We start from the raw sequence: 72,089 nt of genomic DNA on the forward strand, positions 1-72,089 counted from the left end.
TTACAACACTAATGAAGGATCATAAAGCATTAAGAGAAGAATTGCATTAAGTAAACACTGTAACAGAGTAAATCCTTACAATTAAGCAGATTACATAAGATTCGACTACATCCTAAGCTATCCTAGATCCTACCTCCACAAGGAGTTTAGCTCCTCATGTTGCTTCGATCGCGTCCTAGCTTCAACTTCATGGCTTGAGAATCCATGCTATTGAGGAGCTTGAAGCTATCCTATGAAGGTCTGGATCCAACTCTGAAAGCTTCAAAACCAGAAAAGTAGATGAATGTAGCAGATTTTCCTACCCAGATCCAGAAAACTGACTTTTCCATATATACTGACTGCAACCACGCTGCGCGTGAGATCTACCACGCTGCGCGTGGTTGCTGAAATTAACACTACGCTGCGCGTGAGATGGGCTACGCCCCCAGCGTAGTGCAATTTTCTCCTTCACGCCGCGCGTGATAGATCTCACGCCGCGCGTGACTAAGTCAGTGAGCAAGTCTCCTCAGGTCAGAGTTTCACGCCGCGCGTGGACAGTCCCCACGCTGCGCGTGATCAAAGCTGGTTTTTGGTCTCTCTGTGATAAGCATCACGCTGCGCGTGATGGACCACGCCCCCAGCGTAGTGCAAAACTGTGTTTTTCTGCATAATTTCCTGCTTTCTTGTATTCCAAGTAACCTTGCTTCCGAGTTGATTTCTCTTGATTTTATTGCTTAAAACCCTCTAAAATGAGTCTAATGTCCCTCAAATAAGCATGGATTATGAGAGTGTGACGATCCGTCATCACTTAGATTCAGTCCTTCAATTTTTTGACAGGACAAACTCAAGTTTGACAAAATCTAACTCAGTCTAGCCTATTTCCACCTCTAGTTGAAAGCTAAACCAAATCAAAGCTTGTAGGCTCGTAGTGGTAGAGAAAGCTAGGTATACCCACAATCCATGTTCCTGAAAGACATATTATTATTATTATTATTATTATTATTATTATTATTAATTCATGAAAGAATTATTTTTTTTACAATGACATATTTTTCTTTATCAATGTGAAGATTTGGTGAGGAATATATAAAGAGGATACAAAAGTTTTGGTGTGGACTTTTCATAATACCAATAATACCCTTGATTTTGGATAGCAGTAAAAATCTTTTATTAACAAATTCACCGTAACATATTTTTTCAACAACAAAAATCTTTTATTAACAAACTCACCATAACATAAGGCATACATTTTTTTTATTTTTTTGACATAAAGTTACATAATAGACACAGACAGGCGCGCGAAACGCGCCCCGCTAACAAATACATAAAATAAGAACACATAAATATTTCAAAAATAAAAAAAAACACACACAAAAACTTTGGTATGGAATATATTTAGATGTACGATTAGAAAATTTAATTGAAGTAAATAAAATAAATGAATCTTGACCAAATAAAATAAAATGAATTTAAGATTTGATGTGAAACTTTATCAAAAAAAGAAAAAATTGATGTGAAACTGATGTGGTGTTTGGATCTGGCGTTGGTGTGTGGTTGATGCCGTGTGATTGATTTTCTTCGATACTTGATTCTCCGACCTCTTTCCAAATCTTTTGAGATTTGCAGGATTCGTTTTAAGTCTTTGATGGTTTCCAAATCTGTTGAAATTTGCAGGTTTTTAGTGTCAAGTTGATCTCTTACGCGTTGGTGGATTGGAGGCGGTCTACTTGGTGAGACTTATCTGCCTAGGTTTTCTTTCTATCGGTGCCCATCAACTTTTTTGTTTCGAGATCGGGAGTTAGTGTCTAGTGGCATCTCTATGGATCGGGTTGATATCTTCTCTGGTAGTCTGGAAGCTTGGAGTGTCTTTCTAAGAATAAGATTAGAATTAGACCTCTATTAGGTGGTATATGTTTTGGTATTTTCATCGGTGTTCGGTTTATTTACGGACATCTTGGTTTTGTAGCTTCTCTTTAACGGGTCTCAATCCATCTTGTGCAGAGACCTGATTATTATTAATAATAATATATTTGCAAAAAAAAAAATATTTGAAAAAAAAGTCAATTTAAAAAAACAATCTATATAAAAAAATATACTTTTATCATGGATTTGGTTATGACCATGTCAAAGATAACTATAAAGTGATGTGTCGACATCGATGTGGATATGCATCATCATCATCATCATCATCATCATCATCATCATCATCATCATCATCATCATCATCATCATCATCATCATCATAATCATGCTATGGATGATGAACAAGTGTACATGGATGGACTTTCTCACGGGTGACTAGAAGTGATATGCATACTGAAGCATATTTATATATTGTCATTTAACTGGAGTAGTGAGATTTTCCTTACAACACCCATACCTTCAAACATGCAAAAGAGTGTTCACTCTTTAGTAATGAGGAGAAACTTGTTGCTATTAAATGTGTCTATTGCTTTGATCTTTAATGACAAAGAGACGTCTACCTTTTGTATATCAATTTTGGGTGAACTTGGTGTAAAGGAATCATGGACTAAACTTTTCATGATAGGCCTCTTAATTTTGCCTTGAGAGTTTTAGGGCAGTGGGAAAGAAGGGTGATATGTTGTTCAACAACAAAAATGGTGGACAAGTTTGGTTGGATTTAAATGGTAAATATCATGGTAAGATAATAATTCATAAAGAAAAAGAAGTGTTCTTCCATGTGATCTACAGAAGTTGCATATATAAGCTGATATCAATTGTGGATTTCAGAAAATAGAAGTTTGTTCAAACGTCACTATGCATCAGTGCTATAGCGGAACAATATGTTGATTTGGTCAAATTCCACTATGCTGTAGATAGAAATCGGGATCCTCTTGACTCGACATCATTTGAATCCATCGGGTTAGCTGCTATATATTTAACAACTTTCAGTGCTTCTCATCTCACAATGTTACTAACATTAAGCATAGAAATAAAATCATCATCTATAATAGTGGGAAGATATACAGAACCGTTAAAATCTGCATATTCTTCCGCTTCAATGTCGCGAGTAATGATGCTCTCTAGAATTTTTAGTTTGTAAGTTGAAACTTACAGAATCAAGAACTTTCTTCTTTGCTAAATCAAGAACAAGAGCAAGAGCTCGATCGCAAGCCTCAATTGTCTTCCTAAACACTTGTTCTGGAAGTTGCTTGCGAATCAAGCAACTTGTAGCCAATGTTGTAATTGAGACAACCATGATAATGGCTGAGGGAAAATTCCCTTGTAAATCAACAAGAGTTAGATTCATTTGATTTCCTGTCATCTTACAGGAAAATTACAGCCAAAAACATGACCTATTTGATTATTAAATGCTTCAAAGGATTATACACAAGAGAATATATTGGGGTAGCAGTATACTAGTAATAATCAAAAGGAACCAAAAGAAAGAAACAGAACAAGGGAAAGCTAAATTGAATCAGTATAACAATTACATGTGAAAAAAAATGTCATTAGCATTTTGATTTCTAAAACACCTATTGTTTTGAAAGAATTTTTGAATTCATCTACTAGCACATGAGTGGCAAATAAGTTTATCCAAATTAGTCTTATAAGCCTTGTGTATCATGGTGAAATACCACAATTCTGAATTTTAATACTGAAATATGAGTTCCCCAATTCGTGACGGTAATGCATTCATGTTGACCTTTGAAAATGTTAGGTTTTGTATAAGTACAAACAATTTGATACCGATTGCACCTAACTTTACTTCAAAGTCATGACGCAAAGGGGAGGATTGTCCAATCCTAACACACTAACACTATAAGAAAAGTTGTACACATTTTTACCCATGGCTTGTCCATGGGTAAGGTAAAAACAAGAAAACTATTCATTCCCAAGTTGGGTTCATGAAGCCCAACTTGCACATGAAATTGGTAAAGTGAATCGATTTTTTAGAATTATTTTCGCGCATTACTAAGTTTGTGTTCATACTGCTAGGTCTGCCCATTTCTTTGAATATTAATGTTTAATACTTAAATATGATCAGTTCTTCAAACTCATAAGATGGTAATGTATTGAATTTTCCATAGTAACTGCATGACTCATTTAGTACTCTCAACCATTCAATTTAGATCAATAACCAAGATCGTTGATTGTGTTAAAATTGATGAGTAATTTGAATTGTCTATCTTAAATCAACAAGTGTGATTAATTACAGCGTGCAAGTTTGTGTTTTTTAACCTTCAAAAATGTAGTATTATATTGTACAAATAAAATATTTAAAAATTCTTTAGCAAAAAAAATAAAATAAAATATTTAAAAAATTTGTTGAAACAAGTACAAGCATTTTACCAAACCACATAGAATGCCCTTGATGGCTAAGGACTTATTAAGAACTTCAACACTTACAAATTCATATTGTCCCAATATTTGGGTGGACACTTCACACTAATATTTGAAAAATTGAATAAATTTTGTATTTCATCTTTCAATAAGATGAATGTGTATACTAGACAAAACCAAATTAATAAAGAATAATTAAGCATAAACTTGTGGATTCTCCATCAAGTATGCTTCCACAACTTTGCAAATTCCAATAGAGCTTTCCCTTCCTTCCTTTATCTCTTCCTCTTTGACTTCAAACTCTCCAATAGCATTGTATATGTTGCGCTATTTCTGCAAGTGCACAGACTTATCGTGTAGTTATAAAAGATTATCGATCCACAGAGACTATTAGTTAATATTTCGCTTATGTTTTCAATATAATGTAAGGTTAAGGCTAATAATAATTAAAAAGGGGTTTGTAAAATAATTACCTAGAAATAAAATAATTAAATTAAATAACAGTGACTATTAAGAATTGGTCTTAAATAAGTTGGATTTTAACTAACTGGAATGTTACTTTAGGTACTTCAATGGGTTCGGTAATAAACACTGTGTTTTGAAAAGTTTAGTCTTTTAAATTGATTTAAAAATATTCGTCTCACACTTTCGCGCTATTGAGTTATATTATATAATGATAAAATAAATGTATCACTTTCGCTATAACATTTACTTATAAAAATATTGTTTGGAAATCAATTAAATTTTACTAAAAGGGTCTAGTTTTCATAAAACGATATTAGTTTAAAAATATAGAACTCATGTCATCACACTATTGGACTATATTATATTATATAAATAAGATGTTTTGCTATCGCTCAATCATTAATTCATAAAACACTTTTTGAAAACTAATATAATTTAATTAACCTTAAAGAGCTGTCGCGATATTAAAGTTAATGTTCAGTTTTTACTATCTAGTATAAATTTCAAACAATCGTTCTGTTAATTCATACTTTAATTAATTTTCACTGATCGTGCAAAATTATAATCTATTGTTTATTTAAAAACTGAAACAGAAAACTAGACTTGAAAATTTAGTTCACAGTTTAATTACCGAACTCATATCAAAGCCCTATTTCACATACCAGTTATATTAAATTAGTTGGACATAATTACGATTAAAGGCATGATATAATAATAACAGTTACTGGAAAAAGAAAACATAGATATATTGGTGCTGGAAAATTAAAGAACATGCAATAACAGTAGCAAATAAAACAAGACAGGAATTAAAATAATTAAAGTAAGCAGTAACTGGAATTTGGAAAATAAAACTAAATATATTGATTAATGTAACTTACAAAACCGAAACTGGAATTGAACGGGAAACAAATGGCAAGCTGTAGCTCTCAACACGTAAAGCAGTAAACTTAATTCTAAGAATTTAAAGTAAGTGTTTTTTTTTCTTCAGCTCTAACTTGTCGTCATCGAAGGTCCTCAATTCATTCTGAATGCATCTATATATAGGCTGTGAGTGAGGAGTTGAAGTCCTCCTTTTTCTCCTTTCAGTTCCTTTACTTTCTCCCCACGATTCGTAACTGATTTCATTCAACGAAGATAAGGATTCAACGAAGATGAGGACTGATATTTTTTCCTGAAGAATCGCTCACGACTGGCGCCACGTAACACATGACTGGCGCCATGTGTTGTTTAATATTTTTGCATGTGCTCCTTTAATTTAGGTGTGGCTGGCGCCACAATATGCATGGCTGGCGCCATGATTTGTGTGGCAAAATTGCATGGCTGGCGCCTTGATTCATGTGGCTGGCGCCACTTCTCTTGCTTTGTGGCCGGCGCCATAGTTGTGTGGCCGGCACTGCTGGCCTCAACTGTGGGCTGGCCCACTTGTTTTGTTTCTTTGTATTTTTTTTTTTTTTGGTCTCGGTACATATCTGTAAGTTTCATAAAAAACAATAATTATTTTATTAATACTAGGATAATTTAGACAAAAATATTAAGATACTTAGGGAAATAATATTAATAAAATAGTGCATTTTTCGGTGTTATCAAACTCCCCTAAACTTGAACCATTGCTTGTCCTCAAGCAAAAAGATATAACATTTAGTGATTGAGAAAACAAAACTAAAGACATCCTCAAAGCCACCTATTTAATTTCTACCGAATCATTCAAATCTGCTTGTTTATCCCTACTAGAGATATCATGGAAACACAAACCAAAAGTGATCATGAATTTCTTCCTTATATAAACCGTTCCGATATATTTTGCCATTACCCGAACTTAACTTTCATTTCTTCTTTCGTCATCCCCTTTTAACCCGTGGTAATCACATTAAGCCCGTTATCTATTCACACACACATGATAGTGAACCTGTTAGTGATTATGATTCGATTCTCTTTTTTTTTTTTCTTTTTTTTCATTTATTTTTCTATTTCAACCAATGATAGTTTTGCATCTTTTAGGTGTTTCGCAGTTGGGCTAAATGACCGGGTGAGAGTCACCTAACTTAGAATGCGTAGTCCCTTTTAGATTTATACTATCTTTATACATATATTTTTTCGAAATCATTCACTTATTTTCGTCGATTCTACTACTTAGATAGTGATCGTAGATGGTGCCGACTACCACTGGGTTTACTCAAGAATTAGTAAAGTTTAAGAAATTTAAATTCGGGATTTGGCAAGTATCGAAATTGATCTACATAACTAAGAAATTTATGGTGTTAAAATGATATAGCTAGTAGGAAAACATACTGATAAGAGGATTTAGTTTAATTACGTCAATGACTTAGGAACATCTAAAGTGCATTGTTTCTAAAAAAAATTTTGTTATGGCTCAAGATTGGAAAAAATTTAAAATAACCCGAAAAAATTTATTTGCAAAAAGGGAAATTGGACTAAAGTAAAATAAGGCTGAAAAGTAGAAAATAAAAACAGTAAAGTCCTCCCCTAAACTTAAATCCAACATTGTCCCCAATGTTATGACTTAAAAGAAGGAGAGGAACGTGAAACCTGGGATTATTATCAAGTCACGGTGGAGGTTGTTGGTATCTTTGAAAGTTGTCAAACTGCATCCTTAATTCGCTTATGCCATAAATGACGCGATCAAGTTGTTGTTGACGTTGTGCCTCCACCGTATCCCATTGGTCAAAACGGCCCTGAATTTGTTGTTGATTTTGTAGAATTTGATTTTGTTGAATTTGTATTGCGTTAATTTGTCCCATCATCTCCGTTTGTTGTTGATGCATGGCATAAACGAGGCTGTCGCGTTCGTCCATGGTGTTTTGGCGAGATGATGAACTACCTGCAAAAGTGTTAGGAAAATATGTGGTGTGTGCAGGTGGGACAAAATTATGGCTCCCACCAGCGGCAACATCATCAGTAATGTGCGTGGGAGCCTGATCAGGCATGGGCTCGTCATTAGTATTATAAAGGAGGTTTGCAGGAATCCGAACATCAGTGCGGTCCGGATTCGGAAGAGTGAAATTAGGACACACTGTATTATTAATTAACAGATTAAAACCTCCACTTCTCCGTTCCTTAATCAATTTCATGCTCTTGACCATGTTAAGATCAAGGTAAAATGGATGCATAGGTGGAAGAGGGACGAACTCGTCTTTGTGTCCGAGGAGTTTAGCTAGTGTTGTAAGTAAACCTCCAAACATGATGTCGCCCTTCTTAGTAATATATGATCGCATATGGGAGAGCATGAAAGAAACAGCATTTATTCGAATATTATTAAAAATGGCATAGATAAAGAAAAGCTCTTTGGCATTGATTTTGTTAGAATTTAGCCGTCCGAAAATAGTATAAGCTAGTAGTTGTCGAAAATATCGGATGGCGGGATTGTGAATGGAGGAGGCGGCATTACCTTCAAAACTCTCCATGTTTTTTCCCGTTATAGATTGCCAAAATGAGCTAGCATTTTCTACCCATTGCTCGTTATCGGGCATTTTATATGCGACACCATCGCCATAAGGAATACGTAAAAGATTAGCAATTTGATCATAGGTCATTTCGTATTCCTTATTAAACATACGAAAACGAGCAATGCCATTTGGACTGTCAGGATTTTTTAAAATAAGAGAGCTTAGAAATTCTATTGTCAGTGGAAAGTAAGCAGCATTTCTTTGGTTTACAAAGAAATTTAAGTTGAGAGTATCAAGCATATATTTCACACTGTCATAAAGTCCTAAACTTCTTAAACAATCATTATCAGCATACCTTGTGGGAACAAATTCCCTAGTGGAGAGAGCCATAAAGGTTTGATTTTGTTTAGCTCCTTCTGTTCCCTTCCTATACTTGAGTTGGTAAGGCACTTGGTTTGCCATTGAGATTTTAATGTAGCGTGAATAGGAGAAGAGAAAATATTAAGTTATACTGATTTAGTAAGTTAGTAGAAGTGGTGAGTTGGTTGTGTGTTGAGTAGCTTGTCTTTATAGAAGCATTGATGTTCTAAGTTGATCAAAAATAAATAAGTGGGTAATTGTAATTGTCAGGCATCTCATAATGGTTTTGTATGAAAGTGTTTTCAAAATAATGGCATGCATGACAAGTAGATAGTGGTAACTATTGCATGCATTGGATAAAAGTTTGGCACAAGGTATATGGCGCCGGCCATAAGTTGTGTGGCGCACGCCACATGCTTATTGGCATGTGTGTGTGGCGCCGGCCATAAGTTTTTTTAATACAATGTAAGGTGCTGGCCTGTTCACTCGTGATACATTATTATATAGTGTGCATGTACGTAGTATATATGTATCACTAGCCATATGTGATGATACTTGTGCATGTGACTTGCAGAAAATTAAGTCTAGCCTGTGGCATATAGGGTCATGTGAGGTGATAAATTTTCTTGTTGTGCAGTGTGTAAGAAATGTTTTGACTAGACTAAACATTTATGTGGATACTATAATTAGATATTGACCATAGTAGCAAACCAGTATGAAAGATTTAACTAAGTTGAATAGTATATATATATAGATAGATGAAACATGCAGAGAAAGGAAATCTAACATGAAAATACTTGCATAATTTATAAATTCCAAAATAAAATAATTGTATCTAATTGAGAAATTTATGCAGGAAAATTAAATAGTTTGGATGCATAAAAAAAATAAAATACTGAAAGCGGGAAATAAATGTTTTCTTTCGCGCAAATTTATTCAATAGATGTTTCGGCGCGAAAGAAGAAAATAGACAGATGTTTGTCGTCAGCCACTAGGTTGTGGCGCAGCGGGAGGCAGTTGTATGGCGCGAATCTGGTCCGAACAACGATCGAACTGTTCTATGACTAAGTCCATGAATCGATAGAAATCTCCTTTTAAAGTTGCAAGCTCCGTACGAAGAGCAGCGAGTTCTTTCTGCATGCCGGTAATGGCAACTCCACAGTCAGGTGGTGAGGTAGAAGCAGCTGTAGGGGTGGGTGATGGAGGTGCAGGTGTGTAAAAGAAAAGTGGTGGTTCTGGGTCATTAAGAATGTAGTAAAATGGTGGTGTTTCGGGGTCAGTTTCATCTTGTCCCTCCATGTTATAGAGCCAGTTCTTTTTATCGTGTACACTAGTTTTGGCATTGTACGGCAGAGTGAATTCATGAACAGGCTCAAGGTTGATCAATAACTGGAAGGTATCAGGGCCAAGGTTTCCAATCAGGTGGTTGTTGAAGCAAAACTCAATTCCCATGGGTTCTACTCCTATAGAGAGGTCAATCTGTGACAGGGGGGTGTAGAGGTCTAAGGCTCTAGCTATGATGGTGACAAAACCACCAATGCCTATGTGGCGAGTTGGGTCTTTGGTGAATTTGGCTAAGCTGTCAAGTAGGAAGGATGCAGCATTGAGTGGTCGACTTTGTGATCCACAAAACATTATGAACAGTTCTTCCCTGCTGACGGTTGTGACGTTGGGGGGTTTTCCAAAGAAAGTGTGAGCAATAATCATGTGGAAATATCTTATTGCCGGGTTATGGATGGCTGTGCTTAGTCTTTCATCGGGGGGTGAGTTAGGGTTGCCCGAAATGCTGCCCCAGAAGCGTTGAAGCTCACTTTCCATAAAAGTATCTTCTTGTATCTTGGTGAAAGCATCTGGGCCACAAGGCACTCCTAGGTATTCAGCTATTTCTCGGGTGGTAAGATGGTAGGATTTTCCGAACAATCTAAAACTGACAAGACCTCCATGTATGGGATTTCCACGTGTCGGCTCATACCTAAATGCACTCAGGAATTCCAGAGTCAGATTTCGGTAGGTGGGTGGGTTGGAAAAAGTGAAGCGGTCCCAACCTAGTTGGTTAATCAAGAATCTCACACTCTCAGAAATTCCTAAAGCTACTAAGGCGTAACTGTCTGGAAAAGCATAGAATGATGTCACTCGGTGGGAAAGGTCTTCGTAACGCTGCTTCTGTGTGGCGCTTCTGAACTTAACTATCATTTTGTCCTCCATTTCGTTAAAATTAATTTAGTATCTGCTATTTTCAGTAAGAGAAAACAATCATACAAGTTAGTACTGATCAACTAAAAATAAAAATAAAGCATATGAAAAAATGGAAAATACAAACATGGGTTGCCTCCCATGCAGCGCTTCGTTTAATGTCGGTAGCTCGACAATAATCCGGTCAAAGTCTAGGTTTCAGGTGGGAGATCATCTAACTTTAAACTTGAGTAGTGATCTCTATCGTTAGGGAAATAGTAATGTTTTAAACGTTGCCCATTAACAATGAATGTCTCGTTTGATCCGTTCTTGACTTCTACGGCCCCATTTTTAAAAACTCTAGTTATTTTAAATGGTCCTGACCATCTGGAACGTAGTTTTCCAGGAAATAATCTTAGCCTAGAGTTGAAGAGAAGTACAAGTTCCCCTTCCTTGAATTCTTTTCTCAATATATGCCCGTCATGCCATTTTTTAGTTCTTTCTTTGTAAATCTTGGCATTCTCGTAAGCATCTAGTCTAAGTTCCTCTAGTTCATGTAATTCTAAAATCCTTTTTCTTCCGGCAGCTTGGTAATCCATATTAAGGGCTTTAACTGCCCAATAGGCCTTATGTTCTAATTCTACCGGCAAGTGACATGACTTTCCATAGACGAGTCTAAATGGGGTGGTCCCTATTGGTGTTTTGTAGGCTGTTCTATATGCCCATAGAGCATCATCAAGCTTTGCGGCCCAATCCTTTCTAGAAGTGGAAACAGTTTTTTCAAGGATTGATTTGATTTCTCTATTAGAGACTTCAACCTGGCCGCTTGTTTGTGGATGGTATGGTGTGGCAACTCGGTGTTTCACTCCACATTTCTTTAATAAATTCTCTAATTGTTTTGATATGAAGTGAGATCCGCCATCACTTATAACTAACCTGGGGACTCCAAACCTAGGGAAAATGATTTTCTTAAACAACTTAGTGACTACTCGCGCATCATTTGTAGGTGAGGCTATAGCTTCTATCCATTTTGACACATAATCTACAGCTACGAGTATGAATTTGTTGCCCATGGAGGATGGAAAAGGTCCCATAAAATCTATTCCCCAAACATCGAAGATTTCTACTTCTAGGATGTTTGTGAGTGGCATTTCGTTTCTTCTTGAGATGTTTCCTGTACGCTGACATTGGTCACATTTTGCAATAAACGTGTGAACATCTTTAAAAAGGTTAGGCCAATAGAGGCCGGCTTGTAGAATTTTATAAGCGGTTTTAGAAGTGCTTGCGTGCCCTCCATAAGGTGAGGAATGACAATGGGTAATGACACTCTCCATTTCTTCTTCGGGGATGCATCGACGAAAAATTCCGTCGACGCCTCTTTTAAATAAAAGGGGCTCGTCCCAATAGAATTGTTTAACATTATGGAAGAATTTCTTCTTTTGTTGATAAGATAATTCAGGAGGTACTATTCCGGCAGCTATGTAGTTAACATAATCAGCATACCAGGGGGCTGTAGTTTGGACTAGAGCGGTTTCTATTTCTTCCTTGCCAGCTTTTTCTTCACCGAAGGAGACATCTAATTGAGCGATCAGTCTATCACAAGGGAAGTCATCGTTAATTGGGATATGTTCTTTCCTAATATCATCTAGTCTAGATAGGTGGTCTGCTACCGTATTTTCTATGCCTTTCTTGTCTTTGATTTCTAGGTCGAACTCTTGTAGCAGCAGTATCCATCTTAGCAGTCTTGGTTTTGCATCTTTCTTACTCATAAGATATCGGATTGCTGCGTGATCGGTGTAAATGATGATTTTAGATCCCACCAAATATGAGCGGAATTTGTCGATTGCAAATACGACAGCTAAGAGTTCTTTTTCGGTGGTAGCATAGTTTAGTTGTGCCGCATCTAGAGTTCTACTTGCATAGTAGATAGCGTGTAGCTTTTTATCCTTTCTTTGTCCTAGAACGGCTCCTACGGCGTAATCGCTGGCGTCACACATAATCTCGAATGGTTCACTCCAATCAGGAGGTTGCATTATAGGTGCGGAAATCAAGGCTTGCTTGAGGAGTTGGAATGCTTCCATACATTTGTCGTCAAAGATGAATTCGGCGTCTTTCATTAAAAGGCCGGTTAAGGGTTTAGTTATTTTGGAGAAGTCTTTTATGAATCGCCGATAGAAACCTGCGTGTCCTAAAAAACTTCTTATGTCTCTAATGGTTTTGGGAGGTTGAAGGTTTTCTATTACTTCGATTTTAGCTTTGTCCACTTCTATTCCTCTATTAGAAACTATATGTCCTAACACTAATCCTTCACGGACCATGAAATGGCATTTTTCCCAATTTAGTACTAGGTTGACTTTAACACATCTTTGTAATACCAATTCTAAATTAGCGAGACATCCCTCAAAACTTTCCCCATAAACTGAAAAGTCATCCATGAATACTTCCATTATATTGTTTATAAAATCTGCGAATATCGCCATCATGCATCGTTGGAAGGTAGCAGGGGCATTACACAATCCAAAAGGCATACGTCTATAGGCAAAGGTACCTACAGGACATGTGAAGGTGGTCTTCTCTTGGTCGTCGGGGTGTATTGGGATTTGGAAAAATCCAGAGTATCCATCTAAATAACAGAAATAGGAGTGTTTAGCTAGACGCTCGAGCATTTGGTCAATGAAAGGTAGAGGAAAATGATCTTTCCGAGTGGCTTTGTTTAATTTTCTATAGTCGATGCACATTCTATATCCTGATTCCACTCGCTTAGGTACAGATTCTCCCTTCTCGTTTTTGACTACTGTTAGTCCTCCTTTCTTTGGTACTACATGAACAGGGCTGACCCACTTACTATCAGATATTTGATATATTATGCCTGCGTCTAAAAGTTTCAGCACTTCTTTCTTAACTACTTCGCTTAAGATAGGGTTTATCCTTCTTTGGTGTTCTCTCGAAGCCTTTGCATCTTCTTCTAATAAGATTCGGTGCATGCACACAGAGGGACTAATCCCCTTTAAGTCTGAGATGTTGTAACCTAAGGCAGAAGGATATTTTCTTAAGACATCTAATAATTTTTCCGTTTCTATCGGGTCTAGGTCAGCGTTCACTATGACTGGGCGACTCATATTTTCGTCTAGATATTCATACCTAAGGTTCTTAGGTAGCGGTTTGAGTTCCAGAGAGAGTTGTTTAGGTTCAAGCGTGGAATTAGGTCCGAGCGGTGGATCTTCTGTTAAACTATTGTCTATATCTATAGGATGTTTCAGGATCTCCGCCTCTTTAGGTAATTCTTTCTCTATCTCTTTAACACACTCATCTATTATGTCTATAGCGTAACAAGTGTCTTCTACGGCGGGTGTTTGCATGAACTTAGAAAGAATAAATTCAATTTTTTCTTCGCCCACTTCTAGAGTAAGTTTTCCTCGCTTAACGTCTATTATTGCTCCTGCTGTGGCCAGGAATGGTCTTCCTAAAAGGATTGGAATACATGAATCTTCCGTAATGTCCATTACTACGAAGTCGGTAGGGATGTAAAGCTGGCCGATTTTTACTGGAATATTTTCTAGGATACCTACAGGGTATTTAACTGAACGGTCTGCTAGTTGAAGAGACATCCTAGTAGGTTTTAGATCACTCAAGTTTAACTTTTTGCTGATCGAGAGGGGCATGAGACTAACACTTGCTCCTAAGTCGCATAGTGCCTTATCTATTACGTAGTTGCCTATTACGCAGGGAATTGAAAAACTTCCTGGGTCCTTAAGTTTAGGTGGCATTTTGTTTTGGAATATGGCACTGCATTCTTCGGTAAGTGCGACTGTACTATCCTCGTCTAATTTCCTCTTGTTTGATAAAATTTCTTTAAGAAATTTTGAGTATGTGGGCATTTGCGTTATTGCTTCCGAGAAAGGTATGGTTATGTTTAGTTGTTTCAGAAGTTCTACAAATTTCTTAAAATGTCCTTCAGTTTTAGTCTTAGCTAATCTTTGAGGAAAAGGGATAGGTGTTTTGTAAACAGGTGGTGCAGCAGGTGTAAGCTTTTTAGTTGTCCCCTCCTTATCTCCTAATTGGGGATTTTCGGCTTCTCTCTCAGGCTCTTTTGGTGGTTCACTACTCTCGGCTTCCTTGTTGGTTATCTTAGCGCTTTCTGAGTTTTTTACTCCAGAATCAGGTGGTCCTTGCAATTCCTTTCCACTTCTTGTGATTATAGCATGTATGGCATTCGCATGCCCTTTGGGATTAGGCTCAGGTTGTCCTGGAAATGTGCCAGCTGGAGCGGCAATAGTTGCTTGTTGTTGTGCCACCTGGGAAATCTGTGTTTCTAGCATTTTGTTATGGGTGGCTAGGGCATCTACCTTAGTTGCTAATTGTTTTACCAACTCATTAGTGTGAATGTTTTGGTTTAAGAATTTTTCCATCATAATATCGAAGTTAGACTTCCTTGGTGGATAGGGTACGGCTGGTTGTGCTCCTTGCTTTTGGTAACCTGGAGGTGCTTGAGTAGGATTGAGTGTATTATTGTTCCTATAAGATAAGTTAGGATGGTTCTTATAGCCAGGATTATAGTTATTGGATAGAGCGGCATAATGCACTTGGTCGAGTCCGGCTAATATAGCACAATCAGATGGTACGTGACCAGGGACTCCACATACTTCGCAATTTGGTTGGATTGCAGCTACGGTGGATGTGGTTGGCAGGGTTAGACTCTCCAACTTTTGAGTAAGGGCTTCTACTTTGGCGTTGACATGGTCTATGCCACTTACTTCGTATATACCACCTTTTGTTTGGGATTTCTCCATAGCAGCGCGTTCGCTTCCCCATTGATAATGGTTTTGGGCCATGTTTTCTATAAGCTGGGTGGCTTCTTGGTATGGTTTATCCATCAGTGCTCCACCGGCGGCTGCATCTATGGTTAGTCTTGTGTTATAAAGCAGCCCATTATAGAAGGTATGGATTATGAGCCATTGTTCTAAACCGTGGTGTGGACAGAGTCTCATCATATCCTTGTATCTTTCCCAAGCTTCGAAAAGTGATTCTCCATCTTTTTGCCTAAATCCGTTGATTTGGGCTCTTAGCATAGCTGTCTTACTTGGCGGGAAATATCTAGCCAAGAATTGCTTCTTCAGTTCGTTCCATGTAGTGATGGAGTTCGAAGGTAGAGCTTGGAGCCAAGCTCTAGCTCTGTCTCTTAAAGAGAACGGGAAAAGACGGAGTCGTATTGCTTCGGGTTCGACACCATTGGCTTTGATCGTGTCTGCGTACTGCACAAACACTGATAAATGGAGGTTGGGATCCTCCGTAGGGGAACCAGAGAACTGGTTTTGTTGCACGATTTGCAACAAAGCGGGTTTCAACTCGAAGTTTCTTGCTTCGATGTTAGGGGGCGCGATACTCGAATGAGGTTCTTCTTCGGAAGGAACGGCGTAGTCCCTAAGAGGACGTGCGTTGTTAGCCATAGGTAAGAGGTTTTGAAGTTCGCGGATTCGACGTTTAAAATGAATAAAACGTTCTATTTCGGGTATAGGTTGTTGTAATGGTTCCTCGGAGTTACGAGTATTGGGCATACAACCTAAGAAAAAGGGTTTAAGGGTTTGCCTTAATCGTCACAAATTAAAAACTAATTAGCGAAAATTGACTAAATTAGTCCCCGGCAACGGCGCCAAAAACTTGTTGCGCTATTTCTGCAAGTGCACAGACTTATCGTGTAGTTATAAAAGATTATCGATCCACAGAGACTATTAGTTAATATTTCGCTTATGTTTTCAATATAATGTAAGGTTAAGGCTAATAATAATTAAAAAGGGGTTTGTAAAATAATTACCTAGAAATAAAATAATTAAATTAAATAACAGTGACTATTAAGAATTGGTCTTAAATAAGTTGGATTTTAACTAACTGGAATGTTACTTTAGGTACTTCAATGGGTTCGGTAATAAACACTGTGTTTTGAAAAGTTTAGTCTTTTAAATTGATTTAAAAATATTCGTCTCACACTTTCGCGCTATTGAGTTATATTATATAATGATAAAATAAATGTATCACTTTCGCTATAACATTTACTTATAAAAATATTGTTTGGAAATCAATTAAATTTTACTAAAAGGGTCTAGTTTTCATAAAACGATATTAGTTTAAAAATATAGAACTCATGTCATCACACTATTGGACTATATTATATTATATAAATAAGATGTTTTGCTATCGCTCAATCATTAATTCATAAAACACTTTTTGAAAACTAATATAATTTAATTAACCTTAAAGAGCTGTCGCGATATTAAAGTTAATGTTCAGTTTTTACTATCTAGTATAAATTTCAAACAATCGTTCTGTTAATTCATACTTTAATTAATTTTCACTGATCGTGCAAAATTATAATCTATTGTTTATTTAAAAACTGAAACAGAAAACTAGACTTGAAAATTTAGTTCACAGTTTAATTACCGAACTCATATCAAAGCCCTATTTCACATACCAGTTATATTAAATTAGTTGGACATAATTACGATTAAAGGCATGATATAATAATAACAGTTACTGGAAAAAGAAAACATAGATATATTGGTGCTGGAAAATTAAAGAACATGCAATAACAGTAGCAAATAAAACAAGACAGGAATTAAAATAATTAAAGTAAGCAGTAACTGGAATTTGGAAAATAAAACTAAATATATTGATTAATGTAACTTACAAAACCGAAACTGGAATTGAACGGGAAACAAATGGCAAGCTGTAGCTCTCAACACGTAAAGCAGTAAACTTAATTCTAAGAATTTAAAGTAAGTGTTTTTTTTTCTTCAGCTCTAACTTGTCGTCATCGAAGGTCCTCAATTCATTCTGAATGCATCTATATATAGGCTGTGAGTGAGGAGTTGAAGTCCTCCTTTTTCTCCTTTCAGTTCCTTTACTTTCTCCCCACGATTCGTAACTGATTTCATTCAACGAAGATAAGGATTCAACGAAGATGAGGACTGATATTTTTTCCTGAAGAATCGCTCACGACTGGCGCCACGTAACACATGACTGGCGCCATGTGTTGTTTAATATTTTTGCATGTGCTCCTTTAATTTAGGTGTGGCTGGCGCCACAATATGCATGGCTGGCGCCATGATTTGTGTGGCAAAATTGCATGGCTGGCGCCTTGATTCATGTGGCTGGCGCCACTTCTCTTGCTTTGTGGCCGGCGCCATAGTTGTGTGGCCGGCACTGCTGGCCTCAACTGTTGTAACGCCCCAATATTTTATACATACATTTTATTGATTTGTTATTTAATTAATAAAATCTATATAAGTAATTATTTTATATTCCATTTTCTTATTTTATTTTAGTATTTGATGTGATAATATTTATTTTAATTATTGCTTCACTAATTTATAAGTTTTGGAAATTAATTAGCACTAGTTTTAGGATGATGGTAAATCCATTTGACCAAGCCAAAATTGGAAGCCCTGCCAATATATTGTCCACGTGAAACATGATAGAGATGAATGCATGCATAATTGATCACGATTAGATTATATTTAAATATTAATTATTAATTATGTGGGAATAGTAGCATAGTGTTGATGCCATTCTAAATCTCACGCCTAGTTTCTCTCTTTAGTGACCTTAATTTCATTGCATTTTAATTGTAAATAATCTCTATTCAATGCATTTCATAAGTGTGTCTAATGCCATTTAATTACTCTGATTTGGCTCGGAGAGAAACAAATGAATCCGCCTTATCTCTAGCCCAAGCGCTGGTCTCTCTAGAATCTTTTATTCAATGCTATTTAAATGAATTGGTCTTAGTCAAACACATTCGATCATTTCCTATTAATGTGAAATTGATTGCACAAAATGATGAGTAGTTGTCATTTTTATAATGCTACGTTTTGAAGGAGATTATAACAAATACCTCTCTCCCTTTTGCTTGTTTATACGTACACCTCTTCTTTCCTTTCACAAATTCATATTCATTCTTTTACTTACTAGTTTATATATTTCCCCCGCAAACAAAGAAAAATTGGTACGTAAATGTCAAACTCTCCCTTCACAAACAAAACCAAACTCATGCAAATCTCCCTTCATCATTTCAAGTTATCATCAAGTTTTATTCTTAACCTCATTCTTTCCGAATTTAATTCATAGCTGCAATCATAGAATCACGTTCTCTCCTTCGTCTACCGTCGGATCGTCGAATCGAACTTTGGAGCGTGAGTTATCGCATGTGCAATGTAAATGCAAATTTAGGCTAGTATTATGCTTGGAAGGAAAGCGTCTAAGGTAAGGGCTTTTTCCCCATAAACTCATGCTACGTAGGATTACGTTGTGAAATAATATTAGAACTTTTGCCACTTAAAATGAACCAATGGAATCAGCCTTATAAAAAGAAAATAAATAATTTCGTGTGTTGGTTGTACATACAAGCTTGTGATAATTGAATTGATGGATATGTGCTTATGTTTGCAAATTAATGTTCAGTTCATGTCATGTGTATTGTGTTTGGTAGTTGCTAATTATACAATTACTTGTTAAATTAAGAATTGGAATATATATAATTAAGTAGTTACAAATTAGAGTGATTTATTGTTGTTTCGGTGAAATCGGCCTTGCTAAGAAAGTGGAGTATCATGCATCATATAGGATGTGTATAGCAGAGTATATTTAGGTAGCCTGTGTGGCTGATTTACTTTTAGCCTGTGTGGCTGGTTTTACTTTTAGCCTGTGTGGCTTGTGCCTGTGTGGCTGGGTTACTTTTAGCCTGTGTGGCTGGTTCTCTCATTGGTATGAGATTTATTATCCGGATCATTAGTATTTCATATAGGGTTGTCTTAGTCGCATTGCACTTCATATAGGAAGGAAGAACTAACAAGAGTAAATAATTATTCCGGTCTTAAAAGAACTAATGTAATTGGAAGAAAAGAAAAAGTATAGTTAGTCCATGGTAAAGCGGTGATCGTTGCTTCCTCGTCTTTCATTTGATTTTGCCGTACAATTTGTAATATGTGTAATTATATTGCCTTGTTTATTATTGCCGTTTAACAATAAGATGCTACCTATGTTTGTATATGTGACTCTTATCACCCAAAAGTTTTTATAATAAACTAATAATTATATTTTCGATAAGGTGAAGTGTTTTGTTATTATTTTATAACATTTTCTTGTGGTGAGTATGATTCAATGTGGACCAGGAAATTGACCCTTACAACCAACATTTTAGGTACTCAAGGAGAAAGCTTTGATTGAATGTGATGTGATGCTTGAAGCGCGTACGAACGGGGAAAAATTGGGTTTTGTAAATTGAGAATTTTATGTAATAAATAATTCGCTGTTGTATTTTCCTCCGGTAGCAAATTTTCGAAGTATAATTCATTTTTAATTAAGTTTATATTTTCAAGAATTCTATTTGAATTATTATATAACTATTTTATTTTTTTGTAAGGAAAGAAAAAAAATAGCTGTACGTTTTATAATTAAGAAAAATTCTCACTAATATCTTGGATAAAAATCCGGGATGTTACAGTTGGTATCAGAGCAATGATCCTCGGACAAATATTTTTGGGGTGGGTGCGATTGTGTATAACGAATGTCTTGATTGATGTGTGACTATGTGTTTGTGCTTGTTATTCTTGGTGTTTCTTAGTGTGATTTTCGTACGATCTTTTTAAAACAAAAGAATTTGTAATTGTTAGAAACTATGCTTCCAGTTGTGAAATACCATTTGTTTTTTTAAAAAAACAATATTTTCTTTTGAGGAGTATCTGCTTATATTTCTATCATACTAGTATTTTATTTTATCTATATTGGACTATTTTACTTAAATTATCCATAAATGAATTTATCTTTGCAAATCATTTTGTCACTTATGTTTTTATCTTTGTTTGACATCAGAGTGCGCAGCGAACACTTCATTTTTAAACACTCTTGTCGATATATAAAAAAAAAAAGAGTACCTTACATAAAGAATTTTGGAAATTTTACCTCAAAAATTTTTATTTTCTAGTTTCGAGGACGAAACTCTTTTAAGGGGGTAATAATGTAACGCCCCAATATTTTATACATACATTTTATTGATTTGTTATTTAATTAATAAAATCTATATAAGTAATTATTTTATATTCCATTTTCTTATTTTATTTTAGTATTTGATGTGATAATATTTATTTTAATTATTGCTTCACTAATTTATAAGTTTTGGAAATTAATTAGCACTAGTTTTAGGATGATGGTAAATCCATTTGACCAAGCCAAAATTGGAAGCCCTGCCAATATATTGTCCACGTGAAACATGATAGAGATGAATGCATGCATAATTGATCACGATTAGATTATATTTAAATATTAATTATTAATTATGTGGGAATAGTAGCATAGTGTTGATGCCATTCTAAATCTCACGCCTAGTTTCTCTCTTTAGTGACCTTAATTTCATTGCATTTTAATTGTAAATAATCTCTATTCAATGCATTTCATAAGTGTGTCTAATGCCATTTAATTACTCTGATTTGGCTCGGAGAGAAACAAATGAATCCGCCTTATCTCTAGCCCAAGCGCTGGTCTCTCTAGAATCTTTTATTCAATGCTATTTAAATGAATTGGTCTTAGTCAAACACATTCGATCATTTCCTATTAATGTGAAATTGATTGCACAAAATGATGAGTAGTTGTCATTTTTATAATGCTACGTTTTGAAGGAGATTATAACAAATACCTCTCTCCCTTTTGCTTGTTTATACGTACACCTCTTCTTTCCTTTCACAAATTCATATTCATTCTTTTACTTACTAGTTTATATATTTCCCCCGCAAACAAAGAAAAATTGGTACGTAAATGTCAAACTCTCCCTTCACAAACAAAACCAAACTCATGCAAATCTCCCTTCATCATTTCAAGTTATCATCAAGTTTTATTCTTAACCTCATTCTTTCCGAATTTAATTCATAGCTGCAATCATAGAATCACGTTCTCTCCTTCGTCTACCGTCGGATCGTCGAATCGAACTTTGGAGCGTGAGTTATCGCATGTGCAATGTAAATGCAAATTTAGGCTAGTATTATGCTTGGAAGGAAAGCGTCTAAGGTAAGGGCTTTTTCCCCATAAACTCATGCTACGTAGGATTACGTTGTGAAATAATATTAGAACTTTTGCCACTTAAAATGAACCAATGGAATCAGCCTTATAAAAAGAAAATAAATAATTTCGTGTGTTGGTTGTACATACAAGCTTGTGATAATTGAATTGATGGATATGTGCTTATGTTTGCAAATTAATGTTCAGTTCATGTCATGTGTATTGTGTTTGGTAGTTGCTAATTATACAATTACTTGTTAAATTAAGAATTGGAATATATATAATTAAGTAGTTACAAATTAGAGTGATTTATTGTTGTTTCGGTGAAATCGGCCTTGCTAAGAAAGTGGAGTATCATGCATCATATAGGATGTGTATAGCAGAGTATATTTAGGTAGCCTGTGTGGCTGATTTACTTTTAGCCTGTGTGGCTGGTTTTACTTTTAGCCTGTGTGGCTTGTGCCTGTGTGGCTGGGTTACTTTTAGCCTGTGTGGCTGGTTCTCTCATTGGTATGAGATTTATTATCCGGATCATTAGTATTTCATATAGGGTTGTCTTAGTCGCATTGCACTTCATATAGGAAGGAAGAACTAACAAGAGTAAATAATTATTCCGGTCTTAAAAGAACTAATGTAATTGGAAGAAAAGAAAAAGTATAGTTAGTCCATGGTAAAGCGGTGATCGTTGCTTCCTCGTCTTTCATTTGATTTTGCCGTACAATTTGTAATATGTGTAATTATATTGCCTTGTTTATTATTGCCGTTTAACAATAAGATGCTACCTATGTTTGTATATGTGACTCTTATCACCCAAAAGTTTTTATAATAAACTAATAATTATATTTTCGATAAGGTGAAGTGTTTTGTTATTATTTTATAACATTTTCTTGTGGTGAGTATGATTCAATGTGGACCAGGAAATTGACCCTTACAACCAACATTTTAGGTACTCAAGGAGAAAGCTTTGATTGAATGTGATGTGATGCTTGAAGCGCGTACGAACGGGGAAAAATTGGGTTTTGTAAATTGAGAATTTTATGTAATAAATAATTCGCTGTTGTATTTTCCTCCGGTAGCAAATTTTCGAAGTATAATTCATTTTTAATTAAGTTTATATTTTCAAGAATTCTATTTGAATTATTATATAACTATTTTATTTTTTTGTAAGGAAAGAAAAAAAATAGCTGTACGTTTTATAATTAAGAAAAATTCTCACTAATATCTTGGATAAAAATCCGGGATGTTACAACTGTGGGCTGGCCCACTTGTTTTGTTTCTTTGTATTTTTTTTTTTTTTGGTCTCGGTACATATCTGTAAGTTTCATAAAAAACAATAATTATTTTATTAATACTAGGATAATTTAGACAAAAATATTAAGATACTTAGGGAAATAATATTAATAAAATAGTGCATTTTTCGGTGTTATCAGTATATACTTGTCATTTTACAAAGACAACCTCCTTCACTAATGGCCTCAAACTTAACCTCATAAGCTATTGACTCAAGCTTGTCACCTAATGGATCTCCTTCAATCATTGTGTAGTTGCAAACCAATTTATCATTATCAATCATATCAATCCTATTTTTCAGATACTTGAATGGACTAGCTGCATAAATAAAATGGAACATATAATTAAGAATTTATTCAAGCATTATATAGAGAAGAAAAAAATAAGAGCCTTTTTATTAAAAAAAAAAAATAGCTGATTTTTTCCTCTAACTAAAATAAATATATAAAAAAGTTTTTTTCTCTAAAAAAACATTTTTAGTTCTCCTTTAATGGTTCAATCTCCCACACAACTGCGATCAGGGGGTTAGAATCACTTGATACCATAACTGACCCCGAATCAGATTAGACGGTTCAATGACCGGATACTTATGGTGAAAAAAGAGAGTATATTTTGTCAATTACCTTCGGCAAAGTTAACTTGTTCAATGGTTCCAGCTTCACCATTTCCTTGGATTAAGTTGACATCTTTTATGAACTGAGGTAAGAGTTTTGGAAGTAAATTGCTAGAGTCAGTGATTAAGGCCTTGAACATACGTGATGGAGCAATAGGGGAAGAATAATCATTTGTGAAGGTTGATACTGAAGTGGAAGAAATAGTCACAAGAAAGGGGGGGTTTGAATTGTGACCCTTTTAAAATTAATCCTGCACTCTACAAAATTAATCTCAAGTGTATACTTGGATAAATGTTAGTGGAATATAAAACAGCTTGTTCTGAGAATGTTCTCTGCTGAGTGAGCTTGTTCTGAGAATGTTCTCTGCTGCGTGAGAATTCAAAGTGAATGTAGATTAAGTGGTTTGTGTGATGTGTGTTTGCAGTAAATAAATAGTTAAAGGTAAGAGAGATTCACACACAAAAATTATACTGGTTCACCCAAATCCTGGGCTAGTCCAGTCCCCACGCCTGTGAGTTTTCCACTATGATCTCGAGATACTACCGATCTCAAATACAAATCTTCTTTGATCTAAACCACGATCAGAAACCTCCAATCCCTACAAGCTTGATCTACCTCAGCCTTACAGAGGTGTCACTCAATCAATAGTTACGTATTGACTTGAGCCAATCTTCTTTTTACAAAGGGAAGTTGTTCTGGATCTAAGCTTACACAAAAACTCAAAACTAGTTTGAGAAGCTTATACAAAATACACTCAATACACTCAGTAATATTGTGATCCAATAGGTTGATAGAGAGCTGGAGTGTGAGTGGTAAAATTGAGAGACAAAGATATAACCACTTAAAAGTGGGTAATGTTGAAAAGTGGTCTCTTGAGAAATTTGCTTGTAGAAACTCAAAGGTTGTTTGAGAAGCAAATAGAAACACTCAATAAACTCAGAAGTATGATGTGAATGAAGAGCCTGAGTTTGAGTGATGAAAGAAGAGTTTTAGGACTTGTAGACAAAAACAAGTAATTGATGATTTGTAGCTTGAACTCTTACTCTTTCTCTTGGATTTGCTTGCCTTTTATAGATGCTTGCTTGAGGTTGAAGCTTGGCCTTCAAGTATATCAGTTAGAGGGCAAAAAAGAGCTGTTACTCAATGCTCCACAAGCAGCAGACAACTTCTGCATATTTGACAGGTTCTCTGTTCAGTCTTGGAACAGTCTTGAACTTCATTTTGCTTTGATCCACAAGAGCCAAATATGTGTGAGCTGTAAGCAAGTACAAATGAGTTGTTTCCTGCATCCTTCCAATGTCAGAGGTCAGATATAGCCGTTTGGAACCTCAGTAAAAGGACTCATGACAGTTGGAGATGGTTTTGCAAAACTGTGTGCAGGAACGTTCTTGAATCAGTCTTGAACCAGTCTTGACTGTATCAGCAAATGTGATGAAGCTTCATCTCTATTTCCTTTGTGATATGCAGCTGTTCAGTAGGCTCAAGGACAACTCAGAGATAGCATTAGCTTGGGAATAAACCAGCTGGATTAGTACAAAGGCATGTGAGACAAAAATGTACTTGTATGACAACACCATTGAAGAATGTTCCAACATAGTCATTTTGCAAGTACATCACAACTCATAGTTCATAATGTGTTGTTGCAATCTGATTGGCCTATGATATATGATCAGGTATTTTCATTGGATGATCAATACCATAAAAGATCAAACTTATAATTCATTGCATGAATTATAACTAGGAAAGGTATATGCTCATTTTCCATCAAAAGTGTTGATCCAAAAAGATATTATCTTCTGTAGAGATTTGATCCAGTTTTCCTTTGTAAAAGTGATTATTTGTTTTGTCCTTAGTTGACTTGAATGATCACAAAGCACTTAAACCAAAACGTGCTTATATTAAAAAGTGCAGTCTGTCTGTTAAGAATGTTCTCAGATCATTCTTGAAACAGTATCTCAAGATTTTCTTAAAGAGGGATCTTCATGTTGCTGCAAAACTTTCCACAATTCCTCTTGATGTTTTGCACACATTGTTACTTGTTCATTGAGTACTTTGAGATGCTTTTAGTGGAGGCGTGGGAGTACTCATCATGAGGATTATCATTTTCTAGCTTAGACAATGATTAAAACTTTTATGCCTTGTGGTGCATAAGCTCCTTTGTAAATTCATGGAAAATCATTCTTAGATCATTCTTGTCTTGAGAAGCTAAGATGAAACTTTGAGTAGGTTTTGAAGATCTTCAACATATGCATCATTTCCATTGATGTTAATTGTAGTAGTAAATCCTCAAAGCATGTAACAAAACTCAATGTGAGTTTTGACATGATAACATCAAATATGTTCTTGTGTAGCTTGTGATGCAAGTATTTCCATCAATTATGATCTTCATATTCTTCCTTGAATCTTTAAGCTCATTGTGAACCTTGTGGTGATGAGGAAGACTATTAACCATGAAACTTGCTTTCTTGTTTGAATCTTCAAATGAAACTTCTTATGATTCAAACAACATCCTTTAAAAATCTTCATGAAGCTTGTGATGCTATTGTTATGATCATCTGATGCTACTCTGATTCTTTCATTGCTTGAGTATATAAAATGTACTTGTTGATGTGAGTGGCTTCTAGATTGTCCACTTTTGTCATTACCTATCTTTCAACAAAAACTCAAGTGCAAACATCAGTAGATCACCATTCATAAAACTTAACATTTATTCCATAAGGTTTGTTGTCATTAAAACACTAAAATGGATTTTGCCTCAACAATCTCCCCCTTTTTGATGATGACAAACCTTTTGAATAAATCTTATGTTTTATGGATGGAAATAATAACAAATGCAAGAATGTTCGTAGATATGCAATTAAGCTCCCCCTAAACACATGCAAGGGATTTAATTCTTATCATTCTAATTAAACTCCCCCTAAATACATGCAAGAGGTTAATTCATAACATTCTTCATTAATTAGTTTCATCTAACATTTCTCTCCCATCATATATATCTCTCCCCCTTTTGTCATCTATCAAAAAGTATTGGGGGTAATTTTAAATATGAAGTGCAATGATAGGATTCAAATTAAGAAACATTGCATACATAGAGCATGAAGTTGAGAAGTTCATTCATATATCAAACTTATCAAGTTTGCATTTAAACATTAAAGCACATAGCATGTATGATCATCAATAATCATTTTATTCAAATATTGCAATCACAACATGAATAATGGTTAAATCACATGTAAACATATTTGATTTTAAAAGATAATGTTATACATTCTCAATTTAAAAAAAGGATTTTGACCTCAAAGATATTGCAAGTTCTAACAAAATTTCTCAAAATTTAGAAAAACTCCCCCTAAATCTTATGAGATGAATATTCTCTAAAAGTTTCAAAATAATTTGGGTAGAGGTAACTTTTTTTCTTTTAAAACATGATCATTCCAAAAAAAATGATGGACAAGACTATGTTGTGGTCATTTTAACAATAAAATATAGTTTAAAATTGTCCAAAAACTTTGAAATTAGAGAGAAAATGGCGCAAACGAAAAAACTTTGAAATCAGAGTAAATTGACAACATGTCAAAAATAGATTTCTCTCTTTTCCAAATATTTCTATGATGAAGATGTTTCCTTTTTATAGCAAAAAATTCAAGAGGATTTTATGTTAAAACATCTGATCAAAACACATAAGTTTAGAAAAAAAAGTCAAATATGAGTTTATGAACATAATGTGCAAGAACTATTATTCTTAGACCAAATTCTAATTTTATGGAGAGTAGACACACAAATTATTCTCATGAAGACCAATCATATGTTCTCTTGTTAAAATCCTTCAAATAATAAATCCAACAAAAAATGGATATTCATTTAAAACCTTTGAAGGAGGATCTTTTACATAAGTCATAACAAAATCTCAATTTTTGAGAAGCCATGTTCAAAAAGTTCTACTTAATCATCAATTAAGCAAATTATAGGCTAATCAAGATGTGCAACAAAATTGGATTCATCCAAAGTTTTATATTAAGAGCGGTGCACATATAAAAGACTTATAGAAAAAATGTGTTTTCATAAAAAAAAAGTATACTATAAGCTGGACTTATGTAAGAACAAATATGACATATAATTGTTTATCAAAATTATGAGTTTTATGTCATTTTTCTTGTTCTAAAAGTTTTGGTCTATCATGAAGGATAATTAAGAGACTAACTCCAAAAATTATTCATTGATCATTAAGGATAATTTTTCATTAAGCACATATCACGAGATCATAAATTAAGACAAGTGTTAATTTAAAATAAAATTGTCTTTTGGTATGTCAAAATAAAATTGATCATTGAAAAAATGTGACTAAGACATATGGAGAAAATCTAACTTGATAAAATAACCCTTAACAAAAACTTTGATATAGCATTTTTGAAAATGTATTCCTTACAAAGGTGTAGAAAGATGATTTTGCATAGCAACAATGTTCATTCATTTAACACTTAGCATGATATTTTGAAAGAGATGATTTTACATTATATGAACAAAAATCATGAAAAAGTGTAAGAACAAAGAGTGCATTAAAGATATGAATTAAGCATCTGCACATATTAGTCATTAACAAACAATGATATGCAATTTAAGCTTTTAAAGTCATATACTTGCATAGAGAAAATTTCACACTGAATTCTAGATTTCAAGATCATCAAATCAATCACATAATAACATTGCATAAATGTATTCAAGCTTAATATAATGCAAATGTTATAAGATCTAGAATTTTGTGTACCTTATGTAATGGATTTCGTCACTTGAGATTCAATGATGAGAGCATCTTTAATTGTTTGAAATTTCACCACATGCTCGTCATTGGAAATATAAAACACTTGGTTGACGGTTGAGTAGAAAAGTTTTATCCAATGTCAATGCTTGAATAATGAGGTGTCAAGATTAAAAAATAGAGTTGCAATTGGTTATCTTCAAGTAGAACTTCTTTGCCTTTTCACTTGTTGCCTTGGCAGGAAGAACGTTCTCAGATTAATCTACTGGATTCAACATAGTATAAAGTAACTCATCCAAGTTCCTCTATTTTTCAAGGTCCTCTCTTCCCATTTTAGAATGTTTAGACCTGATGTTTTCTTCATCTCAAACTGGTGCAGCGGAAGTAGAGAATACGAGAACAAATATTTCGGGGTTTTTGGGATTGGTATTTTGAGCAATTTTTGTTTAGGAATTCAGAGCTAAAAATTGAATCAAAATATCTTTGATAGTGATTCTCAGATGGGAAAAACAAGGAGTTGTCGAAAGGATGAGGTATGGTTGAAAATTTCCAAGAACTCTTGTAGTAACTTTGTGAAGGAGTGAGATCAACACCAATGTCTACACTTGAGTCAAAATGCAGTGATGCATCAAGGTCCACAAAGGGAATAGACTTAGACTAAAATCCAGTACCCTTAGTGAAAGATCATTTGCCTTTTGGAAGTTGTTATCATAACAGCAAGAACGTTCTCAGATTGTACTCCTTGAAAAATTCAGCTTCAACAAATGTTTTGAAAAAGCTTTTGTTTCCAGGTTTGGCTTCAACATCAATTATCTCATGTAATGAATGTTCTTTATATTTTGTTGTCATTCATCATCAACACTATTATCAATGTTTCTCTTATTATCAAAAATAATATGCATGCTTTTTAAAATATGAGTTTTGAGATTGCATATTTTATAATCTTTAATGTAGAGAGTAAACAAAATATGCTTTTTATATTTTAAAACAATTTTCTCAATGTTTTCTTTACTATGTCAAGTATAGTAATGACATCAAAATTATAAATGCATGATATGATTAAATTTTTATATTTTCACATAGGATGAAATTTTACTCAAGTAGAAACATGATGCAAAAACATATGCAATGTCTATGGTTTCTTTCAAAAATATTTTTCAACACTTGATTAAAAATATTTCATCTAATGAATTTTTTTTTTATAACAATTCTTTTTTTTTTAAACCAAGAAAATCAAGTGAAATATCATTTTCTTCAAAGAATGTTTTGATATATAGTTTTTCATAATCTCCCCATGATCACTACTACTAAGAGATGATTTTTGAGATCTTAAAGTTTAAACCATTTTTCAAAGAACATAAAAGTATTTAAAGAAATCATTCTCATGTTTTAAGAATAAATTTCATATGTATCTTTGAATAAATCATCAAGTATTAAAAAGTCATAATACTTGTAGTTTTGACAAAAACAAACTAGTAAGTAGTAATTCAAGATGTTTTTGGTTGAAATTATATTTTTGAAATGAAGACTGCTCATGACACAATACATACAAGTTTCACAAAATTTATCCTTTTCAAAATCAGTAAAAATATCTTACTAGATAAAATTTGGGCAAAAATGCAATAGTTTTCATACTTACTTGATAAGCACTTTTATGCCAAAAACATTTCTTTTCCAAAAGACTTTAAAATATGATTTGGTTTAGAATTCACTTAAGTATTAAACATAAAGATTTTAAAATAAAAATCATGACCATGAGGATGATTATGAAATAACCTCAATTCCAATTTTGAAAATTTAAAGAAGTTATATGTTAAGAAAAATCATTTTACTCATGATACATGTACCTTTGGTTTGATTTTTGTCAATGAATTCAAAGGTTGCAAATTCACCATTCCTCCTTTTTTAAATGTGAGAAAATAATGTCTTTCCAAAATCATATTCCTTGAGCATCAATTTCCCAAGCCTCAAGGCTTTTTCTTGATTGCTTAAAGACATTCCTGCAACACAAGTTAATAATGATTTTGGTACCCATAGTGATTTGGGTCCTTGGAGGTTAGTGTTGTTCCTCTTATAAGATTTCTTCTTATGATAATAAGTTGATCTCTTATAGGAAGATTTCGAATAAAAATGCATTTTCAGAACATTCTGAGACTGTTCTTGTTTCTGATGAGAATGTTCTTTTCTTTTGAATTTTTTCTTAAAACAAAAGGATTCAATATGACCATATTTGGAACAATATGAGCATTTGTATCTTTGTATTCTTTGATCTTTATGAGGAACAAAACAATCCTCAAATGACTTTTGTTTTTGAAAAGTTCTACAATCTAAACTAGTTTTGTCAAAGATTATAACTTGTGATTCCTTAATGTTTTGAAAATTCTTTGTAGATTTTACAGAGCTTGTTATGTCCTTTTCCAAATCTGAAATATTTTCTTTTAAAACAACATCCTTTTCATGAATTTTAGAACATTCTAAAAGATGATTAGTGGTTTGTTTATCATGGAGAATCTTTTGTTGCTCAAACATATTAAGATGAGAGTATTGCAATTCTTGAATAATTTTAAAATATTTATCATTCAAGATTTGTAATTTCTCATTTTCTTTCTTTATCTCAAGTAACTGATTTTCTAGTAAAGTACACTTTTGAGATAGAGAGTTTGAGTCATTTAGACGACTATTAAATTCAACTTCCCTTTTAATACATAAAGAACAAGGTTTAGAATATGTTACCTCTTTATTTACCATTAGGCATGTGTTGCCTTTTTCTTCTATTTTTGAATCATCAAAGTCACCTTTTGTTGTCATCATGAATTTCTTCTTGGAAGCGAGCTCTCTTTGCATTTTCTTGTTTTGAGAACATTTCGTTTTGGAATGTCCCTTCTTTTTGCACTTACGGCATGCACTTTGATTTGCAGGTTTTGACATCACTTCTTCCTGAATCTTTTTCTCTAACACTGTTAAGTGCTCAAACCTTAGAGCCAGAGCTCTGATGCCAATTGAAGTGGAAGAAATAGTCACAAGAAAGGGGGGGTTTGAATTGTGACCCTTTTAAAATTAATCCTGCACTCTACAAAATTAATCTCAAGTGTATACTTGGATAAATGTTAGTGGAATATAAAACAGCTTGTTCTGAGAATGTTCTCTGCTGAGTGAGCTTGTTCTGAGAATGTTCTCTGCTGCGTGAGAATTCAAAGTGAATGTAGATTAAGTGGTTTGTGTGATGTGTGTTTGCAGTAAATAAATAGTTAAAGGTAAGAGAGATTCACACACAAAAATTATACTGGTTCACCCAAATCCTGGGCTAGTCCAGTCCCCACGCCTGTGAGTTTTCCACTATGATCTCGAGATACTACCGATCTCAAATACAAATCTTCTTTGATCTAAACCACGATCAGAAACCTCCAATCCCTACAAGCTTGATCTACCTCAGCCTTACAGAGGTGTCACTCAATCAATAGTTACGTATTGACTTGAGCCAATCTTCTTTTTACAAAGGGAAGTTGTTCTGGATCTAAGCTTACACAAAAACTCAAAACTAGTTTGAGAAGCTTATACAAAATACACTCAATACACTCAGTAATATTGTGATCCAATAGGTTGATAGAGAGCTGGAGTGTGAGTGGTAAAATTGAGAGACAAAGATATAACCACTTAAAAGTGGGTAATGTTGAAAAGTGGTCTCTTGAGAAATTTGCTTGTAGAAACTCAAAGGTTGTTTGAGAAGCAAATAGAAACACTCAATAAACTCAGAAGTATGATGTGAATGAAGAGCCTGAGTTTGAGTGATGAAAGAAGAGTTTTAGGACTTGTAGACAAAAACAAGTAATTGATGATTTGTAGCTTGAACTCTTACTCTTTCTCTTGGATTTGCTTGCCTTTTATAGATGCTTGCTTGAGGTTGAAGCTTGGCCTTCAAGTATATCAGTTAGAGGGCAAAAAAGAGCTGTTACTCAATGCTCCACAAGCAGCAGACAACTTCTGCATATTTGACAGGTTCTCTGTTCAGTCTTGGAACAGTCTTGAACTTCATTTTGCTTTGATCCACAAGAGCCAAATATGTGTGAGCTGTAAGCAAGTACAAATGAGTTGTTTCCTGCATCCTTCCAATGTCAGAGGTCAGATATAGCCGTTTGGAACCTCAGTAAAAGGACTCATGACAGTTGGAGATGGTTTTGCAAAACTGTGTGCAGGAACGTTCTTGAATCAGTCTTGAACCAGTCTTGACTGTATCAGCAAATGTGATGAAGCTTCATCTCTATTTCCTTTGTGATATGCAGCTGTTCAGTAGGCTCAAGGACAACTCAGAGATAGCATTAGCTTGGGAATAAACCAGCTGGATTAGTACAAAGGCATGTGAGACAAAAATGTACTTGTATGACAACACCATTGAAGAATGTTCCAACATAGTCATTTTGCAAGTACATCACAACTCATAGTTCATAATGTGTTGTTGCAATCTGATTGGCCTATGATATATGATCAGGTATTTTCATTGGATGATCAATACCATAAAAGATCAAACTTATAATTCATTGCATGAATTATAACTAGGAAAGGTATATGCTCATTTTCCATCAAAAGTGTTGATCCAAAAAGATATTATCTTCTGTAGAGATTTGATCCAGTTTTCCTTTGTAAAAGTGATTATTTGTTTTGTCCTTAGTTGACTTGAATGATCACAAAGCACTTAAACCAAAACGTGCTTATATTAAAAAGTGCAGTCTGTCTGTTAAGAATGTTCTCAGATCATTCTTGAAACAGTATCTCAAGATTTTCTTAAAGAGGGATCTTCATGTTGCTGCAAAACTTTCCACAATTCCTCTTGATGTTTTGCACACATTGTTACTTGTTCATTGAGTACTTTGAGATGCTTTTAGTGGAGGCGTGGGAGTACTCATCATGAGGATTATCATTTTCTAGCTTAGACAATGATTAAAACTTTTATGCCTTGTGGTGCATAAGCTCCTTTGTAAATTCATGGAAAATCATTCTTAGATCATTCTTGTCTTGAGAAGCTAAGATGAAACTTTGAGTAGGTTTTGAAGATCTTCAACATATGCATCATTTCCATTGATGTTAATTGTAGTAGTAAATCCTCAAAGCATGTAACAAAACTCAATGTGAGTTTTGACATGATAACATCAAATATGTTCTTGTGTAGCTTGTGATGCAAGTATTTCCATCAATTATGATCTTCATATTCTTCCTTGAATCTTTAAGCTCATTGTGAACCTTGTGGTGATGAGGAAGACTATTAACCATGAAACTTGCTTTCTTGTTTGAATCTTCAAATGAAACTTCTTATGATTCAAACAACATCCTTTAAAAATCTTCATGAAGCTTGTGATGCTATTGTTATGATCATCTGATGCTACTCTGATTCTTTCATTGCTTGAGTATATAAAATGTACTTGTTGATGTGAGTGGCTTCTAGATTGTCCACTTTTGTCATTACCTATCTTTCAACAAAAACTCAAGTGCAAACATCAGTAGATCACCATTCATAAAACTTAACATTTATTCCATAAGGTTTGTTGTCATTAAAACACTAAAATGGATTTTGCCTCAACAGATACTACCATGATGAGGTGTGTAGATAGTACAAAAATTACACAAAGTTAATTTATAAAGTTTGTGAATGTTGTTGATGTATTGAATAATTTGAATTATGAGGTAGAGCACCTTGTTCTTTTATAGCTATATCCTATGGTTCTATTTGTTAAGTAGGTTTCGTAGGAATGATCCCTTTTGATGAACAAGAAAGAAATATTTTAGTTTGCGGCTATAGAAAATGGACGATTTATTTTGGTAGTTGAGAATGATTTTTTTTTTTAATATTTGAAGATGTTCAATGTTTGTGGCTGATGGATGAGTTCTTATTTTTTTCATATAATTCCAAAATAATTGTATTAATCAAACTTATACAACACCTATGGGCGGCTATTGGTATAATCAAGTTATTATATAGTATTAAAAAAATTAAGTCATTACAAACATTTTAATTGTTGATTTGAATTCATACAATATAGTATTAAAAAAAATTAAGTCATTACAAACATTTTAATTGTTAATTTTGAATTCATACAAGTGAAAATAATGCTTTACCTACCAAATGTGGTATGAAATTTGAAACACATCACAAAGATATATCCATTCACCCTTTTGAGAAATTGAATCCTCAAATTGTCCAATCCTAATCAAATAATTTAAATAAAAAACAAAATTTCCTTTTTATTTTATAATAATTTCAAATATCAAACTTTAATAAGAGTGTTCAATCTTAATCGAACAACCACTGATATTTTGAATGTGTAATTGCATTAAACTTTAGCTGCATTGAACTTGAACATCTCTGTTGGATATTCGAATTGGCTTAATTTTGCTAAAACAAATATACTAACAAGATGTTGGAAAACATGTTACAACATCATATTTTATTAAGGAAATCTCGCGCATTTAAGAGAGCATCTGCTATATATGGAAATCCACTTAAGAGCACGTTTATTGAAGATTTGATCTGATCAGGAGTTTTAAGGATAAGACAAACTTAATGGAATAGCTGGATGACTTATCCTATCTTCTAAAGTCCTTTAAACACTTTTGGAAAGTCTTGATATATCCTTAATGAAGATTGAAAAAGTATCAGATCACCAAATGAAACACATCCTTAATCAAATAATTTAAATAAAAAACAAAATTTTCTTTTTATTTTATAATAATTTCAAATATCGAACTTTAATCAGAGTGTTCAATCTTAATCGAACGACCACTGATATTTTGAATGTGTAATTGCATGAAACTTTAGGTGCATTGAACTTGATCATCTCTAGACCTGAAATATGGATGGTAAAGTTGTTATGGGTTGTTGGTTTTGAATCGTTGGTGGTTGATATTTGCACACAATCCGACTATCAAGTCAGTAGGTGTTGAAGATGAGAAACATTTAGAGTTATTTGTGATATGTCTGACCTAGATCATAAGACAAGTATATATAAGTGAAGAATAAGGATTTAGCAGGACCTAAAACCTTATCTCGCGACTCAACCCAGTAATCTCTTCGGTGGCTGAAAAGTTATTTTTTAACAGTTTCTTAAATTCGAAAACAACAATAAATATAAAAATGTAATAATAAGATCAAAATTAAGTGATTAGAGTAAAGTGAGGGCATTGAGTTTCTTACTCTCATTTTTGCATAGTTAAAATAAAAAGACTAATATTATGAGTGAGTAAAAATAAAGGAATCAACTGTTGTCAAAGCATTAAAAAAAAAAAAAAAACTTTGTCAAAGCCATTAAGAAAAAAAACTGTTGTCAAAATATATTTTTTGTACAAAGGTCAAAAGTTTTTTTTCATTGAATTGTAGTAATATTGGGCTGTATAAAACAATCTACAGGCCAAACACGGCAGCATCGTTGAACTAGATGTTTTCTCTCCCGACCCCGTGTTTCTTTTATATCTATGAATTTCCAATTTTACCCTCGAAAAAACTTTGGTTTGTAGAAACCGAAGTTTCTTTTTGCCTTAAAAAAAAAATTCGGTTTCTAAAAACCGAAATTTACTCTAATTTGCACTAAAAAAAATTCGGTTTCTGCGAACCGAATTTTTCTGCAAGGGCAAAATTAGAATATTGAGGGGTATAAAAGAATCCCGAGGGGTCGGGAGAGAAAACATCGCTGAGCTATACACACTTTGCCAATGCTTGGTTTCAATTCCCTCAACTTGCACAAACAGGTATTCGTGGAAATTCACATTTTCATACACATGCAACATCTTTTCTCAAAAAAAAAAAAAAATACACATGCAACATCTAATTAATCATGTGTAAAATAAAAATATAATTTTAATTGAGTAGACTATCAACTCAATTAACGTTGAAAATTATGGTTAACTCATACGATTATGAACAAAAATGTGGTCACGATCAATTGAATAAATTATCTAATCAACTAAATTAATCACATTTTTTAACGTGATTAATCAGTTAGTGATGAGAAGTTTGGGTAATATGATAGAGGTTTTGGGTTCGATACTCAACTCCATTGTAAACAAAAAAAAAATCAGATGTCTTACAAGTATATATAACTATTTGGACATATTTTTATCTCAATCTTATTATTAGAACAGACACATATTTTTTTTTGGTTACAAAAAGAGGGTAGAGCCCAGAACAGACACATTTAAACACAAGAGATTGAATACTCGGCAATCAATAATTTCACGCATTCAAGTCATCTGTAACGGTCAGATCTTGAAGTGGTTTATAAAAAATAAACTTAATTTGTTAGTTTTAATTTAAAATACCGATTTTAAATTTGAACCGTTTGATCTTAATTTGATCTTAATCGAATGACTGATGTCTTGAATGTGTAATGCATCAACCGATGACAGCTAATAATCATGCACCAAACATAAATCATTTTACTATTCAAACTTAATCATAATCATATAAGAATGACAAAATCCCTTTTATCAAATGCTTATCAAAACAAACACATATATAGCAATAAATTTTAGTGTATCATAACCATCAAACCCCAATAAACAGAAAACAAACACAATTAAGTCTTATTATTAGCCATATCATAATTGGCTTCAAAGTAAACTATAGCTTATAGCTTATTAAACTGAAAGCTTCCTCTTAAGATAATTTAAGATAACTTCAAGCATAGGCTTTTGGATTAGCCACAAGATATGCATCAACTACCTTGAGAATAACCAATGCTTCCTCCCTGGCATCCTTCAAATCCTCTTCTTTGATCTCAAACCCTTTTTTGGGATAATACTTGCTAACATTCTTGATCTTGCAACCACCCTCTTTGCTAGGTTCAATCTTGACCTCATGTGAAACCAATTCCAGCATTTCCGGCTTAGCATCGCCCTCGATCACTGCATAATTATATATCAAATTCTCTTTGTCTATGGCATCAATTCTATGCTTCACATATTTGATGCTATCACCTGCATTGAAGGCAAATTAATTGCAATATTTCTTAGAAAAGGGAAATTGAAGTTGATGAACATTGTTTGAGTTGAGAGTAGCCAAAAGTTTCGTAACAAGACACTTTGGTCATTCCTCTATTTGTGACAAATTCGTATATTTGTTTGTTGTGATAAACTTCTTTAAAGAAAATTATGTACTATGTTTATACTTTATACAAATAAAAATGAAATATCATGATGGACAATTTTTATCTATGTCATTTAAACCATGTTCTTCTTCTTATAGAATCTTACATGTATCAATTCTTATATTTGGTTTCAAAAAACGTTTGTAATAAATAAAATCACTTAAAAATAATAAGTGGTTTTTAGTGAAAATGTTGCAAACTAACCTTCAACAATGGTGATCTTTTGAATGCTTCCGGGGCCACCATTGCCTTCAACAAATTGAATACTCTTAATAGCCGGCATAAGCTTGGGGAAGAGGTTTGGTGCATCAAGGATCAAAGCCTTGAACATCCTCCCTTCCTCAACGGTGCTAGCGAACTCTGCAGACAATGTCACGGCCATGTTCCTTAGTTACAACAAAAAAAAATGTATGGTAAAAATAACTTGAAAATGCAGTAGTGTGAGTAATATGATGCTTGTTTTACTTGTTTTTATAGATGAAGAGCTTAACATAGAGGATTGATGTTGAGGTTGACAATAATTCTTCAACTAACTAATTGCCAAAAAATCATGTAAATGTATGCCTCATTATTATACAAATGTACCATCCTTACATTGGATGCCTTATTATTTTCCAATGAAAGTGTTTATGAAGAGACCTAACAATGCATTAATGCAACCTGTTGATGTTACCAAGTGATCATATAAATAGTATGCTATTGCTAGTCATTAGTTAGTATTAAAAACTTAAGCTTTCATTCTCTCTTTTGGAACTTTGTAGTTAAAAGTGGGATTATTGAGTCCTTTTTCATCCTTAAATATTTTTCCCTCGACAGTTTTTCTTTTCCAAGTTGTAGTGGCTGCCTCAAAATCACAATTAATGAGTTTCTACTTTCTAGTGCAGGAGAAAATATCCACACACCAAACATTAATCTACGCGATTAAGTATCTTAGAAGGAACATATACAAACTAATTAAGTGAAGTTTCACTTAAAAAGAATCATTTGAAAAAACATAAGTTCAAATCTTAATTGAAACAGACCATACTTTATTTACTCTCCGGCCTAAACTCTAAATTACTAAAGGTCTTTCGCCTAGGAATTGTATGGTTAAGACAAAAGATAAAGGTTCTGTTAGGCAAAACCTATAAGCTGCTTATAGCTTATAAGTTTATTTGGCTAAAAAATCCCTGTTTGATAACAATTTTTTGAAAAGAGCTTATAGCTTATTTTACTAGCTTAAAACTTATTTTTCAAACGCTATTTTAAGTAGCTTATGAGCTTATAGCTTATCATTTTTTCTTCGAATTTTATCCCTGTCATCTTACTTTAAAAAAAATTAAATATTAATTAAACATATCTTTTTTACGTTATTTCTTACTTATAAGTTAGTTCGACCGCTAATATTACAAAACACTACATATTCAATCAACTAGCTGCTATAAACTACCCGCAATAAGCTAGCTTGTCAACTATCCACTATTTTTTACCTAACAGAGCCATAATGTTTTATTAAGGGTCTTTCGGCCTAATATAATTTTAGTCGGTGAGAACTTATGAATTAACCTAAAAACTTATTTATTTGTATAGGCGGTTTTATATGTGCTCAAACATAAATCAATCTAAATTCCGATTAAAAAATAAATCAATCTAAATTGACTCTAGTTCACACAAAGGGATACAAAAATTCTTGAACAGAAAAAAAAAAATTACAAAATCATAGCTAAAATACATAATAATTATATTTTTTCTGTATTGGATACACATTACACAATTACAAACAAAATTACACAACCTAAAAGCAAATTCCTAAATAAACAAACAGGAATATTCTAGCAATTATAATTAATTTGGGGCAACAATTACCGTTAGGGATTTGAGTGAGAATCAAGACATAGCGAGAGAGAAATCTGAGCCTGTTGACATTGACGGCGTTTAAGAGCGGTGCCGGCGCTGGAGCAGAGAGTACGCACCGCTTCAGATTGTTCAGGGCAAGCTAATGAAACAAGACAGATGGCGAGGGCGTTGTTGAGGTGACGACAGGCGGAGTTACGACCTGGACCGGAAGGGATACGACGGTGGCAGTCCAATAACGCTCGTTGTAGTGCTTCGCATTTCTCTTCTTCTCTTGACATCACATCTCTATTCATAGATCGCTAAAAAATAAAATATGTTTGTTCCAATTTTTCAATACTGGTGTTTACTTGTACAAATAAGTAAATAACGAGTACGAGAAGGTGATAGAAAGTGAGTTCCTTATTTTTTGACTCGTGTTTTTAACAAGGTTGTCAGAACCAGACCAGTCATCGAATTGACAACTCACCGATTCAAGGTTCAATTGGTCGGATCGGGTTTAATTGGGGTCGAATCGTTTTTAATTAAATATATATTTTAATTAATATATAAATAAAAATATATGAATAATTGCTCAATATTTCATAATTTCACACATTGAAAAAATAAAATATCACAAGTCAAAATAAAATAAAATCTATAATTCAAATCAAATGAAGAATAGATGAAAAACAAAAATCTTTCCTATTCCTACGACGTCGTTGTTTTGTTTCATATATTTTTTTTTTTTTTTAAAAAGTTAAAACGATGTTGTTTTGTCCTATTTTTTAAAAAAAATAATAAAAAATCTGCAAACTCGCTTGAACCGCTCGGCCGGTTCATCCCGGTTTGACCCCGGTTCACGCGGTTTTTTCCCGGTCAGTTTCCTATCCGTTTTTTGCTCAAAACCGGACCGTTTTCATAACCGGTTCACGGTCCGACCGGCCGGTCCGTCCGATTTTGATAACCTTGTTTTTAATATGAATTTAATTTTTTATTTGTAAAATTAATTTACGGGATGCAATGATGCACCTAATAATATATTCACATATAATCTTCTTGAACTTAAGTCAGTTGGTAGGGATATTGCACTATATATGCAAAAGTCTTGGTTCGAACTCGGGACACTCCACTTATTCACCTTAATAGTGGATTTTCTGGCCACCAGGCTACTTGACAACAAAAAAATACTGACATATCATTAGACCAAGACTCCGTTTGAATTAGCTTAATTTTAAGCTTATGCAAACAGATTATACAATATAAATTAAGGGAAAATAGTCATTTTGGTCTCTCAATATGTAACTCGCTATCTTTTTGGTCCCTCACTGAGGAAAAACTACTAAATAGTCTCTGAATCTGCATTCTGTTAGTCAGTTTAGTCCCTGATGTTAAGTTTGGTCGTCAACTCAACAAAAAAGCTGACGTGACATTTTTTGGGTACACATCAGCTTGCTAAGTTAGCACTAGGGACTAAAATAACATTACTTTTTTTTTTCTCTTCATTTATTTATCTTCTTTCTCCTATTCTTCTTCATACATTCAATAACCTAACAACAACTCATTTCGCTTATTCTTCTTTCAAATTTTGTTGTTATGCATACTTTTTTTTCTTCATTTATTTATTTTCTTCCTCTCATTCTTCTTTACTTTCTTCATACATTAAATAACCTAACAACAACTCATTTTGCTTCTTCTTCTTTTAATTTTTTTTGTTGCCTTTCACCACCAGTTTAATCTGGTTCGGGGGTTAGTTCTGACATCAAGTGGTTCCAGCCCTCTCCCGATCGCAGTTGTGATGGATCGAACCGTGGTCCTCCCTACCAAGTTCAGCAACAATCACCACTGAATCAACTCACGATTGGTTCATTGTTTCAAATTTTGTTGTTATGCAAATTCTATGGGGGAAATTAGATACTACCCCCTCCGTTTTTATTTGTGGTTTTAGATTAATGTACACTATTCATATAATCCACTTTGACCATAAATTTTTATTAGGCAAAATTACACTACAGGTCCTTTATCTTATTTTTTTGTAACATTTTGGTCCTTTATCTTTTTTTTGTAACAATTTGGTCCTTTATCTTTTTTTTTGTAACATTTTGGTCCTTATCTTATTTATTTATAAAAAATAAAGGACCAAAGTGTTACAAATAAAAAAAGATAAAGGACCAAACTGTTACAAAAAAAGGGACTAAAGTGTTACAAATTAAAAAAAATAAAGGACTAAAGTGTTACAAAAAAAAAGATAAAGGACCAAAGTGTTACAAAAAAAAGATAAAGGACCAAAGTGTTACAAAAAAATAAGATAAAGGACCTGTAGTGTAATTTTGCCTTTTTATTAATATATAAAAACCAAATGTTAGCAAATAAGATACTGTTCAATTTGTCTCGAAGAATATTCTCAAAATATAAAATTTTCATAATTTGTTATAATAGATAATTAAAGTTATTAGTGATCAAAGTTATGCATTGACATTTGTACAGTGATAAAAACTGAAAAATAAGAAGTAACAGATGAAGTAGTTTATATATGATTTTTAAATAAATGAATATGTGCAAATGATTTTTTCTTTAAAAATTGGGTTTAAATTTATGAGCTTTATTCGTAAATGTATGAAGAAAATGAAGAAAAATGGGAGGAAGAACATAAAGAAATGAAGAGAAAATAACAAGTAATGTTATTTTAGTCTCTGGTCACTTCATCCATCCAGTTGTCACACACATGTGTTAAATCTGCGTGCCACCGCCACGTGTTCCTAAAAAATGTCAGTTCAACTTTTTTTATCAAGTTAACAACAATTTTTAACGCAAGGGATCAAAGTGACTAACGGATTGTAGAGTCAAGGACTATTTTGTATTTTTTCTTGAGTCAGGGACCATAATGACAATGAGTTGCACATTCTGGGACCAAAATGATCGTTTTCCCGTCCTCGTGCCAACTCAGCAAGCTGACGCGTGTCCAAAACAATGGCACGTCAGTTTTTTTGTCGAGTTAATGACCATACTTAACAGCAGGTACCAAACTGACTAACATAATTGAATGATTATTCAACTGTTTTCCGGTGGGGAACAAAATGACACGGAATGGGGAAATAGTCGTTTTAGGCTATGTTTGGATTGATGGTAAATAACGGAATGGAGTGGAATGGAACATAATGGAATGAAGCGGAGCGGAACGGAATGGAACACAAATTCCCTTCCATTGTTTGGATATTCAATAATGGAATGGAACAAAGTTACCACTCCATCGTTTGGGAAGAGGACGGAATGAAATAAATTATAACATTTTTATTTCAATTTTACCCTTATTTTAAAACATTAAACTATAGACAATAACTCAAATTCACTTAAACTAAACCAACGAAAAAAGACTCAAATTAATTAACAAAGACAAATATCCAAGAAGAAGCTTCACAATGAAGGATTTGTAAAACTCTCACAAATTCATGTGCTCGAAAGTTGGACTCAAAATAAAATGAATTCGTCGAGGTCATATAAAAATTGAACCATAGCTTCAAGTTCAAAGCACCAACATAGAGACGCTAAAGGCTGCAAGTGATGTGCAACGTTACTTAGCCACTAGTAAGTTGCATCCAAAATAATATCTCTCCAAAAAGAAATAAAAAACCAAAACCCACCAACCAACACCTAAAGCACCCGATCCTGCTATGACTATGTGTTGTACGTAAGAGTCCTCTTCCACTAAAAGTCTCTAAACAAGCCACGATAAAGAATAAATACCTAGGTTCTAAACTTCATTCAAGCTAATCTACTTAAACATAGAATTAGAAAAATTGAAACTTGTATATGCGAAATGGAAAATGCATCAGATTCGATAGCAACATGTGTGACAGTTTTTTTTTTAAAAAAAAACACAAGAACAATCCATTTTCATTTTTTAGGCAAACAATGATGAATAAAAAAATGGCATACTTTGTTGGGCAATGAAAAATTAGCGGTCAGTACACATAAGAAGAAGTGAGGTAGAAAAGTTTTCATGTGAAATATGTGTATTTGAGAAGAGAAGAGACAAATAAAATAAGGGTAAAAGAGTAATATTAAAAATATGAAGTTCCATTCCATTGGATACACCCCAAATTGGGGGGAATGAAAAATTGAAGGATGGAGTGGTATAGAATGGAATTGGTTCCATTGGTTTCCATTCCATTCCATTAGCTTTTTGCAAATCCAAACAATGTAATTTTATTATTTACCTTTTCATTCCATTCCACCACATACCACCAATCCAAAGATAGCCTAAAATGACTATTTCCCCATAAATTACATTAGTAGCGAGAGCGACAGGCAGAAGTAATAGTTCAACTTCCCGCCAGTGTGCTTAGTTATACTTCGCTGCCTCTGCTTCTCTCTTTCTCTTCCGCCTTCTACGTTTCTGACACAGCCTCTGCTTTCATCCATTACGTGAGTTTTTCTGGCTTTGGTTTATTGTGATTATTTCATTCCATTTATCATCCATTTGACCCTTCATTCATATTTGCAATTGTTATTTATTGTTATGTTTCTTTTGTTCGAAATTGCTAGGTTAAATTGGTTTTGCTTGATTTCTTGTGATTTTTCATTTATCGTTTTGTCAATTTCTGAAACCCGTTCCTTTGCTCTGTTTCAAGTTTCAACTAAACCCTAATAATCACTATTTGGGGGTTTTTTCTTTTCTTTTCCCAATTTTAAAATTTATTATACCAATTCTTTCAGGATGGCAAATAACATTGAAGATTTCGGAATTTCAAAAGAGGTATGTTCAATCTTCCTCTTAAAAAGTGACTAGGGCATTTGATTTGATTTTTATTTTGATATGAAGTACCGACACAAACACCGGATACCACTCTGACATAATAATTTAACAAATAACATACTTGTATATAATCACATGTGTTGGTGTCGTGTCCGACACCAGACGCGCCTTTGATTTGATTTTGATTTTGATTTGACTTTTAGGAAAAGGATAAGCTTGTTGGAGAAGTAATCCGATACATGCTTTTCAGAACCCATCAAAACTCGGGGTGTCCGATTAAGAGAGAGGAACTAACGCAGCTTATTACAAAGAATTATCATCAGCGGAACCTTCCTACTTTTGTTATCAATGAGGCTAAGGGCAAACTTTCCACTGTGTTTGGTTATGAAATGAGAGAGCTTTCAAGGTCTTTCCCATCATCTAAAGCTCAGACACGTTCTTCACAAAGTTAGTTTTTCTCTTACATTATTTATGTACATAATGATGCAACAATCTGAATTTCCTACTGAGTTGATTTAAGTTTTATGAATGCTTTATTACTGGGTTGTTTTTTGAGCATTATGAGTTCAATTCTATAAACATTGATAAGCTTTGTGATTTAAGTTTTTAGGCAATGGAAGACCTTTTTAAAACTGTTGGGTTTGTCATTAGTACTAGCGTGCAATGCCTGTTTGTCCGCTCTTTTTTGTTTTGTTATTGTTATACACTTGCATTAGTATACTCCCTCCAGTCACTATTATAAGTAAAAAACTACTTTTTAGGTTCATTAGAAAATTGATGTATTTGACCTATATTAGGAACCACATACATCAATTTTCTCATGAACCTAAAAAGTGGTTTTTTTGCTTATAATAGTGACCGAAGGGAGTATATGTTAATGAGATATACGCGTAAAATAAATTTTTTTAATTTACAAATGAAACGAGTATGATTGGTATCAACAAAAAAGAGAGTATATGTTTAGTGTATATATGTAAGTCCTATTTTAACAACTTTAGTTAATACTTATACACTCAACATAAATCTTAATATGGTTCAAGAAATTCATGAAACCAACATCAATGCTACCTAGATCCACATCATGTATCTGCGTAATTTAACTGATGCTGCAATTTCCTTCTTCTTTATACTAATTCCAACCATACACAACTCTAGGCTTCAACAAAGTACATGGCTTTAGGTTACTTTTTAGTAACTCAGAGACAATTCAAATCCACTACCTCTGCTTCTATCCTAGAAACTGAGTTTATTGTGTCAACCATACCTATTCTGGCCTTTCCTATGTTCACATCATTGGCTGAAATGAGTTTACAGCTCTTTGATGCTTGTAGAGATGAGTTTTTTTGGTGCACAGTTCTTTACTTCTTGGCCTAGGATTGATGGACGATATACGGGTTTAGTTACCTAAACTTTCAAGTAACATTGTAATCAATGTATAGGAAAGATTGTGAAATTGGTCAAAGTAAATTTATTAAAATTTTAAATCAGAAACAAATTGTATTAGTATATATATCATATATCACGTAATTACCAGGCGGAGGAGTTGATCATTTGGATGCCGAAAAAAAGAAACCACCTACCATTGTGAATGGTTTATACCTGCGGCCTTTGAAGTTGCTATTCAGTACCGCGCGAGCATCTGGTTAACCATGTGAATTATTCCTAGGTACGTTGTGATTTGTGAATGGCTATCATGCCTCACCAGTGTGAAATCTTGCGGCACTTTTTGCAACACTGTCTGTCCCTCCTCTGAGTGTCTTTGCGTCTCCTTAAATGGCCAGGAAACTTTACCCCCTTTCTTGTTTCCCTTTCTCACGACCTACATTCATTCCCCGTCTTCCCTGTGTACCAGTCCAAGAATCCAATGTTCTCAAATGGAGAAACTAGTAATTGTGTACTTGTATTTGTGTGCATGTTCTGTCTTTGTTTTGCAGCAGTTTCTGCATAACATCGAATCTATAATCGCGTGCATCTCTGATCAAGAATTCTATCTCCGGAGATCAATAAATACTGTTATTCATAAATTAAATAACATTTGATCTGATACCAGTTTCTATAAAAAACTAATAACATGTAAGAAAGTAATAGAAAAATCAGGAACCACACATAAATAAATGTGGTTTTTGCTCAAATAGAGATCAACCTGCACTTGCTTAAGCAGGGATCAAATCCCAGGGAAAAAAGTGCATGTTGGTTACCATTGTTCTATGCTATCTAAGGATTAAAGTTTGGTAATCCCTAATAATAAGTTTTTTAAGCCAATAATAAATGAAGTGAGTAACAAAATTCAGATGCCTTATGAAAGTTAATGCGGCTTACCTTACTAGCCAAAATATGGAAGAAATTAGTTGGAAAGACTTTGTGATTGATGATGAGCTGATGACAAATAACTACAGGACTAACTTAGCTCACTAGCAAAAATATGGAGGAAAGTGAGATCTTTCCACCCATCCTTTCCACTATCTGTTTGAGTGTGTGCAGAGTATATCCGACTCTTCTGGTAACCTGTCAGAAACATAGGGTGGAGGAGTATTAGTGTCCTGAAATGTGAAGGGGGTCTGTCATCCCCTATTTGCTAAAGATTTTGGCAAATGTGCTTTCAACAACAATCCAAACATTCAGAAATAGTTCACCTTTTGTCTTTCTCTTTTTTTTTTTTTTACTTGTTCAGATATGTCTGCATTCCTTTGAGTTTTCCAACTATGTTTTACATGTTGCCATTGACTTTTCCTCTAATTATAGACTTTATGACAATGTGATCTTTCAGGTGGTGCGGATGCAAAATCATATATCCTCATTAGTCAACTTCCACCTGATTTGTATGAAAAATATGTTGTGGATGAGAATACAGCATACATGTCTGGTTTCACGTTTGTCATAATTAGTATTGTACATCTTGCTGGCGGAAAAATTCCAGAAGGTATAATTGAAGTGTCAATATGATATAATTATATACACAATCTCATGCACCAGTTGAACTTGTGGAAATCGAAACCTCCTATAAGGTTCTGAAATTTACAATTTTCAGGGGTAATTGAGATTTGTGATGCTGTCATTTTAACTCGATATGGTTGGATATTGCAGAAAGTCTGTGGAGCCAATTGAATAGAATGAATTTGAATGACACTGAAGCAATTCATCCTGTCCTTGGAAATGTTAAGCAAGCATTGGAACTTCTTGTTCAGCAAAGGTGAAATTAAATTACAGGATTCATTGCATTCTGTGGCACATATGGTTTCCCTAAAAAAGCAATAACAATGAAGTAATTGACGACTCATCTTTTTCTGTGTAGGTATTTACAGAAGGACAAAGTTCATGGTCCTGAAGGCAATACCATGTATTATGAGCTTGCTGAGAGAGCTTCAGATGAACCAATCAACAACAAAGTCAAGGAATATATAACTCAGGTACTGTTTTGGAAAGTAAATTATGCAAGTTTTGTTTTTTTATTTTATGGTAGATAATTATGCTAGTTTTGTGGCTATTCTTTTTTCCTTTTCATATTCATCGGGAAATGTTGATGTCTAATCTAGATAATTATGCTGGTAATTGTTAACTTTTATATTATTACGATATTGCCGAACGCGGTTGTCCGTCCCCTTTGAAAAAACAGCTGAAGCGAATAGAAAACTGATTTTTCTAGTATGTTTCTGTTTCACCGAAATTTTTGAAATTTTGTATGCTATCTCTGAGCAGTATAGCACTGGTGATACCTATACTTGAGCAGAACTGCAGAAGTAATAAAATTGGATTTATGTAAAATAAGGAAAACCGAGGGATTGTGTCCTAACTCATGTGTTGTGTTGAATGTTAATAAATATTACTCTTCATCAAGTGAAATACTGTCTTGTGTTGTTGAATTTGAACTCTTATATTGTTAGTATACATTTTTTCTAAAACAATGATTCTCTTGCAGATTATGGCGGACACTGCCTAATCAGTTGTTCGCTCTTCGGTATCTCAATTTGGATATATTATGCTGATAGAGGTAAATGGAGAGATACTAACTAGGTTGTAATTTACTCCTGATCAATTTAAGGCTTAAGCTCTGCAAGAATATCATTCTACATTTTGTGTTCAGCAAATTCTGCTAAAATAGAATGTATAAATATTAGTAAGATGCATGCATACTATGTTTTCTTGGCATTGTAGAAGGGTATTTGGTTTAAATTTCCTACTAATTGGAGTTATGTTATTTTTAGTTTATCTTGTTTATTTGTAATCAAAAGCATTATGTTAGATATTTTCCTACACTAAAATAGGTATATTAAATAACAATATTTTCAAAGTGGAGGGGAATATACGCATTATGTTAGATATTATCCTACACTAAAATAGTAAAATAAGTTCGTAAGAAACAATTCAACCGACAAATATCAATTGTTAAATAAAATATCTTTATTTGGGTCGAACTCGGGACGTTGCAGTTTTGCATGAGTTTCAACGAGTTCGGATCTTCTCCATTTCTTATTCTTTCAATTTTTTTCATTACTAAAGTTTTTAGAGATTTATTTTTGTCACCCTATCAGTTTTTCGTGCGACCTACGATTTTCATGTTTTATCCTTCTGTTATTTAAGTAGTGGACGATATTTTTAACAAATTTCTTATTTTTATAATGTCCGCTACTTAAGTAGCCGACGTTATAAAAAAATAAATTTGATAGGGTGTTCTGCTAATTAAGTAGCGGACATGAGTATTTTTGTAATTTCGTAGGATGCGTGAGAAAATGAATAGGGTAACAAAAAATAAATCTCAAATTTTTAAATATTTTGTGGTGTATAAAAGAAATTTGGACTTACTTAATGTCACATGTTTATATTTTTAAAACTATATAATAATTGAAAAAATTAGAAACAAAACTATATAATAATTAAAAAATTAGAAAGAATAGGATATAGAGAGGATCCTAACTCAATTCCAATAGTATTTCAGTATTTGTCATTTCATTTACCGACATGAAACAATAATAATAAAATGAAAAAGTGGTATGAAATTCTTTTGCATTATTTATTGGAGGATACAGATGGTGCAAAACCTTAACACCAACACAACATAGGTTTTTTATATTCAAACATTGAACCAACCAAATACACCCAAAGCAACACTCAAACCGACACTAAATATCATGATGTAAATTAAACAACCACATCAATTATTATTCTCATGACACACACAGCCAAAATTAAACCAAGTATAGATTTAATCAATAATTAGGATTAGCCAAAACATAACCCTCAATAGCCTTAAGAAGACCAGTTCCTTTGCCCTTAGTTTCCTCACGAACTGCATCAGATAAAGCTGCATCACCTTTGGTGTGGTATTTCACTGAAATCTTAACAATGGATCCACCATCAGAACCAGCCACAACACTTGTCTCAAATTCAACTTTCTCTAAGCTTTCATCCAACCCTGTTCCTCCAACTAAACTGTAGTTGTATCCTAACTTTGCCTCATCCACTGCTCCTACTTTGTGTAGAATAAAGCTGGTTTTGCCATCTGCAACAATACAACCATAATCGTTTATATAAAATATTTTTTGATTATAATGTAAATAAATATTATTTCATTTAGAGATTACTTTAGCTCCTCTCAAAGTGTTTATAATAATGGGTCATGGGAATATGTTAAGGCTACTTCAAATGTTAATTTTATCTTGAAATAAATAATGTTAGACTTATAAAAATATGAAATACACAAGTTTCAATGTCAAATTATTTTTTATAGTACACTAACAAGTGCCTCAAGGACACATGTTAATTTTTCCCTATTATAATTTATTTAGATCTTTCAACTTATTTTAATATGCAATTAGTTTGTGTATTGTCTCCTTTCATTTTCAAATTCTATTATTATATTATAAAAATAATAGTCTAACATCAATGACTTCTTAACATGCTTACTCAAAATTTCAAATAGAATTGAATTTAATTAGGACTTTTTTCTAGATTTTTATTTTAGGTAAATATTAGTGATCAGTATATTAAGCTTTGGAATTGAATCTAAAACATTCTGCTTAAAACTCACGAAATGTGCTTTAGATCATCAACAAAGCTACTACAATAAACTTTTGTTACACTTGAATTTAACTTTCTTCTTAACCAGTCATTTAATCAATTTTTTTTTCATAGATTATCTTAGTTAGGGATAATTAATCAAATTATTTAACCAATCAAATTTTCGATATGAACTTAATATACCTTCAACAGCGGTTAGTTTCTTGATGGTTCCAGGTCCACCATTTCCTTCAACAATTTCAACACCTTGGATAACCGGAATCACCTTTGGGACGATTTCATCGGCATCTTTTGCAAGAGCTTTGTATAGTTTAGGTGGAGCAACAGTTGAAACGAAATCATCTTCAAAAGCAAAAACACCCATGATGTATATTAAGATAACTAAAAAGGATTAATATGCAAGAAGAAAATGGGAGAAGAAGTTTATATAATATGAATACAACTAAATTGGTATGTGATGCGTTTTTTGACATGCTGAGGGATGCTATTTATAGGACTTTTGTAGGACCTACCTAATTTGTAAGTCTCAATTTATTTATTTAGCTCAACTAGTTTATTAGGGTGTTGGTGAATGAATAGTGATCGTTAACTTAGTCATATTTTAATATTATTAGGTCCATGCTCTTATATGCTGTATAATTTTGACAATATTTAATTGGGTTGCTAAAGACAAGAATGTTTGAACTAGTTGTTCAAACTGTGGATGGATTTAAAAATACTATTCGGTCCATGAAAAATATCTAATTTTTGAAAAAATAAAATTGTCATAAAAAAATTGTTACTACTTTAGAACATCAATAACTTTTTTTTTTGACGAAATAACATCTTTTTTTATTGAATTTCAATCCACCTAACTATATTCCACCGATTATATATAGTTCATAAATATTTTTTTGCAAATAAAATTCATTTAATTATTAAAATCAACTTAAACAATTATTTTCTTAAGAACTATACACAATTCAGTTAGGAGTTTGACAATTTATAAGACGGAAAGATCGTACTGATATATTGAATTGAGTAAATCAACATTTTGATATTTTTGTTTTGGTTACAACATTTTGATTTTTGAAATTGGTATATTCGGATTATTTAGTTTTTCTAATTTATAATAAATTAACAAGTTAGTTATTTAAATTGAAAAATGAGTCAATTTAGTCTTTTTTTTAAGCAATAGTCATTTTTATTTTAAATTGGCTTAAATGCAGTTTTACCCCCCGTTTTGAAAAATGCGGAATTTTACTCCTCATATTTTAAAATGCGAAATTTTACCCCCTATTTTATGATTGGTTGGATTTTGCCCCCCACCAAAGTTCTGCACAAAATATACTTCTGAGCCTCAAGTACAAAGCTTCGCACAAAACAAGGGGGTAAAACTGCATTTAAGCCTTTTAAATTTTATACAATATTAAAATTTCTAGATTCATCTTGAAAAGAGAGACCTCACAAAAGGTGGCTAAGTATTAGTTTCTTTAATGGAGATTAGTCGGTGGACTGGGCAATGGGCTTAAGGATATATCCAGTAAGCCCAATTAGTATTAGAAGGAGGACCGGCCCAAATCAAGCAAACCCTAAATATCTGTTAGGCGATAAGCAGCTAAGGCGTGACCAATAAACGCCCAAAAGGGTATTCCAGTCTCGTATAAATATCCCCTTCTTCCCCGTGTTAACAAATTAACTTGAGCAGAAAGGAATCAACTTCCCATAACTGCCATAGCTTGGAATTCAAGGTTATCATCCCTACTTTCACGCTGGATCAAGGAAAGAGGCGTTAAGATCCGGATTTATAGGAACCTTAGCTTGGAGAAGAAGACTAAGCGGTCTATAAATAGCTTCGTACTTTCATTTGTAAAGAGGAGAATCTTCTGACTTATAAAACTCCCAGGGTTGTTGGGATTGAACCAAGTGTAATCACATCATTTCATCAATAATACAAACCCCTTTGAGTTTTTACCAGAACATTTTGGCGCCCACCGTGGGGCTGCGGTAAAATCATTTGATCCCAGCCTACCACAGCAAACTAGACAAAAAATCAAACATCTCCACATGGCTGGAGAACAAGCAAATAACGATAATTCTAGCGTTAACACCTTGCAAGCCGCCGTCGTAGAAATACGCCGCTTACAGACCCAGATTACGGCCATTGAGGCCGAAAGAACACATGAGAAAGAAAAGGCGAAAATGATTTCAGAGGAGGAGGAAGGAGAGAGCGTCATGGACGTACAACCTTTGGCACAACACTTATGGGATACCCAAGTCTTGGAAGCAATAAAGGTTCCTCACCTTCCTACTTTTGACGGAAAAACTGACCCTCGAGAGCATTTGATGGCAATAGGAACACAAACTGCCATAATCAACGCTCCGGAGCATCTAAAATGTAAATTACTAGCCGGTACCTTCAAGGATGTAGCCTTACGTTGGTACAAGAACCTTCCAAGGAATTCAATAGGATGTTATGCTGATTTTCACAAAAAGTTCATTCACCAATTCGCCGGATCGAAACACGTGAAAGTTACATCAACTAGCCTTTTTTCCATTCGCCAAAACCACAGCGAATCGTTACGCAGTTTTCTTGCCAGATTTAGCGAGGCCACCATTAAGGTCTCAAATCCAAACCAGGAGATGTTCGTGGCGGCCTTCCACAATGGACTAAGGGCAGGACATTTCAACGAATCCTTAGCCCAAAAACCAGCCTCGTCAATGCAGGAGGTAAACAAGAGAGCGGAGTGTTACATAAAGGGCGAAGAGAGCAACGCCGAGAAAAGGCAAAGAGACGCCAAGGAGAAGGAATATGTGGGCCGTGCTACTAAAGCGCCAGAACACCAGCGACCAAAAACTGGAGGCCATCAAGGAGACTCATGGCAAAGGCGCCATGGTAAGCCCTACCATCAACCGTCAAGGAGAGAGTTCAGGAACCATCCCGCCAATGAAGAGTTTACGCCATTAAATACTTCAAAAGCTTACGTGCTAAACGAAATTCTCGCCAGTGGTTTGGCAAACCTCCCCCCCAAAAGAACCAACGATATCCCCATGGGGCTCGACGACAACGCTTGGTGCTCCTACCACAGATGCAGAGGTCATTCTACGGAAAAATGTTTCCGCCTAAGAGATTTGATCAAAGAACTGATAAAAAGCGGCCACCTCCGGAGGTTCATTGAAGACGCAGCGCAAGGCCGAGTCGTCGTGCCCAAAATCCCCAGGCAAGAGCCACGAAATACTCCGGGGTCAAGTAAAGAACCTCCAAAAGAAAGGATCTATGTGAATACAATAGCGGGGGGATTCTCAGGAGGAGGTGAGTCAAGCTCGGCAAGGAAAAGATATGTGCGCCGCGCAATCTCAGAGATATACCTCGTAAGACAACCACAACCACTCGCCGTCCCGGATTTGGCATTCACTGCAAAAGATGGACTGGAGGTAGCGCCTCATGATGATGACCCACTGGTAATACAAGTCCAAATCCTGAACTGCGATGTAAAGAGAGTACTGATTGACTCAGGAAGCTCAGCAGATATTATGTACTGGGAAGCCTTCAAGGCCATGCAATTAGCGGAGGAGCAATTGCAGCCATATGCGGGAGCTTTAGTTGGGTTTTCCGGAGAGCAGGTAGACGTAATGGGCTACGCCTCATTACTCACTACCTTTGGAGAGAGGAGTAACGCCAAAACCATCAAAGTGCGATATTTGGTAGTCAAAACTCCATTTACCTCCTACAACATTATCATAGGAAGACCTGCTTTCAACACCTTGGGTGCGGCCATGTCCACCCTGTACCTGGCGATTAAATACCCTCTCGCTAACGGAGAAGTAGGAACAGTTAGAGGCGATCAAATACTCGCCAAAAAGTGCTACGAGTCCAGCCTAAAGATAAGACATAGAACCTCCAATTCAAGTGGAGTATCCGGAGGAAGACAGGCCACAGTTCCGGGTGGTATAAACATCATTGAAAATTCAGACATGGATCCAGAGAAGAATTTCAAGACAGAAGGGTGAGCCCTATAGAAGACCTGGAGCAAGTCCAAATTGGCGAGCACCCACACCAGACAACCAGTTTAGGAACGGCGTTATCCGACCAAGAGAGAGGAAAAATCATCAAAATCCTGAAAGATAACGCTGATCTATTTGCGTGGAAACCTTCAGACATGCCAGGGATAGATGAAGGGGTGATCACCCACAAACTATTGATATCGCCCAGCACTAAACCAATCTCCCAAAGAAAAAGAAAGGTTGGAGAAGAAAGGCGAGTTGCAATAGCAGAAGAAGTAGAGAAGCTAAAAGAGGCTGAATTCATTGAAGAAACAAAATACCCCTCCTGGTTAGCAAATGTCGTCATGGTGAAAAAGGCCAACGGAAAGTGGAGAATGTGCGTGGATTTTACGGATCTAAATAAGGCATGTCCCAAAGACCCATATCCTTTGCCCAACATAGATAGGTTGATAGATGGCGCTTCAGGGTGCAAGATGTTGAGCTTCATGGACGCCTACTCCGGGTATAATCAAATAAAGATGAACCCCACAGACGCCCGCCATACAGCCTTTATGTCAAACACTTGCAATTATTTTTACAACGTTATGCCCTTTGGGCTGAAGAATGCGGGAGCGACATATCAAAGGTTGATGGACAGGGTATTCTCTGAGCAAATAGGAAAGAACCTGGAAGTGTACATTGACGATATGGTAGTAAAAACTTCCGAAGAAAATCGCCATGACGAAGATCTTTTGGACATCCTGGGATCGGTAAGGAAATACAACATGAGGTTAAACCCAGCAAAGTGTTCCTTCGGGGTGCAAGCAGGAAAATTCCTAGGTTTCATGCTCACCAACAGGGGAATAGAGGCCAATCCTGAAAAGTGTCAAGCCATCATAGACATGAGAAGCCCTACATCCGTGAAAGAGGTCCAAACATTGACAGGCAGAATAGCGGCGTTGTCCAGATTCCTATCATGCGCGGGCGAGAAAGGTTTTCACTTCTTCACATCTCTTAGGAAAAACGAAAGGTTCTCATGGACGCCCGAATGCGAAGAAGCCTTCAAACAACTAAAGGAATTCTTAGCGTCTCCGACCATCTTGACGCGCCCATTACCAGGCAATACCCTTTACCTTTATCTTGCAGTTTCTGATAGAGCCTTAAGCTCAGCTTTGGTTCAAGAAGTAGGGGGCGAAGAAAAGCCTATATACTTTGTAAGTAGAATCCTTAGAGGAGCGGAGATAAGATATCAGAGGATAGAGAGGTTATCTCTCGCGGTGGTTGTCACAGCTAGGAAATTAAGACAATACTTTCAAAGCCATAAAATAGTTGTTAGAACAGATTACCCTATTAAGAACGTCCTCAGAAAGCCAGACCCAGCGGGAAGGATGGTAGCATGGTCCGTTGAATTGTCAGAATTTGACATCATCTTCTCACCTAGAGGGGCCATCAAATCGCAAAGACTGGCCGACTTTGTATTAGAAATGTCTACCCTACCAACAACTGAGAAAGCTTCGCCTTGGACCCTATCAGTTGACGGAGCCTCCAACGTACGGGGAAGTGGAGCTGGAATAGTATTGGAGGGTCCGGATGGCGTTATGATAGAACAATCATTACGTTTCGCCTTCAAAGCTAGCAACAACCAGGCCGAATACGAAGCTTTGATAGCAGGAATGAAGCTAGCAAAAGACATGGAAGTGAAGGATCTGAAAGCCATGAGTGATTCCCAACTGGTAACCAACCAAGTATCAGGAAAATTTTAAACGAAAGAGCCACAGTTAATCAAATACGTGGAGGGGGTACAAAGTCTAGCTAAATGCTTTAACTCTTTCGAATTAGTTTATGTTCCCCGCGAACAAAACATGAGAGCAGATCTACTGTCAAAACTGGCGAGCACGAAAAAACCAGGGAGCCATAGAACCGTCATCCAAGAAACTATCAAAACTCCCAGCATTAGCGGAGAAGATCTGATGATGGTGATAGAGGAGGAAGATTGGAGATCGCCCATTATCCGATACCTCCAAAAGGACGAACTCCCAAAAGAAAAGGAAAAGGCGTTCAAATTAAAAAAGATGGCGGCATGGTATTCCATGGTCGGAGATAGGCTATACAAAAGAGGATTCGCATCCCCCCTCCTTCTATGTGTTAGCAATGAAGAAGCAAAACACATTATGTCTGAAGTGCATGAAGGTTCGTGTGGCAGCCATATCGGTTCAAGAGCTTTAGCAGGAAAAATATTAAGAGTAGGTTTTTACTGGCCGGATATACATGATGATACCGCCATGTATGTAAGAAACTGCGATAAGTGCCAAAGACACGCTAATTTGCACCACGTACCGGGAGAGCCATTGAAGTCAGTATTATCCCCATGGCCTTTTTTCATGTGGGGCGTGGATATTGTTGGTCCATTTCCGGTTGGTTACAAACAAGCGCGATGGATCATCGTCGCCGTGGATTATTTTACAAAATGGATAGAAGCAGAGCCAGTATCTAGTATTTCGGCGGAACAGGTCAAAAAATTTTATTGGAAGAAAATCATTTGCAGGTTCGGTTTGCCCAAGTATATTGTATCCGATAACGACACTCAGTTCGCCAGTGAAAGAGTCGTGGAGTTCTGTCGAAGCAAGGGAATCAAAAATACCTTTATATCGGTGGAGCACCCCCAAGCCAACGGACAAGCGGAATCAGCAAATAAGGTTATACTAAGGGCATTGAAAAGGAGGCTAGCTAGCAAAGGCGAGGCCTGGGTAGCCCACATCTCGCCCATTCTTTGGTCGTATCACACTACCCCCCAATCATCAACAGGAGAAGCGCCATTTACAATGGTCTATGGTTCAGACGCAATGATCCCGGTGGAGATAGATCCTCCTAGTTGGCGCAGAGAAACCATAATGCAAGAAGAAAACAATAGAGCCCTGGAAGAGAATCTAGACATGATTGAGGAAAAAAGGGAAAGAGCGCATTTCAGAGAATTCGCCATAAAGCAAAGAGCCGCTAGGTGTTATAATACCAGAGTCAGACAAAGAAGTTTTCAAGAAGGCGATTTAGTGTTGAAAAGACCTATGGGAAAGGATAAAGGAGGAAAATTCGCGGCAAACTGGGAAGGCCCTTTTCGTGTGCAAGAAGCCTTTGAAGGAGGAGCATATCGCTTGGAAACAATGGACGGAAAGACTCTGCCCAGAACGTGGAATATAGCTAACTTGAAGTTCTACTACAGTTAGCAACGGAGCATCTCGCCACTGATGGAAGAATAAGTAAAATCTATTTCTTTTCAGCACTATTTAAAATAATGATGTACAAGAACCATTTTCATCAATAAATAAAAACAATGAGACACTCTTTTCTCCTGTGCAAACAAGAGTTTTTATTGAGGCTCATTGAATTTCAAAATTTCAGAGGTTTTTTATTTTTTTACACACGTTTATTTTCACAGTCAAAATATTTACGCCAATAAAGGTCAACCTGATTATGTTACGGGCTCTGAACCAACAAAAAAAAAAAAAAAACGGTTATCTCAAACTTGAGCTCTGAATCTTTATTAAAGATCAACTCAGATGTGAGCGCTGAACCAAATGTAAAGTTGAAACGCTTTGGCGCCACCTGTAAATCTTACGAGTAGGGGGCGTCAGAAAAAGAAAAAATGAGTTGAAACGTTTTGGCGCTACCTGTAAATCTTACGAGTAGGGGGCGTCAGAAAAAGAAAAAACAAGTTGAAAAGCTTTGGCGTTACCTGTAAATCTTACGAGTAGGGGGCGTCAGAAAAAGAAAAAACAAGTTGAAAAGCTTTGGCGCTACCTGTAAATCTTACGAGTAGGGGGCGTCAGAAAAAGACAAATTAAATACACTGGCGCTACCTGTAAATCTTACGAGTAGGGGGCGTCAGAAAAAGAAAAAACAAGTTGAAATGCTTTGACGTTACCCGTAGGGAGCGTCAGAAAAAGATACAGCGAAGAAAGGCGAGATCATCAACACCGCCAGGAAAAGCTTATACACAACCAAAGCAAGGTGATCCATCACAACGCAAAAACATTTGCAACCACCAAAAAAGGCAACAGGTATAAAGTTACGCATAATTATATTTAAAAAGTCAAAGACATCGCAGGTGCAGGGTTAAATTTTTTTTTCAAATACGAAGAACGATAGAGGGCGTGGCCTCACAACGTACTATGAAACGCCTACGCAATATTATGAAGACAAGTAAGCAGGTAAATAAAGAAGTTGATAAAGATCCTACGAAGGACAAGATGTTCGAGCCATAAAAGAGAGTACAAATTAATTACAAAGGCCACGAAGGGCATAACAAATTCATTACAACAGAGGAGGAAAAAGCAGTCATTCAGAAGGAACATAAGGGACGAGCTTCCCATCAACTATCCGGTTCATCGCATCCGCCTCGCCCAGGCGCCCAGCATCTAAATCCGGGAAAAGCAACTTAACCTGCTCAATTGCAAAGGAGAAACCTTCATCGTACTGGTTGGCGGCACAGAGTTGAAGCTCGGTGATGTCATTTTCCAACCTAGCCTTTTCGTCAGCCAAGGTTCCCGCGGAGAGTACCGCCTCATCCCTCTCCTTGGAAAGCTTCGAAATTTTCTCGTCCTGAGCAGCAGCATTCTCATTGAGCTTGGTCTCGGAAGCGGCATAGCCTTCCTTAACCTTGGCCAGTTTCTCCTCATACTCTTTCTTCAGCCTCTCTGCCTCGCCCTCCTGATCTTTCTTCAGCTTTTGAATGTCCTCCTCCAGCTTCGTCTTGGTCTCAGAATACCTCTTCTCAATATCAGCAAGGTTATCATCAACCGTCTTCACCTTTCGCCTCGCTTCTAGAACTTCTTGCTCCTGGCGGTTTGTCAACAAATAATTGAGAAGAGTACCCTTGACTTCGTACTCCAGAGCTTTCTTCCTCAAGTCCTCTGTTGAGGTGTTGGTGAAGCGAGTCATGTCACCCACCATGGTCACTCCTCTCTCGATAAATTCCAGAGGATCAAAAGAGCTCCAAGAGAGGGAAGCAGCAGCAGCGGCGTCATCATCGGGAAGCTGAGAAGAGCTAGAAGCCACGCCCTTATCTTTGGCGACACCACTGGCAGCTTGGGAAGTATCCTTGACCTTTTGCTTTTTGGCAGGAGGTGGGGCGGTGGCCACGTTCTCAGATACCTCAGCAGCAGGATTCTCTTTTCCTGGGATGACAACGCGAATTCGCCCATCATGCTTTTTCTTGCTCCGCCCCTCTTTCGAAACAGCCTCCTCCACTTGCAGCTGCTTCAAAGGGTCGTCAACAGCAACGACGGTTTTGGCCTTTTGCTGGCGAGCTTTAGCCAAGAACGCTAACCTCTCCTCATTAGAAATGGTCCTCATTCTCTCTGCAAAGGAAATAAAAAACGAAAAGGACAAAAAAGTACAAATCAGCAGCAAGGCGAAATCAATAGGAAACAAAATAAAAAGAAAAAGGGTGCAAACTTATTACTTACGTAAATACTCCTCCAAGGCTTCACTATTACCCTCAAACCTAAGAATTTCAGCAGAATCCATGAGGGAATAGGAGTCAAGAAAATTAACTGTGTCTTGCTCAAAGTCACTCAAGGCCTCAAAGATGGCTCCCTTGATAAGCCTAGGGTTATCGGTCCAGTAGAAGGGAAATAGAGGATCATCTACCTCGTCATACATAAAATCCGGGAGCTGATCGCCACAACGAACCCGAAAGAAAGAATTCTTAAAGTTCTTGAAGTTGGAGGCATATAGACTTAGGAGACGACGGTTAGGTTGACTGCTAAGGGAGACCAAAGTTTGAGGTTTTAAGTTTTTTATGTGGTAGAAGGAGAAAAAAACGCCAATTGAGGGTTTCAGATCAAAACCTAAACACATTACCTCAAAGGCTTTGATGAAGGCCCAACTGTTAGGATGGAGTTGGGTGGGGGCGACGTTAAGAACCTTCAACATCTCCGCCTCAAAGGAAGTAAAAGGCAGCCAAATGTTGAGGGGTTGGATCACGCCAGTATAAAGGTAGAAATAATCTGGCGGGGTGTCATTCTTGGCAAATACGAACTCGTCCTCTCTGACTGGCTCAGTTATAATAGAATCTTCATGAGAGGAGTCAGAAAGCTTGACGGCTTTCCTAAAGCTCCTCACCATTTCCATACTGGTATACTTTGAAGAAACTTCCATGGTGACGGGAGTATAACCAGCAACAACCAGATCTCGACAAGGGTTCTTCCGCTTTCCTGTGAAAGAGGAAGGGGAGATTATGACGCAATCACTGTCATTACCACTATCACTACTGCTATCACTATCACTACTACTACTACTCCCAACATCAAAACCCCACAATTCCGAGTAAAATCCTCGGCTATTAAGAACGCCGTTAGCCCTAGTATAGTGGGCGCGAACTTGTCGCGCCCACTCGAGATAACCAGGAGAAGAAACAGGAACTCTCCCCTCATTGTCATCTAACTCCCTCAAAATAACCATCTTTCTAAACTTAACCAGAAAAATTAGGGTTCCTACTCAGGACAGACCTAATTAGCGAAAAGAGGAAAGGTATGAAATAAAATACCTTAAGAAACTGATGAAGACTTCGAGCAAGGAATTGAAGTCGTCCTAAACGAAGACCGTTGAGAAGATTCGTCAGAAAGAGGGAGAAGAGAGCGTAACTGGAGATGAAGATCCGATTAGAAGAAGTAAAGTAAAAGGAAGGGATGAAAGTCCTACTTATAAAGTTTTAAAACCCTGTCGTTTGAATCGAAGTTTTAAAGTTGGAACAGGTAATATCACACGCATCGTCGGATCACATACGTGTCAAAAGCGCGTATCTCGAGAGTAAATTATAGAAGATTTATCGTCAGTTAAGCAACAACGCTTAGGGGCGAAGTTAGACTCGCCTAGTTTCTATTGCAAGACGCACAACGCCTCAGGAATGATCACGCCAAGAATAAGAATCTCGCCTTTTAAGACGTAACAAAGATAACAAGGGCAGCGCCCAAAGGGAAGAATTCAAGGCCAAGGCAAAAACGAAGCATAAAAACAACACATTCAGTTTTAAACGGTAAACAGAAAAAGGAGTCTTTATTAACGGCGGAAAATAAAAGTACAACGATGGAAAGCAAAAATTACAAAGAAAGGACTAGTCCTAAATCCTATCAATCAGACTCCGAATCCTTCTGCGCAGGCTCAGGAAAAGTCATCTTGGACTCCACGGTAATCCGGGATCCATCTTCTTCACTCGATGAAGAAGCACAAAGCTCAGGAGGAATATAAGTCTCCAGGAACGAAGCATAATCCCTGTCTGTGCTATCAAAATCAGAGGTATCCGAAGAAAGGACAATAACCTCCACTTCTTTGACCTCTTTAGACCTGCGGGAGCGAGTGGAGTTAGAGGTGGATACCTCTACCCTTTTCTTCCTTCGCTGAGGTTGAGACTTCTCAGCAGCAGGTATTTTGGCATTGTTCTTTTCCATCGTGAGGATTTAAAAACAAGTTGATGAAAATATGAGTTTTAGCAGGTGATATTTATAGCCAATTTTCAACCTTAGCATCGTTATTAACGGTAGTAATTAATGCTTGGACGATCGCAACTACCATGTTTTGACTGTCTCGAAAAGTGTCATCCTTACATTCCCAAGAAGTCAAAATTTGACCCATTTTAGTTATTGAAGACTGCAAAAGGGGGCGATACTAACAGAAACAAAAGAACAGCACATAATGAAAAGGAAATGCTTAAAGTTCAAATTTCTTGTGAAGGGAATACAAAGGAAACAAAGTTACGAAGTGAAAATAACAAACGTCCCAAAATACAGAAGCAAATTACAAACACAAGAATGAAAGGCGTAAACAGAAAGGCGAGCAAGCAAAGACTTCATGGTATGGTAGAACTCCCCAATTCACCAGCATCAGCGATGGCGATACGATGCATTTCCTCTAATGCCCGTTTCACCCTCTTCGCCTTCACCATGTTTTCTTCAATAGGCTTCAGATCTTCTTTCAGCTCGCCCTGCTTGTCCAAAAGGTCCACCAGGGAATGACGCCTGGAAATCAGCTTAGTAACATCATCCCTAATCTCACCTTGAAGAGCCCTCTTTCTCTTCAAAAGCGGCTTCATTTCTTTGTTCAACATCGCCAAACGATCGTCCACCCTTCGCTCCTCATTGAAGCATATTCCTAGAATCTCCTCTTGCACGCCCATGGTCTCTTTCGTGATCTCTATCTGGCTGTCGACAGCTTCAGTAACTTCGGAATGGCAATCCTTGACGTTCTCCACAGCAATCACAAAGGAGGCATTATCCTTCAACTCCTTCTCCAGACGCAACACACTATCAAGAAAGCGCTTCTCCTCTTTGGTCAACCTCCAGCAATAATCATTAAGCTCTTTGACGAATTATGAGAATTCACCAAAATCGTCCATTAGGTCTTCCGTGCTTATGGTCAACATACGCCGGAGCCGCTTAATGACGGGAGAAGCGGGGGATTGACCACATTCAAAGGGAGGATTTTTGGGAGACATAATTTTGAAAGGAGTCCTTAAGAATGAGCAGATGAGAAATGATGAGTTGATCCTATCATCGAACGCTTCATTTATAGAGAAAAATCTCATCGTGGCAGTAGTAAGTGGGGAGACATTTGATAGATATGGTGTATGAGTATAAGAACGTGCACCAGAAAGTGGGAAAGGACGTGACAAAATTTATTTCGCGCCATAACTTTTAGAGGGAAAATTCGAACCATATTCAAGCACTTCACTCCTATGGACTTCGTGCTTGGGGGGCTGTGGACTGGGCAATGGGCTTAAGGATATATCCAGTAAGCCCAATTAGTATTAGAAGGAGAACCGGCCCAAATCAAGCAAACCCTAAATATCTGTTAGGCGATAAGCAGCTAAGGCGTGACCAATAAACGCCCAAAAGGGTATTCCTGTCTGTAACACCCAAACCCATTATTTATATATTTCTACCTTAGTAAAATCTTTTTCAAAATACGCAACGGAAAATCACATTTAATTTATTGAATGTCTGTTCGAGTATTACACTCCTCTACTAAAATAATACTAATGTAGTTAATTAGTAAAAATACTTGTTTATACAAATGTTAAATCAACTAATGTATTTATTAGCTATACAAAACAACCTAGATAAGGAGACTCTATATACATATAAAACCCCTTTTCCCGTGTCACAATCAGAGCAGAGCTTCACCGACGACTCGACGTCGAATACCACAAAACCTGTAAATCTGGACCCCCAACGGTCCAGCACATAACACATAAAAGAGAGTTAGATAACATACTCAAAATATACAAGTGTAAGTAAATGGTACTTAAACACTTCTTCATAAAACATGCATAATCATACATTATACATATACATCACCATCATTCATGTATATTCATATATCATGCATATACTTCATTTATCACCTAATCAATCATCCACAAAATACACCAAACATATAGTTTCACGTCGTCTCGGACAATACCAAAACATCAACAAATACATTATTCAGATTATGGTCATGACGGACCCTGCGTTGTTCATTTTATAGTCATGACGGACTCTGCTCCTCATATACGGATTAACAATCACCATTTACCAAGTATGTGTCAAACATCATTTATTATAAAATGCACACATAATCCCTAATGCAATCTAATGCTTCACATTCATGTTATGTCCTCTAGACACCTCTAATGCATGTGGTACCATCGTCTTTATCAGAGTATTTCACCTCCGATATCCGTCTTTATCAAACAAATATAGTTTGATATCCTTCTTTATTGGACAAGCCAATATCCCTAAATATTCATGATGCATGCACTCAAAACTCATGAATATATTCATCAACAATTTTGGCATATAGCCCGTCAACAATAACGTGGAACACTATCCAACGTCCGTCTTTATTAAGATAATCAATACCTTAATATCCGTCTTTATTAGAATAACATAATTCTAATATCCTTCTTTATTAAGTTGATTAACACCTTAATATACTTCATTTATACTTCATACATGATTAACAATCAATTAACGATTAGCAATGAGCATTATAAGCATCAACATGCATCAACAATCATGTAAGAATCAGACACTGATTTGAAAATACATGCAAAGGAAGACAGCAGATGAAAATTGGTGAAATCTGCAGTATTTCCGCCTGGGGCGGAAATATTTACGTTTGGGGCGGAAGTTTACGTTTGAGGCGGAAATGTTTACGCCTGAGGCGTAAAAACTTCTGAAAGGTTGGCTGCTCACTGTTCTGCCGTTTCAGGCGGAAATTATTGTGCCTGAGGCGGAAAAACATGCGTTTTCTACACAAAAACGCCCAAAAATCCCATTTTTCATGTTATAAATCCCAAAAGAGTTTGTATTCAAGCATAACAAACATAGATAGACACAAAAGGACAGTCCAATTCTCAGATCTACATCATAAACATCGAAAAAGTAAGGATTGACACTTTTTCATCAAAACTCTCAAGAACACAAAGTTCTTGAGTTTAATCTGTTATAAAACTCGTTTTTATCTATTATTTTCGTTCATTAATCATGTTAAAAGCATGTTAAACATATTAAGAACCTTAGGAACGAATCCCATCAAGAAAATCCGATCTAAGCTAAAAGGAAAATGGGGTGGAGGAAGTTCGGGTGAGGAGAAATCGACATTCTCCCCTTCCTCGAGTCACCCACGATTATGAAATCTACTCTCTTACCTTGGATCGACGAACTCACGAAGATTGCTCCTCGAATCCCTTCTCCAAGCTCTTGCTCTAGCTCCATGCTCTCCCTTCTCTCTTCATTCTCCCAAAAACAAGAAAAATGAACTCTTTCTCTCACTACAAGGGCTAAATAGCGCCCCCTCTAGCTCACAGGGCCCAATGGGCCTCAAGCCCAATAGCTTGGCCCAACTCACGTTAACTCTCACTAACTCGCGCGCTAACTAAAACTCTCGATAAATAACTTAAAGTTACTATCTTACTTAAAAACCACATCACCAAATAATTAAACACTTAAATAGTGAATAATAAATTTGGGTCGTTACACTGTCTCGTATAAATATCCCCTTCTTCCCCGTGTTAACAAATTAACTTGAGCAGAAAGGAATCAACTTCCCATAACTGCCATAGCTTGGAATTCAAGGTTATCATCCCTACTTTCACGCTGGATCAAGGAAAGAGGCGTTAAGATCCGGATTTATAGGAACCTTAGCTTGGAGAAGAAGACTAAGCGGTCTATAAATAGCTTCGTACTTTCATTTGTAAAGAGGAGAATCTTCTGACTTATAAAACTCCCAGGGTTGTTGGGATTGAACCAAGTGTAATCACATCATTTCATCAATAATACAAACCCCTTTGAGTTTTTACCAGAACAGTCGGCGATAAATTTGATGGATATTTCACATGAACAATATCTATACTTATATATAAAGATGATACAAATATTTTTGGTGTGAATTTTTCATAATACCAACAATACTTTTGATTTTTTTTAGCAGCAAAAATCTTTTATTAACAAACTCACCATAACATAAGACATTTTTTTTTACATAAACTTACATAATAGACACAGATAGTATAGAGAAATAGGTTTGTATATTTCATTGATAATTTGATATTAGTTTACAGTAATATATATACAGGTGAACAACCCTAATGTGTAGGGAATCAAGCTACCAAATCTCCTAATAATTATCAACTAATCAGAAATAGAAGTAACAGATATATACATGCCTAATCAGATATACATGCCTAAATAATGAAAGGAATTGAAAACTAATTATTATTATTGATATCCTCCCGCAAGTTGTATAATCTGGAAGAGAGATGCAACTTGGACAGTAGTAATTCGAACCGAGGACGAAGCAGAGGCTTTGTTAGAATGTCAGCAAGTTGATCATCGGTAGACACAAAAGATACTCGAAACTTGCCATGTTGAACATGTTCTCGGACAAAATGGTAGGCCAAGGCTATATGTTTCATCCGAGAGTGGAAGACAGGATTAGCACTGAGATTCGTGGCACCAAGATTGTCACAATATATGACCGGATTGGCAGTGGGTATGTGACCAAGTTCCGTAAACAAGGAAAGAACCCATAATAGTTCACTAGCCGTGTCAGCCAAGGCTTTGTATTCTGCTTCAGTTGAGGATCGAGCAACAGAGCGTTGTTTACGAGAGCTCCAGGAGATGGGAGTGTTACCGAGATACAACAAGTAGCCGGTGGTTGAAACATAATCATCCTTGTCACCAGCCCAATCAGCATCCGAGTAGGCATGAAAAGTTAAAGGAGCAGTTGCCGAGATGAAGACTCCTTTGTCACAAGAGCCCGCCAAGTATCGGAGCACTCGTTTGAGTGCAGACCAATGCGCCGTTCTTGGGTTTTGCATGAACTGTGCGAGTTTGTTAGTGCTGAAGGCGATATCTGGACGTGTAAGACTCAAGTATTGGAGGCTTCCTACAAGTGTTCGGTACTCAGTTGGAGAGGGTAGGAGATCACCGGAATCTTTGAGTAGTTGAACACTTGCTGACAAAGGAGTGGATGCTGGTTTTGTATTTGCCATGCCTGATCTATGGAGCAGATCCGTGATATATTTCCTTTGGGAAAGAAACATTCCTGCAGCGGAAGGAATCACTTCGACACCCAAGAAATAACTGAGACATCCAAGGTCTTTTAACGAGAACCGAGCAGCAAGTGTGGCAATGAGTTTGGACACCTCTGCAGGTGAATTTCCAGTGATAATTATATCATCAACATATACTAATAAATAAAGTGTAACCTCCGGTCTTTGGTAGATGAACAGAGATGCATCTGCGGTGGAATTGACAAAACCAAGAGAGAGCAGGAATACACGAAGCTCCGTATACCAGGCGCGGGGTGCTTGCTTCAGCCCATAGAGTGCCTTTTTGAGGCGACAAACATGATCAGGGAAGTTTTTGTTGACAAAACCAGGTGGTTGTATCATGAAGACTTCTTCCTTAAGCGTCCCTTGAAGAAAGGCATTATTAACATCAAGTTGACGTATGGGCCACCCTTGACGAACTGCAAGGGTTAGGACAATCCGAATAGTCACCGGTTTAACAACTGGACTAAAAGTTTCGGTATAGTCCCAACCAGGGCGTTGGTGAAACCCTTTGGCGACCAACCGAGCTTTGTAACGGTCAATGGATCCATCCGGATTTCGTTTGATGCGAAATACCCATTTACAACCAACCAAATTTTGATCAGAGGACCGACTGACAAGATCCCAAGTGTTGTTGTGTTGTAAGGCATCAAATTCGGTTTGCATGGCTGAGCGCCAATCAGGGTCGCGAAGGGCCTGGGTGATGGTGTTGGGTTCGGTGGGGGAGGAAGCTTGGACATGGAGATTAAGCTTTTGAATGGGTTTGGTAATGTTGTTTTTAGACCGAGTAATGATCCCACCTCCATTTGGGTTGTCAATGGTATTGGTATTGGGTGGTGGAGCAGGGAGTTGTGGGGACGATTGTGAGGTTGGAGGAGGGGACTGAGTGGAGTTGGTGGGTTCGGTGGAGGAGTGAGTTATATCTGGGGAGGTGGTGATGGAAGGGGAAGAAGGGGCAGTGGACAAATCTTCTGGTGGATTCAGTGGGGTACTCACCACGGTTGAGTTCATGGGTTGTAGGATGGAGAGTTGAAGTGGGCCTGTTTGTTGTTCTGGACGTGGAGTAGCATGAGTTACTAGGGAGTTGAACGGAAATTCAGATTCAACGAACTTCACATGACGAGAGGTGTAGATCTTTCCTGTTGTGGGATCGAGACACAGATATGCATGTTGATCAGCCGAGTAACCTACAAAAACACACATAGCAGACTTTGGTGCAAGTTTATGGTTAGCATATGGTTTAATCCAAGGAAAACATAAACATCCAAAACACTTTAACTTATGATAATCCGGGCTAATGTTGAGTAATTTGGAATAGGGTGATTGGTACCCAATAATTGGAGTTGGAAGGCGATTTATGAGATAAGCGGCGGTGGTCATGGCATGAGGCCAGTAGGTGAGGGGCAATCCCGAGTGATGGAGAAGAGAGAGGCCGGTCTCGGCAATGTGACGATTTCGGCGTTCTGAAATTCCATTGTGTTCGGGTGTATGGGGTGGCGTTGTATGATGACTTATACCATGATTTTGTAAAAAAAGGGCGAAGACCAATATATTCTCCACCATTATCTGTGTAAAGGATTTTTATTTTGTGATGAAAGAAATTTTCAACGAGCGATTTAAATTTGGGAAATATAGTTTGCACATCAGATTTACGTTTCATTGGATAAAGCCAAATATAGCGAGTAAAATGATCAACAAACATGCAATAATAGCGAAGACCATCGATTGATAAAATAGGAGAAGTCCATACATCAGAGAAAATTATTTCTAATGGATAACAAGATTTAAGAGTGGATTCATGGAATGGAAGTTTATGACTTTTGCTAATTTGGCATGAGTTACAATCTGATTGCTGAAATTTATTGGAGCCTAAGGAAAAATGTTGCTGAACAAATTTAAAAATAGAAGATGAAGGGTGCCCAAGCCTATGATGCCATGATGCAGAGGATTCTGTTCGAACCGTGTGGACGGAGGGTGAGGTGGCGGGCCAGAGATAGAGTCCATCCACACATGAGCCTTTATGGGTTGTGTGACCCGTCTGCAAGTCCTTCACATAAAAAGAGTGTGGCAGTAAAACAACAGCTGAGTTAGTTTGTTGGGTAAATTTAGAGACAGAGATAATTTTTTGTTTCATGGAAGGAACACACAAAGCATTAGACAAGGATAAATCATTAAGTAAAAGTGTTCCAGAGTGAGTGATGTTTAAACCTGAACCATTACCCATAAACAGTGAGTCAGGACCAGTGTATGGATGATGAAGCGCCAAATTATTAAGATCATTGGTTACGTGATGTGTTGCTCCGCTGTCAACTAGAAAATCATGTTGCGATGGGCCAGCAGTTGCAGTATGGACCTGTGCCTGTCCCGTGTGAGCCGGATAGTTGTGAGGTGGCGGTGGAACACTAGGATGCTGCTGCCGGAAGGTGGTACAATCAGAGAGAACATGACCTTTGATGTTGCACCACTGACAGCGGCCGAGAAAAGGTTTGCGAGAGCCAGTGCGTTGAGTTGATTGTGGAGGATATTGTCCAAACCGAGATTTGGCATTAGAATTGGGTCGAGCCTGAGCATTCAAGGCTGTCAGCGGGGCAGGAGTTTGTCTTTGGATGGCAGCAATTGAAAGTTCCTGAATTAAAAGCCGTTCAAGGAGGTCATCAAAAGTGATTGGAGTGTCCCTGGCATTCACACCATCAATGACTGCTCTATAGCCGTCGTCGAGACCGTGTAAGATATAATCAGTCATGTCTTCAACAGAAACGGGAGAGCCAAGCGATGCAAGGAGATCTGCGGTTTGCTTTAGATGATGCATATAGGTAGTGATAGATTGGGTACCTTTGGAAGCCGTACGGAGACGTTCCTTTAACTGTTTGAGATGGCTGCGAGATGCTTTGGCATAGATGTTTTTGAGAAGGATCCAAAGATCATGTGAGGTCTTGGTTTGAGACACCAGGGAAGCCACTTCATTTGAGAGAGTGGTGAGGAGAGCACCATATATAAGGCGGTCCTGTCGACGCCAAGTTTGATAAGCCGGATTTGGAGTTGTTACAGGAAGTGATGCAGCGGCAGGGGTTGTTTCTGACGAAGTAGTCGTCAAAGATGCCGGAGCGGTGACGATCATTTCTGACGGCGCAGGAAAGGATCCATCTGGATATTTGAGGAGATCATGGCCATCAAGGAGAGCTTCAATTTGTTGTTTCCAATTAGGATAATTGTTGGGAAGAAGTTTGGTGACATTGGTGAAAGTGATGCAAGCAAGAGGTTTAGATGGTTCATGAGGATTTGGAATATATGAGTTGTTGTCAGCCATGGCAGGCAAGGGTGTGGAACGGCGTCCTGAGTTGAAGGAATAGGGAATGGGTGGATCGTTTAGGCTGATACCATATAGAGAAATAGGTTTGTATATTTCATTGATAATTTGATATTAGTTTACAGTAATATATATACAGGTGAACAACCCTAATGTGTAGGGAATCAAGCTACCAAATCTCCTAATAATTATCAACTAATCAGAAATAGAAGTAACATATATATACATGCCTAATCAGATATACATGCCTAAATAATGAAAGGAATTGAAAACTAATTATTATTATTGATAGATAGGTGCTGAACGCTCTCTGTTTGGCCGCTATTAATTATTTAAAAAAGATGTAAATCTTTTAAAAATATATTTTGCTTAAAGATTGATTAATATTTTTTAATTTAATAGACTATATTTCTATTTCTCAAATTTAAGTGGTCAAGTTATCGAGTGCTTAACTTAATAACTTATTTTTCTAATGAAATTTGATTTAATAATTTATCTACTAACAACTTTTTAGAGCTACAATGTTAATTTAATAATTTATTTATTTTTAATGAAATTTAATATTATTTATCTACTAACGAAAGAATTTTGAATTCAACATGTAGTACTCATGATCCAATATATACATGTTTTATCGTATAATATATGTTTTGATAAAAAAAATGATAGATGATATCACAGTGTTCTAGAATCGGTGGAAATGCTTGATTGATGGAGGTTTTGGCCAGAATTCATGGAAAAGATGAGGCTTTTTTTTTTTTTTTTTATTAACATAATTACACATGAATAAAAGGTAGATGGGTAACAAGCTATGCCGCTAAACCTTTATGTATAGCAAAACTCAATCTTTAAAAAATTATATTCATGAACTTAGGCGACACGACATTACCATGGATGATCTTTTAAACACTTTTTAAAAGGTTTACGGCCTCTGGTGCTAGAAATCCAAAAACATCGAATGCAAATGGTATAAAAATGTATTGAAAAATTGAGAGAAATTTTTTTGAGAGGATCTATTCTCCTTGATGGTGTGGTTGTTTAGGATGAGAGGTTTAGAATAATACATATATTGTTTAGATTTTATCCTCTCAACCAATTTTTTTTCTTCTGTATGCCGGAATCATAAATTAAACTTTTAACTATTTAGTTAAGGGTTTCATAATTTTTATCACTTGTGTTATTTCATGGTTGGTTTAATCATTTTTTTTATAAGAAAATATATATTATAAGGGAGTACAAGGGGTACTCAATCCCTTACAACACAAAACTAGATATTAAATGTTTTGAATACAAACCAAAGGATCATGACTCCAATCCGAAAAAGAAAAACTAGAGTTTCGGCCATACCAACTACTAAACGATACCCAAGAACTAAATTTAATATCATCCATAAGAGATGTAGCATTTGGGATTGCACCTTTGAAGATCACATTGTTTCGAAGCTTCCAAATATTCCACGTAATAGCCAACCAAAACAAATGTTTAACACCCGCACCCTTCTTTGATATTACCATGTCGCCAAACAAAAGAAAATGCTTCCAACCTTCTTTATCTAATGGGATACTCTTACCTAATAACCACTTATATACCGTCGCCCATATGTCGTTGCTAAAGGGGCAATGGAAAAAAAGATGGGCGCAATCCTCGTTGTTAAGAAATCAAAAAACACAAGACAATTCATGTGGATTAATCAATATACCTCTATGATTAAGCGCTGTTCGCGATGGTAATCTTTCTAATAACAACCTCCATCCAAAAATGTTTACCTTAGATGGGACATCGTTCCTCCAAAGCTTATTAATAGCAGCCAACACATTAGAGTTCAAAGCCTCTACCTGACGGTGTTCGAGTAACTCATTATAACAAGACTTCACGGAAAAAAGCCCTGTTTTTCCAGGGACCCATCGCCATGAATCACAAGTACCCGACTGTAGAAGAAAGCCAACCAGCAGCTCCTTGAGATCAACCAACAATTTCTCTTCATTCACTGATAATTGCTCAGTCCACTACCAAGCCCAAGAAAGAGACTCGCCATTATCAATCAATCTATCTGCTATCATAACATCTGGCGTGACTTCTTTTGCAAATAGCGGAGGAAACAAATCGCTGAAAGTTTGATTCCCAA

General features: G+C 35.8%; 5 protein-coding genes and 1 non-coding gene across 6 annotated transcripts; 3 read left to right on the forward strand and 3 right to left on the reverse strand.

Moving 5' to 3' along the window:
• Positions 1 to 4,261: 4,261 nt before the first annotated feature.
• On the reverse strand, positions 4,262 to 34,155 carry LOC123883832 (pathogenesis-related protein STH-2-like). The gene is made up of 4 exons (XM_045932775.1): positions 33,964 to 34,155; positions 23,642 to 23,815; positions 23,164 to 23,336; positions 4,262 to 4,605 (listed from the first exon to the last, which is right to left on the reverse strand). The coding sequence occupies exons 1-4, from the start codon at positions 33,971 to 33,973 to the stop codon at positions 4,480 to 4,482; spliced, it is 483 nt and encodes a 160-aa protein (XP_045788731.1). The 5' UTR covers positions 33,974 to 34,155; the 3' UTR covers positions 4,262 to 4,479.
• On the forward strand, positions 15,648 to 15,754 carry LOC123887766. The gene has a single exon (XR_006801764.1). It is a non-coding gene; the product is annotated as a small nucleolar RNA R71 (small nucleolar RNA).
• A 2,687-nt stretch (positions 34,156 to 36,842) lies between the features above and the next one.
• LOC123883833 (major allergen Pru ar 1-like) lies at positions 36,843 to 39,730 on the reverse strand. The gene is made up of 3 exons (XM_045932776.1): positions 39,365 to 39,730; positions 37,724 to 37,879; positions 36,843 to 37,349 (listed from the first exon to the last, which is right to left on the reverse strand). Exons 2-3 carry the CDS (start codon positions 37,848 to 37,850, stop codon positions 37,051 to 37,053), a joined length of 426 nt encoding a protein of 141 aa, XP_045788732.1. The 5' UTR covers positions 37,851 to 37,879; positions 39,365 to 39,730; the 3' UTR covers positions 36,843 to 37,050.
• Positions 39,731 to 43,622: 3,892 nt separating this feature from the next.
• On the forward strand, positions 43,623 to 48,257 carry LOC123883834. Its single transcript, XM_045932777.1, has 7 exons — positions 43,623 to 43,756; positions 44,048 to 44,087; positions 44,291 to 44,534; positions 46,855 to 47,007; positions 47,172 to 47,277; positions 47,380 to 47,494; positions 48,004 to 48,257. Exons 2-7 carry the CDS (start codon positions 44,049 to 44,051, stop codon positions 48,022 to 48,024), a joined length of 678 nt encoding a protein of 225 aa, XP_045788733.1. The 5' UTR covers positions 43,623 to 43,756; position 44,048; the 3' UTR covers positions 48,025 to 48,257.
• An 814-nt stretch (positions 48,258 to 49,071) lies between these two features.
• LOC123883836 (ABA-responsive protein ABR17-like) lies at positions 49,072 to 50,574 on the reverse strand. Its single transcript, XM_045932778.1, has 2 exons — positions 50,286 to 50,574; positions 49,072 to 49,584 (listed from the first exon to the last, which is right to left on the reverse strand). The coding sequence occupies exons 1-2, from the start codon at positions 50,464 to 50,466 to the stop codon at positions 49,292 to 49,294; spliced, it is 474 nt and encodes a 157-aa protein (XP_045788734.1). The 5' UTR covers positions 50,467 to 50,574; the 3' UTR covers positions 49,072 to 49,291.
• Positions 50,575 to 52,148: 1,574 nt separating this feature from the next.
• On the forward strand, positions 52,149 to 54,092 carry LOC123886669. The gene has a single exon (XM_045935966.1). It carries the CDS (start codon positions 52,149 to 52,151, stop codon positions 54,090 to 54,092), a length of 1,944 nt encoding a protein of 647 aa, XP_045791922.1.
• The last annotated feature ends 17,997 nt before the right edge of the window (positions 54,093 to 72,089 follow it).

Source organism: Trifolium pratense, linkage group LG5 (genome assembly GCF_020283565.1).
Source record: "Trifolium pratense cultivar HEN17-A07 linkage group LG5, ARS_RC_1.1, whole genome shotgun sequence".
NCBI lineage: Eukaryota > Viridiplantae > Streptophyta > Magnoliopsida > Fabales > Fabaceae > Trifolium > Trifolium pratense.

Excerpts from the sequence above, each read along its gene's own strand:
- LOC123883832 (XM_045932775.1), bottom strand. Across the intron at positions 23,337-23,641 it reads ACAAGTTAACTTTGCCGAAG|CTAGTCCATTCAAGTATCTG; the intron begins GTAATTGACAAA and ends TTATTTATGCAG. Across the intron at positions 4,606-23,163 it reads GTCTTTGTAAAATGACAAGT|ATATACAATGCTATTGGAGA; the intron begins ATATACTGATAA and ends AAATAGCGCAAC.
- LOC123883833 (XM_045932776.1), bottom strand. The coding sequence starts at position 37,850 with ATGTTCAAGGCTTTGATCCTTGATGCACCAAACCTCTTCCCCAAGCTT. Across the intron at positions 37,350-37,723 it reads AAAGATCACCATTGTTGAAG|GTGATAGCATCAAATATGTG; the intron begins GTTAGTTTGCAA and ends CCTTCAATGCAG.
- LOC123883834 (XM_045932777.1), top strand. The coding sequence starts at position 44,049 with ATGGCAAATAACATTGAAGATTTCGGAATTTCAAAAGAG. Across the intron at positions 44,535-46,854 it reads TCAGACACGTTCTTCACAAA|GTGGTGCGGATGCAAAATCA; the intron begins GTTAGTTTTTCT and ends GTGATCTTTCAG. Across the intron at positions 47,495-48,003 it reads TCAAGGAATATATAACTCAG|ATTATGGCGGACACTGCCTA; the intron begins GTACTGTTTTGG and ends ATTCTCTTGCAG.
- LOC123883836 (XM_045932778.1), bottom strand. The coding sequence starts at position 50,466 with ATGGGTGTTTTTGCTTTTGAAGATGATTTCGTTTCAACTGTTGCTCCA. Across the intron at positions 49,585-50,285 it reads GAAACTAACCGCTGTTGAAG|ATGGCAAAACCAGCTTTATT; the intron begins GTATATTAAGTT and ends GTATTGTTGCAG.
- LOC123886669 (XM_045935966.1), top strand. The coding sequence starts at position 52,149 with ATGGCTGGAGAACAAGCAAATAACGATAATTCTAGCGTTAACACCTTG.